The 72,089-nt window shown below is 37.5% G+C and overlaps 2 protein-coding genes and 1 long non-coding RNA gene across 3 annotated transcripts in view; 1 reads left to right on the top strand and 2 right to left on the bottom strand.

Annotated features, from left to right (window-relative positions):
* The window catches only part of VIT (vitrin), a 48,078-nt gene extending 7,448 nt beyond the window's left edge, over positions 1–40,630 (bottom strand). Inside the window, exons 1-12 of the mRNA XM_034428161.3 lie at positions 40,269–40,630; positions 23,415–23,487; positions 22,742–22,807; positions 20,067–20,223; positions 18,781–18,914; positions 14,302–14,376; positions 9,447–9,668; positions 6,828–6,884; positions 6,297–6,335; positions 5,361–5,408; positions 1,864–1,926; positions 236–383 (exon numbers count right to left, since the gene is read on the bottom strand). Coding sequence (XP_034284052.2) covers positions 236–383; positions 1,864–1,926; positions 5,361–5,408; positions 6,297–6,335; positions 6,828–6,884; positions 9,447–9,668; positions 14,302–14,376; positions 18,781–18,914; positions 20,067–20,223; positions 22,742–22,807; positions 23,415–23,448 — 1,043 coding nt within the window. The 5' untranslated portion in view covers positions 23,449–23,487; positions 40,269–40,630. The remainder of the gene's footprint in view (positions 1–235; positions 384–1,863; positions 1,927–5,360; positions 5,409–6,296; positions 6,336–6,827; positions 6,885–9,446; positions 9,669–14,301; positions 14,377–18,780; positions 18,915–20,066; positions 20,224–22,741; positions 22,808–23,414; positions 23,488–40,268) is intronic.
* LOC117671896 (uncharacterized) lies at positions 10,774–27,437 on the top strand. Its single transcript, XR_004593043.3, has 3 exons — positions 10,774–10,959; positions 17,022–17,086; positions 27,354–27,437. It is a non-coding gene; the product is annotated as an uncharacterized LOC117671896 (long non-coding RNA).
* A 15,619-nt stretch (positions 40,631–56,249) lies between the features above and the next one.
* On the bottom strand, positions 56,250–71,859 carry LOC117671897 (visual pigment-like receptor peropsin). Its single transcript, XM_034428164.2, has 6 exons — positions 71,531–71,859; positions 69,420–69,625; positions 62,451–62,550; positions 58,622–58,726; positions 57,984–58,207; positions 56,250–56,841 (listed from the first exon to the last, which is right to left on the bottom strand). Exons 1-6 carry the CDS (start codon positions 71,649–71,651, stop codon positions 56,398–56,400), a joined length of 1,200 nt encoding a protein of 399 aa, XP_034284055.1. The 5' UTR covers positions 71,652–71,859; the 3' UTR covers positions 56,250–56,397.
* Positions 71,860–72,089: the final 230 nt, after the last annotated feature.

Below are 72,089 nucleotides of genomic sequence, written 5' to 3'. Positions count from 1 at the left end.
ATACTCGCCTAAATCCATAAAAATTCATGAAATAGGAGTTAGAAAAGGAGTTAACATATCTTTCAATTTTATTGATATTTATTTTTGTAGGTGCTTGTGTGTATGTGTGTGTGTGTGTGTGTGTATGATTGTCTGTGTCTATGTATATGTATGTTTATATGTGTGTATGATACACATTCTAAAATCTATATTACCTTCTTAAATAATGGTTTTTATAAAAACAATGCACTATTACCCATACTGAACAATGCCCATGAACGGCCCTATTGGGCCAACATTCAAGGCTTGAGATACATCTTTGAGGAATTGTTTCTGGATCTGAAAACGGCGCCTGCCAATGCTCCAGCTCCCGTCTATCAAGAAGGCTAAATCAACTTTGCAATCTAGGAAAATAAATTAGATTAAATACATTACAAATATATTAGAAGAGTTGGGGACCGTTTCTATTGTATGTTCTACGTTAAGATCATGACACCTCATTTATTTCTCAAGTGCTCTGCCTATCACTATTTGTGGTTATAGTCATGTTTGCAAGTGTTCTCAGAAGACAGAAGTACAGGATTGTCCAAAGCAGTGCTTGCAGTCCCTAATTTCTCAAGTCATGTTACATATTTATGAACAGCCATCCAAATAACTTTTTCACGGCATTTGTTCTAATCTGGAGTACCCTGGTAATTTTTTTTCTTTAACCAACAGCCAAATTGCAGGGGCATACAAAAGCTTCTAGATCTTTTGAGCCCACTAGGGGTAGTCACAGACATTTAAGTAATTAATGCTTATTCAGAAACAAATGATTGAAGAACTATTGGTATGACTTTTTTCCAGAGGGGGAAAAAGGGAAAGCTAATTTCTTCATCCTTGTGGTCCTATAATGGACCCTGAAGGTATTTCTGAATTTTCACACAACATGGGAAGTAGAACAAAGATTGCAGGGGAAAGGAGAAACTGATCAATATTGCCTTTGTTGGATTGAGCTCCTTCTACAAAGTAAGTTTTTCTAATCATTGAACAATTAATCCGCATCCAGCCCCATAGAGTTGTGGGTGTGAGATTTTAAACTATGCTTTACACCTAATAATTTATCATAATAGGAAGAATGCTATGATTTTTTTTCTTACTTTCTTCTGACTTTCTAAAGATGGAGATTACTTGTTCATGCCATTCAGTTCACTCACAAACCGAATGAAGTTTAGTCCAGGAATAGCTTAGCTATGTAAAACAGTTTAATTGCTGTATACATCACTCAAACCCCTTCTCAGAGAGAGATGGGAAATTAAGGTATGAAATATGAGAAGAGAGGACTCATTGGAAAAGACCCTGATGTTGGGAAAAATTGAAGGGAAAAGGAGAAGGGGACGACAGAGGATAAAATGGTTAGATAGTGTCATTGATGCAATGAACATGAATTGGCAAACTCTGGGAGACAGTGGAGGACAAGGGTACCCTGATGTGCTATGGTCCATGGGGTCATGACTTAGCGACTGAACAACAAACAAACAAACAAATAACTTTAATACATGCATTTACACTCATCTTATTGTATTGGGTAATATAACTCTGGATTAAAAAGTCATCCCTTCTCTCTCTCTTCTTACAGTAACCAAATTGATTATTATAATTTGTTGTTATTGCTGCAAGCTAGTGAAAAAAATATGCATTTATTAACAAATGATCAACATTTGAGTAAACCTGAATGGAAATTAATTTGTTCCCACTAGTAGTTCTGCTAGATTTCTCTTTGATCCCATTCCCCCCATCCCAAGAAGCAGATTTCATTCATGAAATGCCAAGTCTGCAAAATGTTCTCTTTGTCCGCTAAAAACAGATTATGAAAGGATCTAAATACATTTCTGATTCACATACTTGGATTTCCCTGGGAAACTGGCTTCAGAGGCTTTGGGACTATGTCTTCTTTGGAGCTGAAACCTAGAATGATCAATGTTATATATTATTAAATTTGAAGGTCAGGAAAGAGGAGACATTCACATCAAATATCAGTCTGCTAATTGAATGATGAACAAGGAAATCATGGAGATGCTTTCAGATGTTTGAAAGCACAGAAAGGGAAAATGTTTTAGGCAAGAGGGAACTTCTGTCAGTGTCCAGATAAGATGGAAGAATCTGAAGAAAGCATAGGTCCAGTTGTGCCCTGGTACAACTTCCCTGGAGAGCTCAGAAAGCTTTACAGTCCAGTGTTTTCAACCTATTTTATATTCAATCCCACTTCAAAGAAACTGGGTCTCAACATGATAGAAATAAAAAGTTATGTGTGCAGGTAGTCCTTGCCTTACAATCACAATTGGGATCGATCTTTCAGTTGCTAAGCAATGTGGTTGTTAAGTGAATTATCACATGACTGGACCCAATTTTACAACCATTTTACCACAGTTGTTAAGTGAGTACCTGCAGTTCTTAAGTGATTCATGCGGTTGTTAAGGGAAACCAACTTCTCCTCTTGACTTTGCTTGTTGGAAGCCAGCTGGGCAGGTTGCAAATCAGGATCCCATGACCATAAGACACTGCAACCATTGTAAAATGCAATCACATGACCATGGAGATGATGCGATGGTTGTAACTTTGAGGACAGGTCATAAGTCACTTTTTCTGAGGGTGTTGTTACTTCAAATTGTTGTTACACAAATAAATCACAAGTCAAGAGCTAGCCGCAATACATTTTTCCCTATAAGTGAAATGTTAGAAACTTAAGCTAAAATTTCAGTGAGGTCAGATGTGTCCTAACTACACTGCTTCTGAATGCACCTCTGGCATGTTTACCACTAGTTGAGAACCAGTCCTATAGTACATGTATTGCAGTGGTGGGTTTCAATTTTTTTTACTACCGGTTCTGTGGGCGTGGCTTGGTGGGTGTGGTATGGCTTGGTGGGCAGGGGAAGGATACTGTAAAATCTTCATTCCCTCCCCACTCCAGGGAAAGGATACTGTAAAATCTCCATTTCCTCCCAATCAGCTGGGATTTGGGAGGCAGAGAATAGATGGGGGTGGGGCCAGTCAGAATTTTTACTACCAGTTCTCCGAACTACTCAAAATTTCTGCTACTGGTTCTCCAGACCTGGTCAGAACCTGCTGAAACCCACCTCTGATGTATTGCTGGATGTACAGGGCTACATTCTACATTCTTCACCTGCTGAATGAGGCTATCCCTGGAGATGCACTGGCAACACAAGTGGACAGAGAACCCCACCACCAATTAAGTGGGTCAGCCTGATGGTATCTCACAATAAGGTAAAGGTTCCCCTCGCACATACATGCTAGTCGTTCCCGACTCTAGGGGGTGGTGCTCATCTCTGCTTCAAAGCCGAAGAGGCCAGTGCTATCCGAAGATGTCTCCATGGTCATGTGGCCGGCATGACTAAATGCCAAAGGCGCATGGAATGCTGTTACCTTCCCACCAAAGGTGGTCCCTATTTTTCTACTTGCATTTTTTATGTGCTTTCGAACTGCTAGGTTGGCAGAAGCTGGGACAAGTAACGGGAGCTCAACCCATGACACGGCACTAGGGATTTGAACTGCTGACTGCTGACCTTTCGATCAACAAGCTCAGCATCTTAGTCACTGAGCCACCGCATCCCACTATCTCACAATACCAACCCTTAAATGCTGCACCGCTTGCCTGTCTGTTTGCAAACTCTTGGGTCCCCTTTAAAGTGCTGACTTTACCCCTAAAAGCCTGAAGACCCCCAGAGCTTAAAAGACCATCATGGGGGAGGGAGATACACATTTTGCTACTGCAAGTTGGGAAACACAATTCTTTTTTTGAACCCCAGATAACACAGAGCATCTAATGTTCACAGGTTATTTATGCAGTTCTTATGCAGAGTTGAGATTTAAAAAAAATATACTTTCACCAACTCTGCTTGCATTATCATAGACACAGCTCTCTTTTTAAAAATGTAATTTTATGGAAAATGTTAAAAGCAAGAGCAAAAATTCATTCAAACTAAAATAGAGTAAGAAGGGGAAAAAGAAGGAAATAAAAGAGAAAGCTAAAGTGCCAAAAAAAAAAAAAGGAAAGAAAAAAGGTAGAAGAAAAATAGAAAAGAAAAAACATATAAAGAAATGACTTCTTATCTTCTTTACAGCAGTTATGACTAAAATTACAGATCCACCCCTTTCTTTAAAGCTACAACATGACTTTCTTCTTTCTATTATCTATCCTGTCTAATTGTCAAAATAATCAGTTTATTTTTTTCTGTTTTATTTTTTAAAAAGTCCACAAGTCAGCACTAAATACAGACATTGTCTTTTCTCTAATCAAAAGGTCGATCTGGCCACCTAGCAAACTTCTATCATCTTCACCAAAATCACAGACAGGGCTTCCAATGTTGTCTTGAAAGCTGGCTATGTCACCTAAGAGCCAGCAACCTCAGAAGAGGAAGGCCACCCAACGTGCATTTCTCAGAGCTGATTGAAAAGGTTGCTGTTTCCAGGGAGGCCTGCAAGTTCCCAGGCTTGCTTTAAAATGGCATTGTCAAGTCCTGAGAATCTCAGCTCATTGACGTGGGACTTTGCGGCAAGCTAATTAAGCTTTTTTCACCACCAGATCGTCACAGCTGTCTGGGCTCATTAAATCTCTATTCAGGCAGCAGTTGTCTCATACCAACTAAAAATAATTCTCTTTGAAATGATAATTGGCATGCATCAAACAATCACAGGGCCAACTTTATATTGCATTCTGGTCTCTTGGAAATCCTCCATCCTGGTAGCTCCCTCTATCTAAGATGTGAAATTCTTTTGCAATGAATCACTTTCTACCCACCATGAACTATCTGTCGGCTTCTATAGTTTATTTCCTAATTCTGACAATCTTCTAAAATGATCTGAACATCAATGGATAAAGGAACAAAACCGACAACAACCAAACACAAACACCAATTCAAGATTTTTGTTTGCTTGCATACTCTCTTTGTGTATTTCCAGCATCAGGCAGTAATTTGTAACGTGAAACTATCTCTGAAAGAAAAAAGCCTAGAATGATCTCATTTTATCTTATACACTGGATGAATTCAGCCTGTGTACCAAATGAACCCTGAAAGTATTTTTCCAGTGGGGATCCATAAATGAAAATTGATCAGCTGATCAAGAGTGTGTAGTATAAATCTAATTCAAAGCACTTCAATTTATTATTTCAAATTATCTGACATATTTGCTTATATGCCTTAATTTGCATATATTTTTATGAACTGAGCGAGACACAAGACTCAAAAGAATCTTATCTCATCATCCTATGTAAGGAACTTCACCATAACAAAAAATAAATGCTTGTGTTTCCTGCACACGTGAAATATGCACGCTTGTTGTACATTCTTGCTGCTTAATAGACTTCGTGGAAAGATTTTTACCTGGGTCTAAAAGGCTTGATCCAGACTTCCACGCATCCGTTTCGGTAGCTGTTATGGACAAAAGACGAACATAATTATTATTCAAACAACCTATTTAATCTTAAAATAATGGAAAAAATATTACATCTTAAGAAGTATATGAGATCAACTTTGTTGAAATAATGAAAATAGCAGAGCATGCAGACAGTAAAACAAACCCTGCCTTAAGTTTATTTTGAGAGGCATTTCTGGCTGTCACAAAAATCCTTGGAATTGTAACATGAACTTGGAGAAACAGTTTGTGGTTTTCCTGTACTAGAGGATCTTCTTCTCTTTTGCAAGTATCAAATTTTAATACTAAGATATTTGCCAAAAAATCTTTGGAAAATTTGAAGCAATAGATTAAAATTGTAGAGAGAAACTGAGGGAAGGCCTTATTTATTTTCAATGCTTGTTTGCTAAATTTTGTGGTTTTGTTCTTTTGGCTGCTCTACTTTTGCTTTCCTATGGAGTTGATTTCCTGACTTATCAACCTACTAGGGTTGACATAATTTATTATAGGTAAACTAAGGTTTAATTACTGTAAGGTTTTCAATTATTACTTCAGAGGATACTTAGCGGACAACTATAAAATTGCCTCTATATTAATATAGAGCAACTAAGATAAAGCTATTTAAATTTGGCTCAATCATATTAAACAATTTTGAAAATTTACTAGGAAGTAATAACAAGGTACTTATTCAAAAGCAAGTACTGTATATTGAGATAGTTTTACTTTTAGGAATATGAGCTCTTTCTAAGAAAAAATGTAAAGTAATAAAAACTTTATCTATTTTAGGATGAAGAATAATAGTTCTGTTACTTGTGTAGCCACAAGCCTTAAAATATTTTACTGATCAGTTAATTAATAAACTTTAACATTCTCTTAATTAGAAAATCCATTGAATTAGGACATACCTTGATTCTGAGTTCTTCCTTGTGCAGCTTGAACTTGCCCTAAAATAGGAGATAGAATATTTTATTTGAAATTTCGCAAACTTTGTAAAAAGTGTTTTTTTTTTAAAAAAAAAGGATTGATTTTACCATTTTGAAAGTTGAAAATGCTTGTGTTAATCCTTTAAACTAGAGCTGTGATGGTGCAGCGGTTACAATGCAGTATTGCAGCTAATTCTGCCGACTGTCGGGAGTTTGATCCTGACCCGTTCAAGATTAACTCAGCTTTCTATCCTTCTGAGGTCATTAAACTGAAGATCCAGATTGTTGGGGGCATTAAGTTGACTCTGTAAGCCACTTAGAGAGGGTTGTAAAGCACTATAAAGCGGTATATAAGTTTAAGTGCTATTGCAAATTATAGATATAATTGAAATTTCAGTACTTTCTTCTCTAGTGAATGAAATCAATTTAAAATAGGTAGTTGGTTTTATTAATATTTGCTTTCAGGTACACCTGAGAGGACTGTGGTTTCAGTAAAGCTGTCCTGGTACTTACTTGATGCTGATGCTGCCGCCGCCATCGCTGAATAAACTGGATGGACATTGCTAGAGCCTAAGAACGAACAAGAAAATATCTTACTACTGAGAACAAAAGCACAAGAATGGTAGTGTGTGAAACAAGCTGATGGGAGCAGCAGGGGGAAAGAGTTAAAGCATAAATATAAGCCTAGATGTCTTAGTTTTGGATACATTTTTCACTTCTTGGTGACTTCATGAACACAATCATGCAATCTTCTTAGAAACAATACAGAAGGGATGGTTGATCCCTACAGGGGAAGAAATTGTGAAGTGAAATAAGACATTGTGTTGCTAAGGGAGGTCCCCACTCAACTCTTGCTCTTGGGGTAGTCTTCTGATGAGTCCATGGATAGCACATTGTTTGGGAGTGAGCTTGATGCCAATGGCATCCATGTGAAATTCCAAATGAAAACTAAGCAAGAGAGATGGAAAAAAGAAGGAAAGTAATCTGGAAAGATGAAATGGAAGGTTGAGACTGAAGAAGTCCTGATCTCAGGTGGTTGACAGAGCCTGCATGTTCTCCAGCACAGGGCAAGGTCACAGCTGGGAAAAGATTGATCTACTCTCACAGGAAGCTGTGCCAGAACTTTTTTCAGCTCTGTTTTCAGAAGGAGTCCTACCTCAGAATGTTCTGGCTCTGGCTCTGTTGTCCTACCTCAGAATGTTCTGGCTCTGAAAATTTTTTTTCCAAAGCAGAGCCAGAACATTCTGAGGTATGCGCATTCAGGTAAAAAATTGAGGTCTAAAGTACGTGCTGCATTTTATTTTGTGAAACCAACTCTCTCTCTATTGAATGCATATAAACAAACCATCAAGAACGTTAGCCTCTAGATGTTAGAGGATTGCAGTCACGATTATTAAAATCTCAATAACATCTGAAAGGCCACACATTGTCAATACTTAGGAAAAATTGTTAATTCGTGTTTATGAAAAATTAAAAGGACTATTTTATGAGGCTGATATTCTAAAGTGGGAAAAAAGGCTGGGCTGTGGAAAGCATTGATTTGCTAGTAGAGAAAGATTTGTGAAAAAGTCTAAAAGACCGCCTCTGGAAGACCTACCATCATATTCATGAAAGTCTCAGTTGCTGAATAGGTAGTCCTCGACTTACAATCACAATTGAGCCCAAAATTTATGTTGCTAAGCAAGACAATTGTAAAGTGAAGTTTACCACCATTCTAACCACAATTGTTAAGTGATTCACTGCAGTTATTAAGTTAGTAACATGGTTGCTAAGTGAATCTGGCTTCTCCATTGTCTTTGCTTGTCAGAAGGTCACAAAAGGTCCCATGACTCTGGGATACTGCAACCATCATAAATATAGTCAGTTACCAAGCATCTGAATTTTGATGTAACCAGGGAGATATTGCAACACTGTAAGTGCGGGAAATGGTCATAAGTCACTTTTTTCAGTGCTGTTGTAATTTCGATGGTCACTAAATGAACTTTTGTAAGTTGAGGACTATCTTGTGCCACAGTGTACTTCTCATTAATATTGTTTCACTAGAATAAATGGAATAAAAAAAATCAAAACAGAATTTAAAAAGAAAAAAGTGTTATGAATTCTATGAAAATTAACTTGATGGCTTTATACCTTATTTTGTTTGAACTTGGCTTATGACTACATGTAATAAACCAGGACTACATGCAAACTATTCACATCCCTGGCAGAGCTTTTTCAGATAGAACATGTAGAGCCTAGATCAGGGGTAGGCAACCTTAAACACTCAAAGAGCCACAAAGGCCCTAACCGGAAGCCCCCCATTTAATTCTGGAGTCAACCGGAAGTCTGGTTCCCCCCACAATAATGTCTCCTCCTAGCATGGCGTCCTTTTTCCTCTCCCTATCCTAACTGAAAGCCTTATCAATTGTGGAGCTGATAGGCAACAGGGAGCTGCAGTACAGGGATGAAAGAGTCACATGCGGCTCCAGAGCCGCAGGTTGCTGACCCCTCCCCTAGATCATGAAATTTTGAGCAGAGTGCAGAAAAGCACTGGATATGAATGAAGGAGCTGAGACTGAAATTAAAAAAGACAAAGACTATTAGGCATCCTAATCACGAGATGGAAGCACAGTTGTATCTAAAAAGTTTAAGCCCTCTGACCAAATAGTACATTTCGGTGTGTCCCAAAGTTTAGAAAATGAGCAAACAATGGGGCTGAGAAGAAATGGTTATATCAACCATGAAGTATCTGTATAAAAGAAGGATAGAAGTTTTGGAATGACCTTCACAGTCTCTGTTTGGAAGTCTGAAACATGTGATGTGTGCATGGAGAGCTATGAATATTTCTGAAGGAAAAGAATTGTGTAGAGTTGAAACATTTTTTAAATCCACAGTGAGGTAACATTTGGAAGAGACTCAGACATTTCTCTACTTCACTGAACTATAAGAAGTAGGAGGAGATAGAGCACCATCAGACTTGCATGGTTCTGAACAATCTTCTCTGGAGTCATCAGAAGACCACTGCTTTACATTTGAGATGAGATGATGAGATGAGAATGGTGATGAGGAGGCAGATCTAACAAATTTGTTCCATTGCCCTATCGAATTGGATTATTAAAAGCTAGATTGTGAAGCTCTTCTCGTTCCACTCACCCAGATCCCTGACCTTGTGGACTGCAATGAGAGGCTTTGCCACTGTAACAGTTGTCACTTTGGTGAAGGTCGTTGGTGCAATGGTGGTTGAAGTGACGGTTGTCTTTGGAGTTGGGCTGACAAATTCGGTTGTGGTGGTAAAGGGTTTGAATGTGTGAGCAGCACCATGTGTGGCTGGTAATGGAGCAGCAGTTGTCTGAGATCCTTTCCGTAATGAATTTCCTATATCAAGGTTGAAATATAGCATCTCACTGAAAAAAAGCACTTTCTTTAATAGCTTTGCCCTCCATATGTACCAGCTAAAATAATTAGGTTGGGTTTCAGCTGTAGTTTGGGGATGGCTGTAAATGAAGATACAATGTGATCTACATGAAAACAGCTAGAACTAAGAGGTCAGCAGTTCCCCATAAGCATGCCAAACCCATGAGAAAGATGCTGTGCTCAGCAGTCCAGCAGTGAACCAGCAGATGGTTTGTGCTTTCAAAGTGTTTTGTATCAAGATTTATTTATTATTTATTTATTTATTTATTTTATTTTATTTTATTTTATTTTATTTGTATACCTCCCTTCTCCAACAGGACTCAGGGCGGTGAACAGCCACGGTAAAACACAACATATAAAATTTAAAAGCAGTTTAAAAGACATTAAATAATTTTGGCCATCAATTTAAAACAACCCAGTTAAAACCAATTACAAATTAAAGCCGCAAGGATGGGATCAAGCCAGCCCGGCTAGATGAAATAGATGTGTTTTCAGGGCCCGACGAAAAGTCCGGAGCTCTGGTATCGTGCGTATCTCTGGGGGGGGGGGTAGGTCATTCCAGAGGGCAGGTGCCGCCACAGAGAAGGCTCTCCCTCTGGGGGTCGACAGCCGACATTGTCTGGCCGACGGCACCCTGAGGAGGCCCTCTCTGTGAGAGCCAACTGGCTGGTGGGAGGCTATTGGCGGCAGAAGACGGTCTCGTAGATTGCCCTTTTTAGTAAAAACAATATAATAAACAAATGTACTAGGTGTGCATATATGTAGTCAAACTGGGGCTTGAATATAAATAAGTAAAATTTAAAATAATTTAGAAAAAAAATTAATGTAATGAAAGTAATTTTGAGGGTAAAGGTTTATTCTCCGACCTTGTGGGTTGGTTTCTGAACATTTCGTTACCAGGCTAGGTAACATCTTCAGCGGAGTTAAGGGGATGTCAGAATCAGGGTTCTGTTTATAAGGGCTTAGGTGTGGATGTGTCAATTGTGACAGGTCTTGCGATGAGTCATCTGTGAATCATCTGTGAGTCATGACTCACAGCTGACTCATCACAAGATCTGCCTCAATTGACACACCCACACCTAAGGCCTTATAAACAGAACTCTGATTCTGACATCCCCTAAAGATGTTAAAGAGGCTGAAGATGTTACCTAGCCTGGTAATGAAACATTTGGAAACCAACCCACAAGCTCGGAGAACGAAGTTTTACCCTCATCCTACATCTGAGCTATAGATATTTGCCACTATAGCGAAGGTAATTTTACATATTTCTAGGTATTTGGGTTGGTAGGTCACTTGTCTTGTCATATCTTAGGTCCCCTGTCTTGTCTTATCATTGTTCATGATATGCATCAACAAAGCCAGAAAGACCCAAGAGAAGCCAAAATTTGCCTACTCGACATGACAAGTAGATCCTTTGTGGAATATGGGATATGAGTTCCAGCTGTTTGATTAAAGAAAAAATGCTACTATGGGGTGAGATATGTAGATCCCCACTTCAACCCCTGATGTTCTCCCCCAAATTCCTCTTCAGTGTCAGTGACATACTGGAAGGTGCTGCAGCTGGGGAGAACATTTGAGGAGTCTGATGTAGCAGCCTTACAGGGATTCACTTGTACTAGGAAAAGTCATATTGATCCAGGCAAATGTAAAATACCTGAGTTAGTTAAAATACTAGATACATCAGACTTTTTAAAATTCCTTTGAATCATATTCAATTCTCAGAGATTGCCTGGACAAGTGCCTCCAGTTTTCATGGCAAGGTTTTTCAGAAGTGATTTGCCATTGCCTCTTTCCTAGGGCTGAGATAATGTGACTGGCCCAAGGTCACCCAGTTGGCTTTGTGCCTAGAGTGGGAGTAAAACTCAGAGTCTCCTGGTTTCTAGCCTGATACCTTAGTCACTTTGTTAAACTGTTTATCTCCCTCTGACAAAAACATACTTATTTCTTTTAAAATACATTCTCAAGGCTGGAAATATATCTTTAATTTTATACCCAAACCCTTCATTTAAAAGTTAAGTTGTGATATTGAACGAATTATGTGTTAGCCTCTGGCAAAAAAGGAAATGGGATAACATTATTCTACAGTATAATGTACAGTATAATTTCTGAAATGAACTGAAATTCTCAGACCAGTCATAAAATCAATTTTTGATTAGCAGCATAGAATCTTGCAGTTTCACAAAGATGCAGTCATTTAATGCATGTTTTTGTGAAAGAAGCTTTAAGTTTATTATCTGGCAGACTGAAAGAAGAATTAGAACATAATAATAGTAGTAGTAGTAGTAGTAGTAGTAGTAGTAGTAGTAGAAAGTGACTGTGGCAAAAGAAAGCAAAGGTAGTATCAATATTTATTTATTTATTTATTTATTTATTTATTTATTTATTTATTTATTTATTTATTTATTTATTTATTTATTTATTTAGCTTATATGCTGCCCTCTCTCCGGAAAGGACTCAGGGTGGCTCACAGCAATAAAAACAGATAAAATAAATATTAAGTGTTAAAAACCATTAAAATTCCCCTTAAAAACCTTAAAAACCCTTTCAGTCCAATCCGGCCTGGCAAAATAACCATCTTGAGGTCACAACGGAAAGAGCACAGGTCAGGGGTCACCTGGAGCTCCAGGGGGAGTTGATTCCATAAGGTAGGTGCGCCCACAGAGAAAGCCCGTTCCCTAGGAATCGCCAGACGACACTGCCTGGCCAATGGCACTCCAAGGAGGCCCTCCCTATGGGAACGCACCTTTGTAGTAGTAAGCACCTTAGATCAGTGGTGAAATTCAATTTCTTTTACTACCGGTTCTGTGGACGTAGCTTGGTGGGCGTGGCAGGGGAAGGATACTGCAAAATCTCCCTTCCCACCCCACTCCAGGGGAAGGATACTACAAAATCCCCATTCCCTCCCCACTCCTAAGGAAAGGATGTTGCAAAATCTCCATTCCCACCCCACTCTGGGGCCAGTCAGAGGTGGCATTTGCCGGTTCTCCAAACTACTCAACATTTCTGCTACCAGTTCTCCAAACTACTCAAAATTTCCACTACCAGTTCTCCAGAACCTGTCAGAACTTGCTGGATTTCACCCCTGCCTTAGATGCAATTCCAAAACATCTGGAGCATCATTTGAATACCATTGGCATTGACAAAATCACTGCCAGTCAATTGCAAGAAGCAGTTTTACTTAGAACAGCTTAAATCATTGATACCCTTAACATACTCAAAGAAGTATGTCTGCCTATCTCAGGTCCTTGGGAAGACTTCATAGTGGATAAAAATGCCAAATCCAGTCTAAACATCTGGCTGATTGCAACTAATCATAATGTCAGAAGGGGCACATTTTCCCAGTGCAATTATTAGGAGCTTGACGTTGCTTTTAATAAAAGTGAATTCTGCAATTATTGGCCAAGCTTGGTGGGGTTTCAAAGAATTGCTGAAATGTATGTTTTTAATACAAAATTTAAAATGCTTCATTTTTTATTTATAGCAAGCCTTGATGTTTATCTAACTGATGTCATAGACATCAATTGGATAAATTGTCAAAACACTTCTTTTAAAAAAAATATTCATTAGGATGAAAAAAAGGCAGCCCAGAAAAGTTGTACAATAGTGTCAAAAATAGCTCAAACACTTGCATGGCAGATATAAATGAGAACAGAATCATCACGATGAAGATTGTTTGTGCCTGAAGATCATGCATTAAATTTTACTTCAAAACATGGTGGAAAACTCACCTCAAAAGCAGAAACCATTGGAAAGGAACCGAACAATAATTTTACAGTATTAGTTCCAAAGCTAGAAAGATATAACAAACCTCTGGTCTCTAGTATTCCAAGCAAAGATCAAGAACCACAAAATTACATGTATAACAGTGGTGGGTTGCCCCCGGTTCACACCGGTTCTATAGAACCGATAGTAAAACTGGTGGAAGGCTCCGCCCACCGACCCCGACGTCATCAGAATGCTTCTGCAGATGCGCAGAAGAGTGCGTGCGCGCATCCCCATTGCGAACTGGTAGTAAAGGTAAGTAGAACCCTCCCCTGATGTATAAAATATTGATCACAAACAGCTGGAACATACAGATATGCTAGCAGAAGATTCCAAATATGAAATGGATTGCTTTATATTCAATAAGGAAAAAAATAAACCAAAAAGGCTAACAGGGTATCCTTGAAGCCGCAAAGTTATTAAAAGCACATTCCTAGAAATGAGATCTTGTTTCTTTGCTACATGAATTGGTTCAAGGCTGTGACGATGAGAGTAAGAGGCTGGCCCTACATTTGCAGCTGTAAGGTATGAGGAGAGGCAGAGCAACATAAATCCTTGAATTTTATTTCTCAAGGCATAAACTCTAGTCAGTTAATCATTACCAGGCACTGATTTGCACAATAATTTTTTTTAAAAAAACTTCTTAAGCCTTGTTAAGTGATGAATACAGAAAAGGGCATTAAAGAAACATTTATAGTATTATACTTGTATAAATTATCATAAATATGGTTACAAATCGATCCTGCTCAAGTTCTTAATCTAAGTAACCACAACATGGATACATATGCGGGGAAACAATAATACACCCTCTAGCAGAAAATCCATCACTTGCCTTTAGTGACTGTGCTTTCAGAAGACGAATAAGTCAGAGTTGATGGGTACTGCACACCTCTTTTGGGCTTGCCTTCTAAAGAAAACAAAACAGAAATCTTCAGTCAGTGAATAGATGATCATAAAAGCGCCTATAATTATAAGCCAGCAGGTAAGGAGTTGAGGGTTGCATCAGCTGTGCCTGATATATCAAGAACTGGGCACTCGTATTCAATGATGATGATTATGTCATACACAAAAGATATGAGCCACGATGGTGCAGTGGTTAGAGTGCAGTACTTCTGTTGACTGCTGGCTGCCTGCAATTTGGCAGTTCAAATCTCACCAGGCTTAAGGTTGACTCAGCCTTCCATCCTTCCGAGGTGGGTAAAATGAGGACCCAAATTGTTGGGGGCAATATGCTGACTCTGCAAACAGCTTAGAGAGGGCTGTAAAGCGGTATATAAATAAATGCTATTGCTATTGCTATATCAATTATGGACTTACAATCTGGTTGGCACAAATTACATCACTGACACCATTTACACAAGAGGGCAGTTATTCCACCTTGCTTTCTTCATGATTCATGAGATCATAACCCTAAGGAATTGAAGCAAGCAGGATCAAGGAGAAGAGCCTTTTCCGCTGTGGCCCCATCCCTGTAGAACATTCTACCACTGGAGGTGAGAATTTCTCCCTCTCTTTTGGCCTTCCAGAAGGGTATAAAAACCTCGTTTTGCCAGCTGGCCTGGGGCCTCAAGAGGAGCGCTCATGACTGGAGGTGGCTGATGGAGTAAGAAGACTTTATCCCCCTTCCATCCAACTCTTAGCTCTCTTAGTTCAGTTTTAATGTAAATCTTAATAATATATATTTAACTTTGTGTTCTTTTAATATTTTAACTATTTTTAACATGTTTTATAACCTCTAAGTCGCCCAGAGTCATCTTGAAGGAGAAATGGGCAGCATAACATTTTAATAAATAAATAAATTTAATAACCTTTATATGGTTGGGTTCATCTACTATCCTAAACCAGAAACGTACATTCTAGAACTGTGTCAGAGGTGGTATTCAGTAGGTTCTGGCCAGTTCTGGAGAACCGGTAGCGGAAATTTTGAGTAGTTCGGAGAACCGGTATATACCACCTCTGATTGGCCCTGCCCCCATCTATTCTCTGCTTCCCGACTCTCAGCTGATTGGGAGGAAATGGGGATTTTGCAGTAACCTTCCCCTGGAATGGGGAGGGAATGGAGATTTTACAGTATCCTTCCCCTGCCATGCCCACTAAGCCATGCCCACCAAGCCATGCCATGCCACGCCCACCAAGCCACGTCCACAGAACTGATAGTAAAATTTTTTGAATCCCACCACTGAACTGTGTGATATCTCAATCCACCCAAGGCATCTCTAACTACAGAAGAATATTGTTGTATTTGTAGTTAGAGTATTGTGATATTTGTTATTGGACTATATATTTTTATTTATTTATTTTAAAAGACCTATAAAGCAGTCCATATTGTAACACAAACCTGGGATTCACACAAAACATTAACCCCTCCCCCAATAAGAATAAAAACTATAAAAACATATAATCCCCTGGGGCAATTCTCTCCCATATTTCCACAAATTATTAACTTGATATTAATAATTTAAATAACAAGGGGGAAACCGTTTTAGGAATGTTACTGTGACTTTTCTTGTGCATTTTTACTTAGTTTTCTGGTTCTCCCTCAATAAATGTAGCTTTATGGAGTTTAATGACTAAAAGCAAGGGCTTTAACATCCTACTTTTTCAGCTGTTTCAATTGGTTTCTTCGCATTATTTTCTTTAATCCTCTCTATATCTGGAACCAGAAATATTTCATTTTGATCATATATATTATGTATACCTATAGATCTTAATGGATATTAATTAAATGTGGTCTGTATATATACACACACACATCATCATCATATATCATCAACATCATCATCATATATAATATAGATTTATGGGCCTACTAAATATTCATCAGCCACACTGATTTGCTGCTCCCTACCTCTTGACCAGATCCTATCTGTACATTTGAATGGAAGCTGTTTTATTGACCCTCTTATTTTCCAAAGTGCTGGTTACGTAATGTTTTTATATTCTTTTAGCCATCTGTTATTATCACGAGAGAGCCAAAAATAAAAGTCAATTTGCTGGAGTCCGTTTACTGAAGAAGCTGCTAAGAAAAGTAAATGTGCCTATTGCACTAGGTTTTTCTTTTTTTAATGGAAACTAAAAATAGTCACATGCTTGTTTCAATTTTCTAAACTCATCTGGAAGGCACTCATCATCTCCAAAGTTAAGTTTAATATTTGGAAATGTTTTGTCTTGAATACTGAGCTCATACAGTCTTAATTTAACTCCCAATTTATGTGTTTAAGAAAGGTCAGCTCCAGATTTATATCGATGATATGCTATGCCAATGCTATGATTTCTCATAATAGCTTATTATAAGCTATCTTATTTTCACTGTGATCTGGCATATCATTCAAACCCAAATCCAGGGCCTAATGTAAGGTTAAATGGTTTAGTCCTCAATAAAAAATAATAATAAAAGGAGCTGGTGATACAAGAGCAGCCGGGAAGTGTACAGATCTTCACTGGCAGGTTTAAAGCTCGGGTAGATAATGGAACAACCATCTTGGTCAAACCATGGTTGCCACCTTTGAAGGGACATTAACTTCACATACTTCCTTTTCTAATCACTTTCAGGAATTGCTTGTTAACTGCTTTGCAGCTATTAGGAATCTTCAGATCAAAAAGTTTTACAACACTAGGTGAGTTTTCCTTCAATCCTTAGTGGAATACATTTCTACTACAAATTTATTTTTTTTTCCAAATAAAAGGAAAATCGTCCAAGTAAAAGTGTGAGTCAAACTCTGATTTTAGAAAGATACAAATGAACTAAGATAAATTAGAGATAAGATTTTGGAATTAATTACAAAGATTTTTTTTCTGTGGGAAAATGATTTTGTTTTGATTTTTAGAAAACAGATTTTAAAAATTGGACACTAGTGGTGTTAGAAGAAACTAAAGATTTCAATTAAAGGAGAAGTATATTTAAACTAGATTTACAATTATGAAACAAAATATAATAACATTGGACATATTGATGGATGTTTTGAATAATATACTCAGAAGTTAGTTATAATAGTGTCTGCCTATTATATTGCCAATATGTCTTCTGATTAAAATTCTGCACTGGTATTCCTGACTGGAGAGTAGTAAACAAAAAATTTACAGGATGTTTTTGTCATGAGATCGAATTGTAAAAAGAAATCAAGATAATTTAAGACAGACATATTTAGAAGTAGAATTTGTGTAAAGAGGTTAAATAATGTAGAATGCTGATGCAGAAAAGTTGTTATTAGTATTGAAATTTTGATATGTTTGTTTTTGGTTGTTTATATTTTTTGTTTTTTGTTTGTGTGTGTGTGGTTTTTTTTCTTGCTTTTTTGTGTATTATGTTTCTTTTTGTACTGTGTATTTTAATCTTTGGAAATTTAATAAATATTATTTTTTTTTAAAAAAATCTGCACTCTTTTTAAGTCATGTTTAGTAATTCAATAACAGATATTGCAGAAGGAATTAAATTGTTTGAGCTTTTTTATTGCCATTTTTTCTATTACCTTTTTTCTTCCTTTACATTTCTTTCTGTCTTATAGCTTTTCTATTTGGAAATGCAGTGATGTAATTTTGCAGTGGAAGTTTTACTGTATTAAAACTGGAGGTTTCCCCGCACCCTTCTGCTTCTTAATAATGAAGCAGACTTATTTGAAACCAATCTTATTGATCTTTAGAGAGATCCAGGATTTGTTGATTTAAATTTCATTTACTTTTTCACATCAAAATTTCTACACACAACAAAATGTTTACCTTGCTGTTCTTATATTAGATATAAATATATCTTACATCTGGAAAAAGACTACTTTTCTTTAGCCCTTAAGTATCATCCTTCTTTGCTAAATTCACTTAAAATAAATGTTATGTAGTAAAAACAGCTGTTAATGTCATATAAACCATATGCAATTTATTCATGGTGAAGTTTTGCTTGAAAGATCCAAAACAAAATGCTGAACTTTTGCTATTTATATGAATAAATGCTAATAGTGAATATAAATATCATCACATTTCTTATTGCTTTGATGAGCAGTAAAAATAGATCTCTATATTTGAAAACAACCCTAAAAGAAAATATTGGTAGTTGTCAAAATAATATCCTAATATTCCATATATAACATGCTTTATGCTTTGTTGTATCAACTTCTGGCTTTTACTAATTTTATAATTTCAACAAGAGCAAAACTGTCTCTGATTTCCAACTAAAAACAATTACATCCATTCTTGAGTGATTACTGTATAGCATTTAATTGCTACCTTTCACATCAGAGTTTCTCAGAGTTTCTTAGGTTTTTAAATAATGAGAAATGACATATAGGAAGGGGAAAGGGAAAGAAAGGAAGAAATTTACCTGAAAGTATGAAGGATTCCCTCCATCGTGGTAATGAAAGTGAGCGGATTCCATTGGAAAAACTACCCTTGTACCCAGACTGACCAGCAACTTTTTGAACTAAGACTTTTCCTCCAGAGTTGTCAATAATTCCACTGTAAAAGTAACACATTAATGTCATAAGCACATTGTTAACTTACCAGAGCTCTAAGTGATCGTTGAATTACAAGCTCAATACATATAAATTCAGTCCACTTGGAAGAACTGTTTCCAGCTTTTCCTTTATGTGGAACATTATTACATCATCTTCAAAAGCTTCTGGAGGTCTTCATTGAAACCAGGCAGTGACAGCATTGTGCTCTAGATGCTATGGCATATATGATTTTTTTCAGACGGCCTCCACATGATTCTAATATTAATTGTTTTTTTGAACTGGGTTTGTCCTTCTTTCAAGTGCACTGAATTGTATATTAACTCCCCTATGCAATCCTGAATCCATTTGACAAAGTACTTGATAGTACTTGCCAGGCTCAAGGTTGACTCAGCCTTCCATCCTTTCTAAGGTAGGTAAATTGAGGACCCAGTTTGTGGGGGCAATAAGCTGACTTTGTAAAAACATACAAAAGTATGAAGGCTATTGCTTAACGCATTGTAAGCTGCCCTGAGTCTCCGGAGAAGGGCGGCATATAAATCAAATTAAAAAATAATAATTCTAAGCCTAAGAATCATTCTATAGTCAGACTATATCAAAATGAAACTCTCTGTTCTAAGTATTAGTAGACATTTAAATAAGTTAAGCCTAATGTGTAAGAAGATGGTTCTGTGGTTCCCTGAAAGATATCTTCTACCCTGGCATTTCCAAAAAGTTATCGTTGATCATATCCCAGAAGGAAGGGTCTATTGCCATTTCCCAGTATAATTTTGTGGAAATATCATCGATCGATTTTTATCTGTGTAATTTTGTCAGATCTACAGTTATTTCCCTCATAAATCCATACCCAAATCATTTTGTAAAGTTGCCCTTTTGCTCACTAAGCGGAATTAAAGAAGACCTATTTTCCATCCCCTAAATATACATTAAGATACACTAACCTGAATTTTACTCACAATCATGGTTTTTACAGACTTGACTATAGGCTACCTTTTATTTCCTAATCTTATTTTTCCTATCTTTTGAGAGTTATACAAAATTTTTGGTGAGAAAAAAAGAAACACACCCCATTATGACTCTTACATTTATTGAGCATGCTGATACCTTTCTTTTTTATTTTGGATGCTATTTTGAATTAAACATCAGTTCTGCTGACCTGTGAATAGCAGCAGCACAAACACTGGAAAAAGAGGCATAGATATCAGTGCCATAAACTCGATATTTAACATCCTGACATCCCAAGGGACACTTAGCAATAAATTCTGGGTTGATGATCTTTGCAGCTTTGATGGCACACTCAATCTGTGGAACAGCTGTGAAGATAAAAGTTGAAAGTTATGCTTTAATATAATCTGACACAAAAGCTTTGCAGAAAACAAAGAAATGGTAGGAATTGGCTCTACACTTCATGTGCTTTTATGCCAGTTTTAAAATACTCAGATATTCAACACTGAACCCTTAATCCTTAAAAATTAAAAATAATAAAACTCCCAACTGCAGGGTATCTCCAATGAGTTTACTCTTTCACACCCCAGTTCCAAATGGCCTAATATGCAGTGGAATAAGGTAATAATCACATCCATATTACTGATTTCACATCAAAACAATAATATTTGAATTATGCATTTAATTTCATATATAATTGCTATAATCCAGCAATTTGGAATAAATTCTTCAGATCTGCTCTTTTAGTTTTTCAGATAACATTGGGATTTCAACTCCCAAAATTGCATGCCATTAGCTTAGGAATTCAAAGAGTTGTCATCCAACTCTTCCAGATAGATTCTAGGATCCAGGTTATTACAGAAATATGACCAAAGTCTTCATATAAACAATTTCATAAAGAGAGAAATAATCTGATTTGACTTTGCATTAGAGATCACTATGCAGTTTCTTATTCTGCAGTTATTATGTTGAAGAGTGGAAATATAGCTAATGCTATAATTATTAGCTTCCAAGAAAAACAATATTTTATAAGCATATTAGTTTAGCTAAGTCATTGTCTTAGCTATTCAGTTAGCTGAAGAGAAACTTGGGTTGGATCTATGTGGGCTTTATATCAGATTCCTGTGGAATGTACATAGTCATCTTAATCTTCCTGACTTTGATTTCCTTCCAAATGAAAATGTTGGGTTAATGTTTGTTTGTTTTTTGTCTTAATCCCCTGAAAAACATTTCACTGTCATTTGAGAGAGAGAATGTCAAGTTTTCAAGTGAAAATACGAATGGACAAAAGTTATTCAGGATCCAATCTGAATCGGTCACTGGGACCAGAGGTTTAGTTTTTAAAGCTTTTGGACTCATGTTGGAGCCCATCTGCATGGAACTTCTCTCAAGCAGTTCTCTGTAACTTCTCTAAGTTCTCTCTAGCAAAGATGCTCAAGATGCTATTGATGAAATTTTGAAAGATTTAGCAAACATGTGAGAGTTCAGGAATGTTGCTGTTGATAATGATTTTAAGCCTATACCACTGCACAATGCAGCACCTGAAAATATTAAGCCCTGTTTAATTCAGATTGCTAGCTTTCCATGGTTTCTGGCAATGGTTTTTCCAATCTAGCTAGGGATGCTGAGATTGAACATGAGATCTTTGACATACAAATCGTATGTTCTGCCATTGCATTATGACTGCATCACTACATGCAGAAGATGGTAAGTTCTGTCTTTATCTTTCCAAATATAATATTGAGTAACTGCCTGTAGACTAGTTAGAGACATTTGACATATAGATTAGGGCCTATCTGATTTATAGTCTTTCTAATGTTGATATTTATATAGATAAGAAAAGTTTAGGTGATTTTTATCCTTTCCTCTTTCAGATGTGTTGACAGTTTAGGAGTTGCCAGAAATAACATTCCATTTCCTACATTTGGCATTACTTCCAGCCTAACATTGCTTCATAATTAAACCATCAGTTCCATGCATATTTATCGACTCTACTATACAGGATCAGGCCACTTTGTATTACATCCTTCTCTACTATTTATCAACTCTACTATACAGGATCAGGCCACTTTGTATTACATCCTTCTTCCTTCTCTCAGCAGCCATTTTTCTTTCTTCTTTCATTTTATTCATTAATTCATGCTCTTTGCCATGTACAACTTTCACATGCAAACTGAAATTTTCTATATGTCGTAATTGTTAATAGATGGGGCCTTGAATATTCACTGCATCAGTAATGGCTTTATTCTACCAAGGATAAGTAAAGCCTTTGTGGTTCCAATAAATTTTCCAACAAGGAAACTCAATTTGGGAAGTTGGATATGTTTAAAAACCATGTGACCACAGCATTTGCTTAAATAAAAGTGGTTGTAAAATTGATGACTAGCTTAACAAATGAATTGCTTAGTGACCAAGATTCTGGTCCCAATTGTCATCATAGGCTGAGGATTACCTCTGGTGAATTTGCTGTTGTAAATTAAATTTGATTAGTTTTCTTCCCCCATCCCTTGCCCAGACTCATCTTGTCATGTGTCTTTATTTTGCTCACAATTATTACATCTTTCCTGAACATTAAATAATATTATTTGCTCTGAAGAAAGCAACAAGGAGCATCTGGCACACAAAAAGAATTTCAGAGTAAATTATGCATTAGAAACAAAAGCAGCATGCAGCAGTCTGGACAGGGGTGGGAAACAGTTTAAGTAGGAATAGTTTAGCTGAGAATTATGATTACTGTTAATGGAAGATATTGGAGGCTACATCATTTGTACAGAATGTACAAATATTCTCCAAGTATTCTTGGAGCCAGTTTTCCAATATCTTTCACAAAAGACATGAAAGAGAGTCTAAACTGAGATTACACTTTTACATCATTTGTTTACTTACATTGTTTGGATTTCCTGTTCCTCTTTGTAGCTTCTTTAGTAGCATATACACAAGTCAGCAGTAAAACTAAGGCAAAATAGATAAATGTAAAAAAAATGTACAATACGGTCTCCCATGAAATTAAAAATTCTTGGGCTGAATGATTTTCTGGGATTATTTATAGTTTTCTTTCAATTCTATAAGTGAAATGATAAGATTTTCTTTTCTTATTAATTTTTCAATAAACATGAAACCAAAAATGTACATACAAAAATACAGAAAAAAACAGAAAAAAAGAATACAAGGAATACAAAAAGAGAAAAAAGAAAGAAAGAGAGAAAGAGAGAAAGAGAAAGAGAAAGAGAAGAAAAGGAGAGAAAAGGAGAGGGAAAAAAGGGGGGGAAAGGGATTTTTTTTTTTTGCAGAACTGTGTCCATTTGCAAACCTTATCCTTATAGAATACTTATAGTCTATATATTTTACTTCATCAACTTTTGTTATATCTGAAATAATAAGATTTTCTATTAATGTTGTCATTGCCTCAGGTTTTTTTATGTTTGATTTTCACATTTCCTGATGTTACTACTTTAATTACAAATTTTCAGAGACTCTTTGATTTATCTGCCTGACTTAATTTTATCTAAAACTATGGGATAACAAATAAAGCAGAGATTAAAAAATAGGATGCACCTACCAAAGACCACTGCCACTGTTGTTATTCTCTTCATCCTGAGAGAAACTGGACCTTAGAATTCTAACAGAATTCACTGTAAAACAGAAATCCTGATTATTATAAATTATAAAATTATTTTTATAATTTTATTTATTTATTTATTCGCTTCAGTTTTGAAGTTACCCAACTGCATAGCAAATCAGAGGGGTTTATAGATTAAACAAACTATTGAGGAGAAAAAGAAGCCAGTTGATTAGAAAACAAAGCCAAGCAGCCAATGCCTATCCTAATTCAGAACTTAGAAGAACAATGAGATCTTAGGCAGTTTGCAAAAAGTCAAAAGATGGAAACACTTCAAATCATTCCACAGACATGAACCATCATTAAGAAGGCACACTTCCTAGGTCCTATAAAATGACACTGTTTAATAGATGGCACCCAGAACCACTAATCCCATACTGAATCCCAGTCTCAATCATGACTGAAACACGTTTAGATAATCTGCTACTGCAAGGGTCCTCAGGAATTTTGGCCAAGTTTTATCCCAGCTTTCCTGTACAACCAAAGCCAATATACTGTATATTATGTCCTCAAGCCAGTGTACACAATGTTCTGTCCTTCAATTTCCCTCAACAACTGATTGATCTGAAGATTACTCAGTGGCTTTCAGGGCTAAGAATGGGCTCTTTCAGGTCTTGATCCACTACTTTCATAATTATACTTTTTTTTTAAAAAAGCGGTTTGCCTTTTAATTCCTATAATTGCCTGACCCAGCTAATGTCATTTAAATAAATTGGACCTTGTTTCCACACCATTTTCAGCCAGGCTTGTTCATATGTACTTACTTATCACACAATGCAATGAGATTTTGGAAACACCATGTCACCCATTGGCCCCAATAATCCAATGAAGTAGACAAGTTTCAAGCAAATATTTAAATTTACTTTTTGCTAGTCTCTGTATTGCAAACAAGCCTTTGGATCAGAATACTTTTCAATGGAACCGACTGTACTTACCCAGTGCGCTGTAGGATACAGAAGTAAGAAGTGAGACAAAGACAAGGAAACAGCATACATTTAATGTCAAAAGTCAGATAATGATGTGGAAATGTTTTTCTGAAGTTTACATTTTCCAAAAAGGAGGTTAAGAGACCAGAAAATAAAGGAAGGATAAGCTGTTAAAAAGAAAGGCAGGAGAAAAAATAGAGGTAGAAGAGAAAAGGGGGAGGGAAATTTAATAAAAACCAGGGCAAGGAAGAAGAAACAGATATGAGTGTAGAATAAAGTCAGCTGAATATTTTATAGGCTGGGAAAAAACGCCTGGAATGTTAATCAGCTGACTGGTCTCTACCTAGATCCCATGCCTGCTTTGAACAGAATTTCTCCCCATCTCTTTGGCTTTGCTCTTTCCTTTACTTATTTTTCACTTTGTTTTTGAAAACATGACATTCCTTTAAGATATCAGGGACCAGATAAGCATGCCAGATGATGGGATTTGGAAAAGACAGCATCTGGGTTAGCAGAGCAATTTACAACTGATGGGATGTGTACAAACACTAAGCCAAAATCAAACAAATCAGATTATATTAAGACTACCGTATATGACCCAATGAAACCTTTCATTTCAAGATGTTGGCCAAGAGTGTTTTCAGCAACAAGTGCTTGTCTGACTTTTGCCATGTAGTGGTTGGTCTGACTTTTGCAGTCTAGATTATGACTGTGTGATATGCAAGCATAGCCAATAGTTATGCCATGATGGGGTGAAGAGAGATGCTGATATTTTTACAGTGTTGATGCTTTATTAATTAAGTCTGCTTGAATAACTCGAGGCTAAATTATACAATGAAGAACGAAGAGAAGTAGTTATGCTTAGCCTAATGAAGAAAAGGCTTGGGGGTGAACTAGAAGACCTCCAAAATTCCTTCCAGCCCTATGATTCTATAAATTTGCATATATTGATCTAGATTCTGGTGGATTTATTTGGTTGGTGGATGAATATAAGTTTTATTAGGGCCTCAATATTGCTTATTGTTTATTATTTTAAATAGCCTTTTTATTGTATTGTGTTTTTATTTTGTTTGCCATCAAGAGTTCATTCTGATAGATGGGCAGCAATGAAATTTGTTTAAGAAATAAGTAAATAAATAAATAAATAAATAAATAGATTTCAATTCTATCTTACATATGTTGGTCTAGATTTTATCTTCAAATTATAACTAAATGCATTTTATTCATTAATATTGTGTCTAAATAATTTTTATTTATTTATTTTATTTTTGCAATTTATATGCCGCCATTCTCCCGAAGGACTCAGGGCGGCTTACAACAACAATCAATAATACAAATCACAAAATAACAAAATAAGTTAAAAACTCCTTAAAAACCATATTTAAAATTATTACAGTTTGTGCAACCCCTAGCAGATCAAGTTATTTGACGGAAGAGCCACGTCTTCAGTTCGCGGCGAAAGGAGAGGAGGTCCGGGGCTATCCTGAGCTCAGTGGGCAAATCATTCCAGAGGGTCGGCGCTCCAACAGAGAATGCTCTCCCCCTGGGGGCCGCCAGTCGACATTGTTTGGCCGATGGCACCCTGAGGAGGCCTGCTCTGTGAGAGTGCACAGAGTGGTGGGAGGAAGGCAGAAAATGGTCCTGCAGGTACCATAGGCCTAAGCCATGTAGGGCTTTATAGGTAAGCACCAGCACCTTGAAACGGACCCAGAGAGCAACCGGCAGCCAGTGCAGCTCGCGCAGGAGAGGTGTTGCACGGGAGTAACGAGGAACTCCTGTAACTACCTGCGCAACCGCATTCTGGACCAGCTGGAGCCTCTGGATGCATCCCAAGGGCAGTCCCATGTAGAGGGCGTTGCAGTAATCCAACCGAGAAATAACAAGGGTGTGGGTGACCATGGCGAGGAAAGGGCACAACTGGCGCACAAGATGTACTTGTGCGAAGGCCCCCCTTGTTATGGCAGTCAGATGGGCATCCATGGACAGCCAAGAATCCAGGAGGACACCCAGATTGTGAACCTTAGCGGAGAGGGTAAGGGTCTCCCCTCCTATCACTAAAGATGGTACCTCTAGATCCTGAGATGCCGGCATCCACAGCCACTCAGTCTTGGATGGGTTGAGTCTGAGTCTATTCCTACCCATCCAAGCCTGCACCGCCTCCAGGCAACAATTTTAAAAGTTATAAGGATATAAATAATGTTAATTAGCATTCATCTTTCTGCTTTATGCATGATTATGTCTGCCAGTTCTTTGAGATTCAATATATTATAACTATAATATATGTTTAGAGCTAGTCATGAATGCTTTTTCAAAAAAGGGTGGTGGGAATTAAACATCTGTGGAAGAAAGAATGCCAGCTAGGACTCTATTTTGTTTTCTCTTATGCAATAAATATTGAAATCCAATAAAATGTTATGTTCTTAGTTGCTATTCATGTCTCACATTCCAAGTAAAATAGACACTTCTAGAATTTCAACGATCATAGCACCTCTGTGCAGATTACTTTAACTATTTCAGCAATCCCTAAATTTTGGAATGACCTTCCCCAAACAGGTACCCTTAAAATGGACTTAAATCCTCAATTTACCAAGCAGCTTGACCAATGAGATACTAGGAGTTGTAGTTCTAGTCCTAAAAATAACTGGAGGGCATAAATGAAGGCAGATGTAGATTGTGTGAGACCATAGAGATTCAAACAATGGGTGAGCCATAAATCCTCTCATGTGCAATTCCCTTAAAACCTAGAATGGTTGTCGTTTTAAATAGAAGCTATTTACCTTCCATTGTGGCATCACATATACAGACTCATTTTTTTTCTTTCCTAAAATAAGATGGGGAAATGTCTTTTGAAGAACATTTGAAGAAAATAACTCTTTCAAGCTACACCAAATAACCATCCATTTAAAGCATAGTATTATTTGCAGACTGACTTTTGTTATTCTCTTTGATGAAGGTGCAGAATTAAAGAGCTTCTATCAATAACTTGCTTAATCATAGTCCTCATGAACATTTGAGAAGTGCAGGTTCTCGATGCTTGATTCCGCTTGTGGATTACATGGGCAAACAGAAATTCTTCATGTGCCATTATCGGATTAACCTGGCCAATCTAAGTGGTTTCTTACCACTAATCTTCTGTAGAAATCAGCTCACACACAGTTTCTTTTTACCTCTTAACAGATTGTTGGCATATTTACTGCGGTAAAAGCATAGCAAACATTAAGGGGTTTATGATGTTTTAAAAATAAATTGAGGAGTGGTTAATGGCAAACACTGTTATATACAGCATTTCACTGATGAACTAGAGATAAAGTAGTCTACCTTTTGACCCAGTGATCTGCCCAGGAAACAAAGGCAACCACCCATATATCATGCCCGCCAGGGCTTGAAAATATTTTTAGAAGTTGTGCAACATATATAGATGATATGGAAATGATCCTGGGAATTCCAAGATGTCAGGCCTGTCTTAAATCCTGTCATGGACAAGTTTAAATAAACATTGGCACTTTATATACATAGAATAAAGGAGGAGTTTCCTCAAATCCTTGTGGACCTTGTATGTTGAGTTCAGCAAGACCGCCATGGTGCAGAAAAAACCCTATGTGGAAAATAGCATTTTAATTGTTCCACTTTATCCCTTCTGTTCCACTGAAATGTATACGCTAGGAGTGCCTGCTATTTGAAAGATCATAACTGCCTCATTTCCCCCCCAGTTAATTCAGTCTTAATTTGAATACCTATATTGCTGTTAGAGGCCTCTCTAAAAGCATTTTTCTCCAGGCAATGAAGATTTAGTGAAGTTCTCTCCCTCTCTCTCCCTCCTCCTCCTCCCCCCCCCCCGTCTTAATTTAATAAAACAGAACAAAGAAATGCATTGCTTTGATTTACCATACTCTTTGCCATTTTACTTTGGCAAGACCTCAAGGATATCTAACAAAGTTTAGAAACAAAGCAGATTATAACAATAAAACAGGGAGCAAATGATGGGGAATGAGATGTGTGTTTATAAAGATTATTCAAACACTGAACGGATAAGGGGGCAATCCAATTTCACCAAACTTCAGGGACTACCTTATTCAGAAAGATTCTTTTCTCTCCATCCTATGTGACTTTCTAGGATGGACTTTCCTCACTCAGTATCCCACCCACCCATGGGAAGTTAGATCAGGACCCAAAGATAGCCCTTTTCCCTGGTGGCCCCAGCCCTATGGAAAACCTTGCCCCAGTGATACACACAGTCCTACACTTCTTGCATTTCTGAAGAGAGTAAAAACCATACTTTTCAAAAAGCATTTATTTCCATGTATTTCTCATTGGATGTCTTCTAGCAATATTCCATGAGTTATGCATGCCATGGGGTTTTAAGTTGCAGGATTGATGATCTATTGATGATGTATTGTATACCACCCTGAAGTTTACAAGAAAGCAGTATAAAAACCTAATGAATAAATTCTAAGGGAGTGTGTTCCATAGCTTGGAGCAATGTAGCAGAAAGTTATTTTCCATAAGCCAGAAAACAGACCTCTGATTGAAGGGGCATAATCAAAAGGACTTCTCTGCAGATTTAGCCAGCCAGATGGTTTAGTAATAAAAAAGGTGATCCACATGATTCTCAGGCCTTAAGACTGTTAGGCCTGAATTCCAATGCATAATAATAATATAGGCAATATATTATTCTGGTACTTTGTACTGGCTAGCAGCTTAAGTTCCCTGTTTTTTGAATCCATAGTATAGTTCATATATCAAGATGAAACATGGTTTATTTGTACAGACATCTTGTTATCCTTTGCATGACCTGATTCACTCCTCCATTTCCTAGATCATGATAAATATAGCCCATCATTATGTCCAAATTAGGTAAGCTATGGTTATGTAAGTCATCAGTTTGTCTCTGAGCCACAACCTGAAACCTATTTTAACCTGTGGTTTCCAATTCTGGGTGCATAGCAAACAATACTTTATAGAAATTGCTCTTTGTGATTCAGATTGAGTGGCAAGCTACATTTATCACGAACCATGAAATGAGGGATGAGTGTAGAATACACAATGAATGAGCGGCCTGAGTGGCTTTAAAAACCAAGCTGTAGATTGGCCATGATAATAAACTTAATAATTAAGTTACAACTGCACCCAATTCATCACTAGCAAATTAAGTCAGCTCCTGTTCCCCTGGACCAATCACTTCTTACATTTACTACTGATTCTTACTTCAGTATAAATCCGTTTACTAAAAAGTAATTTTCACTTATTTCAGTGGGGTTTTTTTAAATTGTCTGAGTAGATAAATAAGCATAAAGAAAAAGCTCTTGTTAAGAGATCATTGTTGAAGCAATCTTTCCCCACCTGATCTCTCTGCACTCTCTTTTGGTGAACCTCCTTTAAATATCGCTTATAGTTCCTGCTACAGCATAATAGCAGTGGATTATTATGCATTCTCTGAGGAGCTTTTAGAGAGCTGCTGACCAGTTCCTAGAGGATTGTCACCATGAAGCTGTGACCTATGGAAAATTTGCATTACCATTTTGTTTGAGAGCTTAGTTAGGGACCCAAATATAGTGGCCTGTTTTTACAATTGTAGTAGAGATGATCCTGCAGTTCCTGCTCAGCTTTTCAAAGTCTACTAAATTTTCTACCCAAAATGTATCATAGCAATGCACAGTTTACTATCTTGCTCCCATCATTTCACATAAGGGTCAGTAGTAAAAGGTAAGGTGATGCAAGCATCACGCTTGATGGAATTAAATGTAAAATTCAAATAATCTCACATAGGGTGGCAAGTATCCCCAGACTTTATAATTTAAAGAATCAATGATGCGTTTTATAGAGCTCTTCTCTGATACCTTGATGGCTTTTTTTTCTTTTGTCTCATCAAATCTTTTACAAAAGGATGCATGGATAGCAAATTCTATCCCACTTTCCTGTTTCAGTAATGCATCTGGGATTGGATTTTTGGAACTGAATCCCAGGAACACCAGTTTAAGCAGGTGGTAATGTGCTCATGAACCAGAATGGGCCTCCCAAGGTGAGTTAGGGCTGTTTCTTCTAGCATACTGTCTTATCTTTAAGGATATTTAAAAGTAAGGGGGCAGCAGCTATCCAGATAAGGGCTTGATTAAAAAACCTCATTTGTAATGTTTTACATTTAAAAACTCTGCTTGCTATTTTTAAGAATTTAAGTGAGGTTACAATGAGAAAATGCACATATTCAGAGTGGATTTTTTTGCATTAAAATTAATGCTTGACAAGCATTTGCTGTTGTGTTTAAATTATCGTGAATGTAGAAGAGAATTATAGAGGAAAGGAGAAGAGCAGAATTTATTATGTGCTTTACAAGATGATTGCCATGTTATAAATAGATCCCCAGTTAGAGCATTAAATCCAACTTCTAAAATTAAAATTGGTCTGCCATTGGTGACCTGTATACAGCAGAGGATACTCATAAACTGGTTGATGGATAACAAGGGCTTTTACTGGTTTGTGAACTTGATCATTTTTAGATCAGCAAATCTCCATGTTGCCTGATCATTGCAATGAGGCTAACATAATAATATCTGCATCATGACAGCCATAAAAATATTTCTGTACTATCATTCATAACACAAGCTAATGCTTGTGTTATGAATGATAGTATCTACCCTGTTTCCCCTAAAATAAGACATCCTCCGATAATAAGCCCAATCGGGCTTTTGAGCGCATGCACTAAAATAAACCCCCTCCCCGAAAATATTTAAACACACTCTCAGCAGGTCCCCGCCATTTCCTCTGGTTTCCTCCATGTGCCCCAAAATAATAAGACCTTCCTGTAAATAAGGCCAAGCGCTTATTTCGGGGTTCAAAAAAATATAAGACAGGGTCTTATTTTCGGGGAAACACGGTAGTCAATTGTTTCTGTCAGGCTCTGTTTGATTTTCTTCAATTTTTTTATATATGGGCTTTGTTCTTTAATTACTCTTTAATATTTAAACTTTAACACCGTTATTAATCCTGCTAATAAGCTGTCTGATTTTACTTCATCAACTGTTGAATGATTTGATTTGAAGCCCAGGTTATGCTCAGTGATTTTATCCAGCTTCATAATTCAGAGGCACCATTTTGTTGTTGTTATTCAACTTTATTGATAGTCCACCTTTCCAAACAATAGATTCCAACTGGGGAAATGAAGCCATGGCAATACATACCCTTGTTCTCTATGGAAAGTTTCTGCATTTTATTATTTTGATAAAAGTTGTCATAGTCTTTCTCCTAAGTAGCCAAAGTTTCTTAGTTTTATAGCCATCTTATGAAATGTTGAACCAAGGAGGATAAAGTCTGTTATTGTTTCAGTTAGGCTGGCATTACCTGTGGACATAACCTTAAATGTTTTGTTTAAAAAAGATGTCAGGCAATAGATATTTCTTCTTTCTCCTACAACAGGATTCCTTAAATGTTCTCCTGTCATCTATCCAAGGTGTCACTAGCTTATCTGAGATTCATGATATTTCAACAACTTTAATTCCAATACCTATTTCTTCCAATCTAGAATTTCTCCTCATGTATTCTGCATAAAAGTAAATAAGGTGAAAATATTCAGCTTTTCCCCACTTGTGAACCATCCAGTTATTCATATTCCAGGAAGCAACAAATGATTTCTGGTCATCTTAGAAATTCTTCAATAGGCAGATGGGACACAATGTTCTTAAAAGCTACCAACACTTAGTAGTGGCTTATACAACTATAATTAATAAAACAAAGTAACATATTTTAACTGCCTTACCTAAAAGCATAAATATATCAAAGTAAGTGTGATTGAATTTTGCCTTGCATCAGTAAGTCCTGGATAATATTGTGAACTATTTATTTGGAAGTACAGCATATATTTATTTAAACATTTCCCTGTAATTTCTACATATGGATGAGACCAAACTAAATTTCTCAAGTCTAAGGGCAAATACTTCCAAGAGGCCACATATATATATACAACTTTCCCCTGAAGGCGTATATTTAGTCTGGGAGCAAGGAATGCATGTGAAAATTTCTGGTTCTCTTAAAAAATTCATCCTGAGGCTGATTTCATGAATTGTTCTTACATGTCCACGCAAAGCTTAACTTTCTTTTTTTGAGAGAAGAACCTTCCTCAGTATCACAAACTGACATTCTGTTTATCTTCAAATCTATATGGAAGAAGATTATCTGTTCAAATATTTGGTGCTAAATTCAAACGGATAGTTTATCACCTTCCCTGATGATTAACGAACAAGGACGATGTAGGCATTACTGAGTCTTGTTTTACACGGAGAGTTACACAAGAGTCCAGTTCTAGAGTAACTCGCATTCAGGACCTGCCTTGGGCTTTATGATCCTTCAGAACAGCAAATGGATAAGCTACAGGTTGCACCAATGGTCAGAAAAACATCTTGCTTGACAGGAAGGGTTCTGCCATTTCCAAATGAGAAGGGCTGGGGTAGCACCAGTTTTCATGCTTTCAGACATTATAGAAAAAGCAAAGCAAAGAAATCTCCAGCACCATTTTACTGAGAGTGTATTTATTTGTTTATTTATTTATATTTAAGCTTTTGCTTCTGTTTTCTGACCAAAGCATGACCCACAAAGAAAGGCCAAATGTGAAGGTGAAGGGACATAACACAGCCCTTGAAGGGTTGCAAGGTCCTTTAAAATTCTGAGTGGCCTAGTGATGGAAGTGTCATGAGACCTACCATTAGAACAATTCCCATCCCCTAAAATATAAACTATAATTTAATGGGCCCTAACTGATATGTCAAATATCTCTGGATAACCAGTATATAGGAAGTTAATCAACATTTTGGTCTGTGGTCAGCCACAGAGCTAGGGAACTTCATAACCCAACTGTTGGAACTTGGGCAGGGAAGCCACTATGCAGCAGGGAACAAAATGGTCTCACATCTAGCTATGTGTAGTACAATACTTCAAAAAGTAACTGGAGATTCCTGGATGACAACAGCTACACCTCCATTCCTGCCCTACAATCATGGCTGGTTCCACATCCAAAACCTAGAGGGTACATTTCTGAAAAAGGATCCTGCCCAACCAAATTTGGTAATATATACCAGGGTAGTCCTCATATCCAAGATTAAATCATGGATAAAATGAGATGTATTACAAGCTGACCTTGCATTAGTACGAAAAGATGGGGACCAGGGCCACCTAAACTCTGAAGACTAGGCCTCAGGCTGAGCACAAGGGACTGAATCATAGCACTGATATTAAATACAAACATAATATACACAACATGGGTGATGAGTGAGCTCATTGAATCAAAAACTTCATTCAGCATAGCATTTATATGTTTCTACCTTACAAGACGACACAAAAGAGGTATTTTTGAAAAGGGACAATCACTTTATCTTTGGTAGCCTTCAAGTTTGAAAAAGGATCCTTTAGGAACTGGGAGGAATCAAAGTTAGGGAATGTACCAAGGCAAAGCTGTTGGATTTAACCTTTGTTTGTTGACAGCATCTCTCTACTTTAAAGACACCATTTGCTGAGTGACACTCATCCAGATGTTTGTGACATACTGGCTGAAATATGACCTGCCAGCTAGCTAAGTTTAAAAAACCAGCTCAGCAGCTTCCACAAAAGTTCACCTCCTAAATGCCTTGGCTCTTTTCAAATGGAAATCATGGTCCCAGAAGACAAAAGGACATACTACAGTTAGAAGGATTGCAGGCCCTGTCAAGATAGTGTCAAAAATATTGTGTGTATATATACATAACCATAGTAACTCATTAAACAAACTGATGCTTGGATGCAAATCAGCCAGAGCAGTGGAATGCATGAGTTTGCTTTTGCCAATATGTGAACAACAACAAAAAAAGCACAATGCTCCAACAACAGTTCTCACAAATCCTGCATTCTTTTCCAATGGAATCTGTGTGGGATACAAGCCGCATTGTGGGTTGTATCCAATACACACAACACCTTGTAAACATGTTATGCATTTGATGTCTTACCAAAGAGGAAAGCAACAATGGCCAGTGAAAATAAAGATGTGAAAACAGCCTAAAAACACAGTTTAATACACTTTAAAGGTTTAAAATAAAACCCAGTGTCTCATCCTCCTCTATTCTTCTCCTCATTCTATTTTTTTAAGGGTTAGTGGTACTTTTGTGGGGGTGAGAACTGAACTTTCTCCTGGAAGATAAAGTCAACTGGTCTGAGAAACAAGTCTGTTCAAAGGTGCTTTTCAAAAGGCTTTCTTGGTTTGTTCCTTGAAAACATTTCGCTTCTCATCCAAGAAACTTCTTTAGTTAATACCATCATTTCTTCAGAATTATACTTATGAACTTCTTGTATCTTGTCAGCACCTGTGATTCACAAATCTTCCCTTAATTGAGATAAGATCTCCAACTAACTCCAGATAGTTGGAGATCTTTAGAGCTGAAATGGTTATTGCTGGTTCCTGCCACATTTTGTCACATAGGGACAGTCTTAGGAAATAAAGGTGATGAGATAGAGATGGCTAGCACAGAACTCTGGAGTTTCAAATTTCTGAGAAGGAAGGAAGGAATCATCAGAGGCTTTTTTTTTTTTACTTTTAAAAGCATTTTTTCATTGGAAGAGATTGTAGAAAAAATGCTTTTAAAAGTAAAAAAAAAAGCCTCTGATGATCATGCGGCTCAGCTGGGCATGGGGGCGGGCAGGGATTTTTGCTACCAGTTCTCCGAACCACCCGCCGCCATCGCTACTGGATTGGGCGATCCAGTCTGAATCGGGAGCATTTCACCCCTGGTGTGGAACCTTGCAATATCCTTCTATTTCTCACCATTCTGTCAGAACTGAAGAAGATTTTTGGATAAGAAGTGAAATGTTTTCAAGGAAAAAATCCACGAAAGACCAGTTGCCTTTTGAAAACATCTTTGGGATAACCAGTACCTGGATGATTGAGCATCTCCATAAAACAAGAACTTTTAGAGCATTTGGAAATATTTATCTCCTTTCCTTTTGGTTCCTCAACTTTATCCAATTTCTGGTCCCACCTGTGACAACATCCAAAGGAAGATCTCCTCACTTAACTGTCTGTGAATGAGGTTACAAAGCTGTATAGGGTTTAGCCAACTTATTGCTGTGATGAAATCCTATTTGTTTAAATAAGAAACAAAACCTTTTTATCTGGAATATGGAGTGATGACAGAAGGCTGGTTAAATTCTGGATGAGGGGATTGGATGAAACTTGCATTGTGTTACTTAGCAGGACATCAGGGTTATGGTACTGATTAAAATTGCAAGTAGGGAAAAGACCTATGGTTAACCATCAGTATCTTATTTTTATGTATAGTACTTATGACTTTCAAGAAATATGCCATAGACTAGCACATGGTAAAGCAGCAATGAAACCCTCAGGAAAAAAAAATCATTCAGATGCTGTGTTGTGTCTCTACTTTCAAAGATCAAAATCTTGTAGGCAATGACTTTCCCTATGGAAACAAAAGTTGGACTTTGAAGAAATAATACAGAAAGAATATTGATGCGTTTAAAGTTTAGTGATGAAGGAGATTGCTGGGAATACCATGGGAAGCCAGGAAAACAAACAAATCATAAAACAAATCAACCCAGGGGTCTCACTTGAAGTACTAATGACCAGGCTGAAATGTTTATAGTTTGGGTGAATTATGCCAGACTTCCCAGTTCACCTGGATCTCTGTTAGTCAATAACTCCTGCTTCTTCCTAATGTCTCTTTTGCTGAGACCAAACATAGGATTCCTTCCTTCCTTCTCAGAAACTTGAAAGTCCACTGAGTACTATGCTAATTATTATACTCTCATTACCTTTATTTCCTAAGACTGTCCCTATGCAGCAAAGCCAATCAGTGGCAGGGAACCAGCAACAAATATTTCAGCTCTAAATCTTTCCCGCTACCTGGGCATTAGTTGAATTAAATGAAGATTTGTCAATTACTGATAAGATACAAGGTAAAGCATTTGTAGGTATGATACCTCAGGCATCGTATTTTCTATTAGAATGTCTGCATAGAGAATGTGAAATAGAGAAAGTGACATAAACATTTTATTATGGAATATATTTCACCCTAAAACAAAGGCTAAATTTAAAAGTGGAATTAATTTAGGCTAAATTTAAAGTGGAATTAATTTAAAATAATTTATTCGAATACATTGATTTTATGTGATGTTTTAATAAGCAAACAGATGTGAATTTTGAACATGTATAAAATACGCTTCTGAATAACAAGTAACAATTCATACACAATTAGGGCCAAATAGGAATGTAACTTGACATGAGTTCATCTTTGGTGTAGATTGTAATCTGAGTTGTTTGAAATAGCTTTCAGAAAGGTCTGTGTTTTTCTTTTGGGGGGGGTGCCTTTGAGTCAGACTTTGACGGGGGGACAGAGGTCGATCTCGAGGCTCCTCACTTGTGGGGTGCCGCAAGGGTCAGTCCTCTCGCCCCTCCTGTTCAACATTTATGTGAAGCCGCTGGGCGAGATCATCCGCGGCTTTGGGGTGAAGTGTCAACTGTATGCCGATGATATGCATTTCAACCCCAGGCCACCCCAATGATGCCCTTGACGTGATGTCCCGTTGCCTGGAGGCCGTGCGGATCTGGATGGGGAGGAACAGGCTCAGACTCAACCCCTCCAAGACTGAGTGGCTGTGGTTTCCGACGTCCCGATATAGCCAGCTAAAACCATCACTGGCTATTGGGGATGAGATCTTACCCCCCTCAGAGAGGGCTCGCAACTTGGGCATCCTCCTGGACTCACGGCTGTCATTGGATGATTATATGACAGCTGTAGCCAGGGGGGCTTTTTATCAGGTTCGCCTGATCTCCCAGTTGCATCCCTTTCTGGATCAGGACGCCTTGCGCACAGTCACCCACGCCCTCGTCACTTCCCGTCTGGACTATTGCCATGCTCTCTACATGGGGCTCCCCTTAAGAAGCACCTGGAGGCTCCAACTGGTCCAGAATGTGGCTGCGTGAGTGATAATGGGGGCGACCTGCCGCTCCCATGTAACACCTCTCTTGCACGAGCTGCACTGGCTCCCAGTGGTCTTCCGGGTGCGTTTCAAGGTGTTGGTTACCACCTTTAAAGCGGTCCATGGCTTAGGGCCTGGATATTTACAGGGCTGCCTGCTGCCACTGACTGCCTCCACCGACTGATACGCTCCCACAGAGAGGGCCTCCTCAGGGTGCCGTCGGCCAAACAATGTTGACTGGCAACTCCCAGGGATGAATGAATTGCCCCCGGATATACAAAGGATCCCCGACTTTCGTGCCTTCTGTCATGCGCTAAAGACCCTGTTATTCCAGCATGCCGATCTGATGGGACAATAATTTTTATTGGGTTTTAAATATGGGTTTTAAATATGGTTTTATAAGGGTTTTAGAATGGAAATTTTAAATTCAGCCAAAATTGAATTATTTTAATATGGTTTTTAAATTTGTCTTATATAGTGTTTTATTATGGCTGTTCACCGCCCTGAGTCCTTCGGGAGAAGGGCGGTATAAAAATATAATAATAAATCTAAACTTTGAAACTTCCTGAATTAGTCCCTGCAGTTTTGTTGGCAAGTGTAGGAGATGAGCCCGAAGTAGGGTTCAAGCACGTCCTCGATCATGAGTCCCTTCGCACCCACAAGAGATCTAAATCCAGCCCACCTTGAATTCTTTATCTGCTGCCAAATTGCTTTGACTGTTAGTAGTTTAGATTCTTATAGAGAGCTTAAACTTGCAAAAAAAAATTATTTATTTATTTATTTATTTATTTATTGGTTCGATTTATATGCCGCCCTTTTCCGGAGACTCAGGGCGGCTTACAATCTGTTAAGCAATAACCTTCATACTTTTGTATATACCTGCTTAGTAGGGCTTTCGGGGGGCCCCTAAGCGGTGTTCTTTTTTTATACAAAGTCAGTTTATTGCCCCACAATCCAGGTCCTCATTTTACCTACCTCGAAAGGATGGAAGGCTGAGTCAACCGTGAGGCTGGTGAGATTTGAACTTGCAGTAATTGCAGGCAGCTGGTGTTACTTAACAGTGCTTTAGTCTGCTGCGGCACCAAGGCTCTCTATACCCATTTGAACTGCCTGGATCTCCTGATTTCTCTGGTGCTTGACCGCAAGGTTGTTCAGAAGTAGTTTGCCATTGCCTCCTTCCTAGGGCTGAGAGAGAGGAACTGGCCCAAGGTTACCCAGCTGACTTTTGCCTAAGGCAGGAATAGAACTCAGAGTTTCCCAGTTTCTAGCCTGATGCTTTCATCACTACAACAAACTGGTTCTCTTTCAGAAAGTTACTTAACCCTACTAAGATTGCTTTGAACTTTCTATAAAGGAAATATATTCCTTTTCATCATATAATAGTAACAAACTTTCAACTTGCAGCATGATAAAAATAAACTGCACACATAAATTAGAACAACAAAAAGAGGGTGAAAACAACTGAAGAATGTTAACACAATACCAGGATAAATATTGGCTAAATGTTTATTGAGACTATGTACTGAATTTAAGTCCAGGTGACATGGTTCTCTACTTCAGGTCAACCAAAATCCTGGTTATTCAGTGAGGGCTAGTTTTTTCTGTTATCACAACTGTGCAATCTCTCCTAATATTGTCATTTTCATAACAGTAAGAGAAAATGCAGTTCCTTTTTATTCCAGCATTCTTGGGTTTCCCAAACAATTTGTCCAATTAAAATGAGAAACAAGTCTGTTCAAAGTTTAGTAACAGGTTAGAGTAGATTCAGAAAAATGATAAAGGGAAAAGAAATGGAGTCATTCTTTGCAACTTGAGTAATCAGACTTCACTATCTTTTGTTTTATCTAATTGAGATGTAATTGTAAATGCTGAGCTACGCTCTGGGTTGCCTTAACAAGGATGGCAGCAACTCACTTTGCCTTCCATAGACAAACGTGTGTCATACACACTAATGATCTTTGATGAATCTTCAAGGGAAAGTATTGTGACTTAGCTTCACTTTGCCATGTTAACAAATGATGACATTTATCACTTTCTGATCTAGCATTTGTGGAAGGAAGGAAGGAAGGAAGGAAGGAAGGAAGGAAGGAAGGAAGGAAGGAAGGAAGGAAGGAAGGAAGATAGATAGATAGGACCATCCTAAAGGCATTTTCCCAATTTCTTTTTCAAATTTGAAATGGCTTCATTGCAGCTCCAGGGATGCAGGTAATAGCAGCTAACCATCTTCAGGCAGGTTATTTCTTTCTTTTTTCTTTTTTGAAATTTTGCTTGGAGCACTCTGTACATGTTGCTACTAGCCTGACACAAACCACATTTTAGAAATTTATTAGGAATCTAATCGCTCAGGGAGAAGGTGAGCTGCTGTGACAGGCTGGAAATGCTACTGCTCTTCAAAGTGTTAAAGACCCTGCAGCCTTCAGCACAAAAGCTTTTGGGGAGGGGAGCGGGGGGAAAGGGAAAGAAAGAGAGATAGTAGCAGTTCATATAGCATACTGGTTTCTCAGGAGGGTTTTCCTACATAAAATTCTTTCTGGATTCCCAAATAAAGATCGTGCATCAGCTGTCACAATAGTTGTGCAATTTTGAGTTACACATCTAGTTATTGGAGAAAATGCAAGTAGGACTGAAAAATCCATATCTAGGAAAAACCACAGATGCTTATAGAACTACTCTTGAGGCCATCAGGTAATATTTATCAAAACTTGGGGAGGCACCATTGATCTGTGTTTGCAAACTCTGAATACATCAATTAGGCAAGGAATTGGTGGAGCATTTTCTTCCCTTGGAGCATCTCCCCATTGGCATAACCTCCACCACCAAATTATCCAAACTATACATTTCTCTTTCCCTCCATCTCCTTCCCACTACCCTTTCCCAAAAGTGATCTCAAATGGCATTAGAGAGAAACAATCAGCATTACCTTGATGGAAGTGTAGAATTGTTTCAATTCTTTTTCTTCAACCAGAAGGACTGGTTACTTTTCCTGAGTTTTTCTGCACCACAATCTTCAGGCAGACTTAGTCTAAAGAGTCAGGTACAAGCAAGAAACAAAGTCCAATTTTGCACCTTTTACATCAAATGTTCCCAGCAAAGTCCCAGCAGCAAGAAAGCCACATTATATTCTCTCTCTGATGACGAACACAGACTCCTTACAGTGATGTTGTTGCTGACTTCGGCACTGCTCTTTGGAGTTTCTTCTCCCTCCCACTTTTTTCCCCCTAGTGGGAATTTTTTAAAAAAAAATATATACGTGTGTTTGTGTGTGTATTATGAGATCATACTGTTTTGTCAGGGGGATTGCATTGTGAGTAATGTCACAACAGACTTGATATCGGTTTGGGATCGGTTTGGATTTTTATTTTTTTTAAAAAAAGGAAAAGGACAGTTATTTTAATACTACCGAAACTTTCATTTAGGAATGTCATTGAGAGAAATGAACTAAATTGCCTCTGACACTTGTGCTTTCATCCTTCACAGACTGCTACTTTGGTGTTTTTACTCTGAGAAGCTACAGGAACTTTGTCTTTTCTTTGTTATTCAATGTGCCAAATTGGTCTGAAGACTTTTATATTAATTTTATTCTATCAGACAAGAAAACTTTTGTTACTCACATTATTGCAACATGTTGCACACCAGCGGTCAACAACTGGAAATAACTGCCCTTATATTTATTTATTTATTTATTTATTTATTTATTTATTTATTTATTTATTTAATTTGTATACCGCCCTTCTCCCAAAAGGGACTCAGGGTGGTGGACAGCCAAAATTAAAATACATACAATACAAAAGTTAAGATAGCTAAAATAAATTAAATCAATCGGCCTCCCAATTTAAAACCCCAAATCTATAAAATTTTAAAACTCCCATTAAAAAACCATTTAGGCTAGGCTGGCTTGCTGGAATAAATAAGTCTTCAGGGCCTTATGGAAAGTACGGAGGTCTGGGATCAGTCGTGTTCCAGGAGGTGGCTCATTCCACAGGGCGGGTGCCCCCACAGAGAAGGCTCTCCCCCTGGGGACCGCCAGCCAACATTGCTTTTATTTATTTATTTATTTATATTGAGTGAAATGCTCACAAAAGCCTCTTTAGACAATGATTAATTTTTTGGTATATACATTTATTTATTTTTATGCACTTATTTTAAAACACAAAGTGTGTAGCTGCTTATATTGTATACTGGGCAACACACAAAACAGTTAAAACACCACCACAACAAAAATGCATGGTCATATCATTTTATTGGGAGGAACTGTTTAATTGTTTCTGACCTTCAGTCAAAAGAAACTGAGTTTATTGACTTGTGTATTGCTTGGAATTTAATAATTATAAAATAAAAGACAAAGCAAAGAGAGAAGATGCAAAGAACATTTGCTTCTCAAAGACTTCTCAAATGTATGTGTGTACCGTATGTATACTGCCACTTCTTCTGACTCTTGGAAGTTAAAATATTATATATTTCATTCTACATTATAAAACAAAACAATGTTCACTGTAAAATAAAGTTAAAATTAAGTTAATTTTAAATCATGTAACAGAACTCTGTTGAGATAATAATACATCCCAAAACTCTCAGAGTAACCTGGTATGTCCATATTGTTAAAGATGGAGACAGTATTGCATTTGAGTGAAGATGTTTCCAGAGGTTGAGAGCTATCATGAGAAACATTGCCTCCAAGCCTTAATTCCTCCCCTTATTTCCAAGAAGTGGGACCTTACTAAAAGTTCTCCCCAGGAGAGACGCTCTGGATGGGTCAAATTTGAGGAGATGGTCCCTGATGCCAAGCCATATAGGGTTTTATCAATGAAACCAGCACTTTGGACTGCCTCCAGAAACCTACTGACAATCAGGTTTCTGAGCAATCTTCCAAGGCAGTCACACAGAACACATTCCAGTAATCCAGATGTGTGGTGATCAAGACATGAGTCACCATAGCAAGGTCATAAACTGGCTTTTTTAGTTCTTGGAATATACAAGAATCAGCCAACTCAATTCAATATTCTGAGGTTGGAAATATTATTAGAATTACCTTGCTATAACTTTTTAATAGTCTTTGTCATATATTTGATGCTTCCATGGACCTTTTTTTAAATAACAGTGCAAACCAATCAAACCAATATATAAAAATAGAGCAGGAGGTATATTAAATCTGTGGATTTCTAGATGTTTCTCAATTTCAGTTTTCAGCATCCCTGACTACTGGCATTATTGCTTAAAGCTATATTCAACAACATCTAGATGGCTGTATAAAGTCTCACATCTTTGGGAATCCATATCAAGGGTCAAACACAAAATGTATTCATTATTGTCAAGTTTTTATTTGTTAGAAGATTACGTTTCCAAAAAATTCCCCCAGATAGAATCAAGTTAATTATGATCATTATTTATGCAAGCACCTGTACCAAAAGAGATCATAGATTCATTGTTACCTTGGAGCAATTATTAACAAGTTTTCCGGTACCCTTATATCATGTTCCTTTCAAGTTACCTGTATCTAAGGAAATGGCAATGAATCCATTCAGGGTGTGGGGGAGGGAAAAGCAATTGTTTTTCATCTGAGCTAGGAAACAAAATAAGAACTGCCTAGAGCTACTATCTGAAGCCAAATAATATCCATTTCAGATATTATTGCACACAAGGAAGGAGACAAAATATGTTGAAATGGATATAAATCAGGGAAAGTTTCTATAAGGGAATATTTATGTGACTTGTATGGTTTTTGTTGTGTGTAAATACTGACTGGATATCAAATGTGGTTTCTGAGTCACGGAGAGCTATGCCATCAATCAAAATGGGTTAACTTGATGCTCTTTATTATATTGTTATGGGGTAATTTTAAGGAAGGCAGGGGGCATTTCTTTGTTCTCTCTTTTCAGAGTTCTTCGTTACTCTGGTTTTTAAATTGTAACCATAGCAAATGTGTTTAAAATTTAATCTTTAATATTAGTTTACTGCTGCCATTTCAGATTTTGAGAATGAAAGGAAATCTCTGTGGGGACAGGATTCCTAGTAATGTTTCCATTCCTTTCTTTGTCCAACTTGAAATACATGGCATTTGTAATTGAATGTGAGTATACATTCTGCCGTAGTGCAGACAGTTGGGATACCACACTTTAAACTTCCCCAGTTTTACCATTAACAGCAGTCTAACAGCAGCATAAACCAAGATTATATTATAATGATATGTGTGCTTTGATGGCATCATGCAAAAAACATGTTTAGATATTTGCATCAGACATTGGGATGCAAGTTTGTCACGGAGTTTGCATTTTGACTGCATGATGTATGTTTTATGATTCCCTTCCTCCCCTTCCCCCTTCTCTAGGGAATATTGCCGTTTCTTTTCTAGTGGAAAATCTTTCTTGGCACACCGAGAAATGCCAAATTTCTTAGTCTGAATGCCAAATGATAGAAACAATCATTTTATTAGTCCAAAGCTAGGAGTTATACCAAGTCACTGGTCTCTTGCTCAAGTTCCATGAACAAAAAAAGGAATGGAAAAGAATAAAACTTTGATTTTGGGTTTTACCAATTAGATTGATAGATCATTATAGAAATGGCTTGTTCATTTATTATGGAAAAACAAAAAGTTGTGATTTGATGTTAATGCCTTATTTTACTGCAACAGAGACAGTTGGCAGTCAATGTTTCTTTTTCTTTTTTTTCTTATCCTTCCTCACTTCTCTTCCTCCCCACCATTGTCCTATTTACTTTTGTATTTTGTATCTTATTTTATCTTATAATTCAATAAAATGTTTTTTTTAAAAAAAAGGATCCATGAAGAAGAGCTGCATTATCTTATATAGAAGATTAACCAAGGGCACTCAATACAAGTAGTCCTCACTTAATGATCACTTGTTAGTGACTGAACAGTGCTGAATGAGGAGGAATTATGACAGGTCCTTATAGTTGCGACGATTACAGGGTCCCCATGGTCATATGATCATGGTTCAGGCAGTTGGTAACCAGCTTGCGATTGCAGCATGGCAATGTCCTACAGTCACCACCAGTTGTGACCTGCCCTGCTGCTTCCAATGGGCAAAATCTATAGGGAAGTCAGCAGGAGGTCACAAATGTTGACCACATGCTGTCTTAATGCATGGGCCTGATGGGCACTTGCCCGTGGGCCCCACAAGCATAGGGGCCCCATATGAATCTGTGTATGTTAACCTTTCAATGCACCTTGCATCATATAAATACAGCAACATATTTATTACATTTTACTGCATTTTTTTATTAATGGTAACATGCAAATATATGTTTAATTTTATCGACCATTTACATTTTTATTCCTGTGAGTAGTTGTCATAGGAGCCCCAGTACACTGCTTTGCCCGGGGCTCATTATGCTGTTAAGATGGCTCTGCATGCCATTGTGCTTACGTGACCATTCTGGAGTCACTTAATAACAGCAATCAGAACTGGAACTGCTATAAGACAGCGCAATCACATACATCATGCTTTATGACTCTGGCCCTTAGTGATGGAGTCACAAATCCTAATTAACATAATTAACCAAGAACTACCTGTACAGCTGATAAGAAGACATGGTAATTAAAGGATACACAAGTATCCTTCATAGTGCAGGACCAGACACATTCCTTAGTTGCTTTGATACACAAGTTGTAATCAAATTGTTCTAACAAGCTGTACTGTACTTAATTGCTACTTAATTGCTACTGTACTTAACTAACAGAGAGAAAAGGAATCTATAACAAATTTTCATCAAATCTTATGTTTCTGAGGCATGACCTTTATAACCAATTAGTTGCTACCATGTAGTCATGGACCTATGTACTTATTCCAGATCCTTCCATCTTGCAACTTTAGAGTGATCCTCCCATCTTGCAACTTTAGCCCCGTTGCAAACCGGTAGTAAACGTAAGTAGAATCCACCCCTGCACGTATGTAACACACACACACGTGTGTGTGTGCATGTGTGTGTGTATGTATGTATGTATGTATGTATGTATGTATGTATGTAAGGTAAGGAAACAATTTTCTTATCAAAATCACCACAAATCATTTATCAAAATGACCAATATTCCAGTCAAAGATCAACATGTTAAGGTAATATAATCATAAAATCATTGAATTGGAAAGAATCTGATAAATCATCTATTCCAGCCCATTGCTCAGTGCAGGGTTCATTAGGGCAATGAAGAATATGTCTGCACCCTCTTCTGTATGAACTACTTTAAATCCAATAATTTCATTTTACATTTCTCAAACTTAAACCAGTGAGACTTCAAAGTTTTTCTGGCCCACCTGTCCAATCAGAGTATTTTCATTATCATACAAAGTGGCCACTTCTTGAGCAGCTGGTTCTTTCCACCAATTCTTGGTTTTCTTTTTGGAGGGTTTTTTGGGAGGCTAAAATCATGCATAGAAGCCATTTCCTCTAGATTTTCGACCAACAACAAGAAGTTAAATTTGCCTGTTTTGGTCGATTTCACTGGAAATGCTGTAAGGCAAATATCCTGAGCAGGGTACTGGAACCTTGTAAATGTTGAAGAAGACATGAAAACATTTTGCAGTGTTCTGGGAAAGATTTTGCCTAGGCTGTGTACTCTATTTAGAACATCAAATACCCACAAAATTCCAGGTTACAGCTTAACTACCATGAATAGCCAAAACCCAAATTTGAATGGTATCCATTAAATTTGGAATCAGGAAATGCCACTGGGTTAGGTTTGGGAGCTAGTGCTTTTCATGTAAGGAGGCTTATGTTCATTATATACCACAAGTATCTTGTTAAAAGACTTTGGAGCTTAAATTGAGGGTGCCAACTTCAGAGACCATGGGGGTGGGCAATCTGGCTGGGCGTTGGCTACATCTTTAATTAAAGCCTTGCTAATTTGCTATCTTGACAGTAAGTGTCCTACTTGACCGAATCTTTGCAAATTGTTGTTCTGATGAGGGACATTCTTCACTGCTGCAAAATGCTACCAGGTTGCATTTGATTGCAATACATAGCCATTGAATCTATCAGGAAAGCTGGGATGCTAGACCCGTGATGGCGAACCTATGGCACGCGTGCCACAGGTGACACACGGAGCCATATCGGTGGGCACGCGAGCTCAGCTATGACGCGCTGATTTTCAGGCCTTCTGAGCCCACCAGTCGGCAAATGGGCCATATCCAGCCTCTGGAGGGCCTCGGGGGAGTGAGGAAGGCTGTTTTCGCCCTCCCCAGGCTCCTGGAAAGGCTCTGGAGCCTGGGGAAGAGTGAAAAACGGGTCTACCAGGCCCACTGTACCATCACATGCCAAAAGTGGTGGGAGCATGGGGGGGTCACACACACATACGTGGGGGGGCGGCGCACATAGAATTATGGGTGTGGGCATGCATGCATGTGACCTCCCCCCCCTGTGCTCCACCTGCTTTTGGCACGCGATGGCAAAAAGGTTAGCCATCACTGTGCTAGACAATGATCTGGCAGATCCATTTCCTATGTAGCTTACTGGATGGATAAAAGCCTCTGGGGTAAATTTTTAAGCTGATCTGAGACCATGTAAAATAGCCTTGTCTGGAAACTAACATTTTTCCAAACTGCCCAAATTAAATACAATTCAGCTTATTCTAAAAATGCGACAATAAGAGGCAGGAGGAAATACAAACTGAATTCAGGCTGCAATACTTTAATTCCATCCAAGAGATCATCATATGATCTATGGGACCTGAGCAATTTGGGATTTGTGTGGGAAAGAGTAATCTTCAAACCCAGTCCTTCTGAACACTGATTTTTAAAAGTGGTTTGATAAATGCAAATCCAAGGGCTGCAGACAGGTTACAAGAAGCAAGTAGTTTTCTGACCAGCAGAGGGAGCAGTTCTATTAGAGAAATGGATGTTCAAGTCGAAACTTAGAAAGATTTCATGCTATTGTATATATAATTTCCCATTGGGTGTTACAAGGAGTCCAGAAATATAATTTATACCACCCTGTACTTTCAGTTTCTTTTAGGTTTTGAGAGCTCCCATTTATGGTCTTTGGCCTTGGTCCCACTACATGTTAAAATGGATTAATGAGAGGGTAATAAATTCATTCCCCAGGGATCACTTAGTATAATGGTGTGTAGGCCCAGCCATGTACAAGGTTAAGCTAACTCCATTTGATCAATTCTGTCATTGTCATACCTAAAACTGAGTTGTTTTACATACTTACTGCTCAGTAGTGGGTTTCAAAAATTTTCACTACCGGTTCAGTGGGCGTGGCTAGGTGGGGGAGGCATGTGACTGAGTGGGCATGGCGAACTTGACATCACTCATGCCCACGCCCACTCAGTCACATGATCCCCCCACCTACCCACGCCCACAGGAAAAGGTAAGAAAATATTTTGAATTTCCACCTATCTATCCCCACCCTCCCTTTGCCAGTCGCCCCCGTTTCCCCTCCTTTAGCAGTCCCAGCCCTCACCCCGCTTCCTCCCCCACCACCGCCTCTTTGTTCGGGCTGCTTACCTTCAGCAGCGGCTGGTCCAGAGTCTGGAAGGCAAGCTGACTGGAGTTTTTGGCGGCCCCTAGCCAGCTGCCGTTGCTGGAAAGTGGCTGGCAAAGAAGCTTCCCAGCAGCCGCCTCTCTGAGAGCCACTTTGTGGCTGCGGCGGCTGGCTACAGGCCACCAAAAAGTACTGGAGGTCACGGAAAAAGCAGCTGCTGTCAACACCATATTCTTCGCGCATGCACATCCCATTGGACTTGCAAGGCAATGGGATGCGCGTGCATGAAGAATATGGCGACAACGAACATGGCAGCCGGGATGAGCAAGCTGTGACTGGGGGACTGGTTTGGGGGTGTGGACAGCTGGCCATCGCTATGGGTTCGGCGACCTTGGCCAAATTTCCACCAACGGTTCGCGTGAACCGGTGCAAACCGGCTGAATACCACCTCTGTTACTGCTCTATTAAAAGATGCTGGAAGAACAGAAGAGTTGAAAAAGCAAGCCTTTCCATCACAAAACTCACTGCTGAGATGGGCTGATAGAATACCAGGCTGTTTAATGGAGAATGTGGGAGGCAGCTCTGTATGCCGCGAAGTTAGTTTTTCACTCAATGTGGTTATGTGTTGCCAGAATCAACAGTAAGGAGATTTGATTGGTGAATGATGGACTGGATTAAGTGTGCTGTAAGAACACAGCCCATGTGTTTGTGGACATATTTGGCATCTAAATACAGCTCGCCAATAGTTAAATAAATGTTGCCAATCCAATTGTTGTGCAAAGAGTTTTTCGTTCAGATCCTATAAAATACCCGGCTTGTTTGCCTTGGCAATTAATGAAAGGTTGACTCTTCCATAGGCTTAAACTGAATTTGAATACACAGTAAACCAAGGGTTTGTTGGTTTACAGTTGAATCTGAATGACTTCCCAGTGGTTTTATCCACTGCTGTAAATCAGGCCTACAAACAGATTCCAATAATAGCCTCTTTGTGTTGGACCCTCAAACTTTTCCTATGGGGCTTCTGCCGAGAAGCTGCATGGCAGTGGGCGGTCAAAATGCATAGGCAATGCCAGCAACAGCTCTGTAGTATTTGCTTCCATGAAGCTGAACAAATCCTCTCTGTAGCGCACACTTTGGAAACTGAACAAATGCAGATTTTTCTGGATGGAACCTGCTGGAACTGTAGCAGAGAGTTGGCACGATTACCCTTCCAAATAGTCTGTGCAGCCAGAATCTCTAGTATGATCTATTGGGAGATTAGTAGAAGGCTGCTTCCTCCTGATTTCAAGATAGCTACAGCAGCTTATAAGAAGCCCCTTGTACCTATCCTGTCTTGTTCCCTTATACTTCCCAGGAGCTGGCACATCTAATTATCTGACTTTTTTTCTGACCAAGATGGAAAAAGGATTGATTTTTCTTAAAATATTATAAATATTGAAAGTATTTACCATAGTTTTATGAGTACAGATCTATAATTTGGCTCTCCTAGGGAAAATACTGCTTAAGACAATCATATACAACTGCTACAAATTTGGGTTGTTTCCAGCAGAGACTGTACATTAATATCTGATGGACTGGCTGAGAATGTTCAGAACAATTCTAACTTGATGGGTGATTCCTTATCCAATTTCGGGCAAGCAGACACCTTGAATTTAGGAGATCTTCCTGGGTTTTTGGAAAGCTTCAATATTTAGGAAGTGAACAGTCCATGGATAAGCGAAATCCAAGTTTGGGGGTGTACTTTGGCACTTAAAACTCGTGGCTTACTTGTAAGTAAATATGAATATCTAACATTCCCTGCAAATAATTTCAGCAATGAGGAATCTTCTGCATAAGAAATTATATGGATATTTATGTCTTCAATCAATGTATCTCTAATATCACCACAAGTATTATCTATAAATACACTAAACAAATAAGGGCCATTGCACAATTCTTACTTGTTCCAATGTCAAACCATTCACTAAGCATTATGCATATTCATATGTATGCTTTATTTCTATTAAATTCCAAGGGGGCACATTTTTAGGTAATCTGTCAATGGTAAAAGAGTGCAATACTTTTCCAGTGAAGATCTAAAGAACTGGGAAGATCTTGGAGGAGTGAGCTGAAGAGAGGGAGGGAAGAGAGTTTTGGGAATTCGTGCTCAAAATCAGTAAATGTAACTTTCTTTCTCATTCTCAAACATTTCCCAAGAATTTGCTGCAGAGCAAAAGTCTGGTCTTCACATTCTTTTTGGCAAAGCCTCACTGGATTTCCCAGATGTTGGTGTAATGATGCTGTTTTAAAATGTATTTTATATTTTTATTTTGATAAACTATCTTGGGGATATTATGCACTAAAAATCCAGCCTATAAATAATCGTGAAACTATGCATTCAAAAATGATCCAGAAATACTAGACATGTTTTAACAGGTTATCCATTTGCAAATCTAACAAAAAATATTGACACAGGTTACTAGTTTAAAATATTTGCAGTAATTCCATAATTGCCATCCAAGGTCTGCAATAATAATAATAATAAAAAACTAATGATGTGGAAAAGATACACCAATAGAAGAAAGTAGCTATCGCTCAGGGTTGAGGATATTTATAGACACACATACATAAAATATTCTCCAGGTTCAAATTGACTTTAAGATACTTAAAGAAATTGTGATGAGCAAAAGTCTTCTTTGAAAACTTACTTTAAAAATATGTATGTTGTTCTAAAGTTAACAAGCTGAATATAGTTCTCCAAATTTTGTTACGCAGATAAAGTAAAATGTCCGTCAAGTAGAGCTTGCATATTGATAATTATGTTGATATAGTCCTGCTGTTTTCTTGGTAACATTATGGGAATAATTTCCATTCTCTTCCACTGATCTTTTACATCTCTGTCTGGTCTACAATCCTGATGTTTCCTGATTATCTGTCATCAAGAGATTAACCAGATCCGACCCTGTTCTACTTATTCAAGATCAGAAGGTCAGTTTGCTGTGATGTTAAGACCCAAAGCCTTCTTAATATGTCCTATTTATGCTGTCTTGGCACCAGAGTCTGGGCAGTGCTTCACCAGATTCCTGATAGGTCATTCTGATAAAAACATAGTTTAAGTATGAGGGAAGCCTTGGAAGAGCAGGGCAGGACCAGTCTTATCATTAAGAAAAGTGAAGCGGTGCCTCAGGAAGGGGATTTGGGTTATCAATAGCTCTACAAATTTTAGTCATTTCTTTTTATTATTATGTTTTTACTTCTATGTGGTGGAAGAACATTAGCAGGATTTTGTCAATCTACATAATATTGTTTATATCCTAATATTGTCTTAATAATAAACTGTTCCTTTTTGTACTAGCTTTTCTGATAATGAATTATGGAGTGCTGAAAAAAATGACGCATTATTTGTGTCTTTAAAAGAAGGAACCATGAATGGCCATTTTATTATTGACTATAAAGCATTTATTATTGGCATGCGGTGGCTCAGTGGCTAAAACGCTGAGCTTGTCGATTGAAAGGTCGGCAGTTCAGCAGTTCAAATCCCTAGTGCCGCATAACGGGGTGAGCTCCCGTTACTTGTCCCAGCTTCTGCCAACCTAGCAGTTCGAAGGCATGTAAAAAATGCAAGTAGAAAAATAGGGACCACCTTTGGTGGGAAGGTAACAGTGTTCCGTGCACCTTTGGCATTTAGTCATGCCGGCCACATGACCACGGAGACGTCTTCAGACAGTGCTGGCTCTTCGGCTTTGAAACAGAGATGAGCACCGCCCCCTAAAGTCAGGAACGACTAGCACATATGTGCGAGGGGAACCTTTACCTTTACCTTATAAAGCAATATGGTAAAAAAATGGAATTGTAAAGATACTTGAATGAAACATAGATAAAATCTCCTTTTAGTTATGCTTGACACTTGATTACTTCAAGGATACATCTCTGTTTTGGGCAGCAGTATGTAAGTAGTTTGCAATCACCATTTTTCAGAACTTTAGTAGGTGACTTTTGTCTAAGCCTGGAAACTAAGCAGGGTTGCAGAAAGACCTCTGGAGAAACCTCCAGAAAGTATTAAGGCTATTGACTAAACTGAAAAGTTGGGGGAAAAAATCCCAAAGGATAGCTACTATATATAGGAATATCCACAAAGTTTGCAACTTTGCAAACTTTGCAAAGCAAATCTGTGAGCAGAAAACATTCTTGAATCTGTCAAGGATTTAATAGAAAGAGTTGCAGAAATATTAATCAAAATAAGTAATGAACTAATACTCAGACTGTTAGAAAACATTTTAAAGGAAGCTGATGCAAACTTAAGACATTTTCCTGGTTAATATGTGCCAAAGGCATATCTAGGTCCAATTGAACTGAAAATAACACTTCTAAATAAGCAATCAAAAACCAAAAAAAAAAAAAAACCAAAAAAAACCCCAACACAAAACACAAATCCTCTAAAGCTCTGAGTCAGCATTCCCTTTTCCTTATTTTCTACTTCAAACAAAAGTTACATTTTTAAAAACCTGACCTTTCTTCATTATTTTCTAATAGCAGTTGGCTTGAGCTGCCAGGATAATTTTATATAACCAATTTCTGTGATTACATTGTTGAAGTTGAAGGAATGTCACCATAGGATTTAGTTTAATTAAAGCCCCGCACATCGACTCTCTGACTGTCTTTGTCTTCCTTGTTTGTTGACTACTGTGAAATGCCATGGCTTAATATGCAGAGGTCAAACAGCAGCCATGCTGTTAAGTTCAAGGAGATCTTTTCAAGAAGTAATTGTTCCAACGATTATTTCCACCAGGAAATTGATGCTGACTACTTCTGTACTTCATTCCCAAATATTTGTACACTCTGTTTGTTTTATTAATTGGTTCTTTTTCATTATTTTTCTGGGAAAGCCAAACCATCCCACACCTGATTAGTAAAAGCCTCATATAATTGTGATAGGTTCAAGGTGATTTTGAGGATAGGAAAAAGTATGAGTGTAGAAATCTGTTCTTCATTCTGAAGCCATCTGGAGTTTTCCCAGATCCTAAGACATCTAGTCCAACAATCCAATGGTTCATAGATTGTCTATGATGAATACTGACTCACTTTGAAAGAAAGAATGTGTTCAGTCAAACATCTTCCAGGAGTTCCAGAATCAACCACATTAGTTCTGTGGACCTGAGAAAAACCAGTGTCATCCTTCTCTTTCATCAGTAAAAAGAACAAAATTATCAGCTTAGTCTTGAAGCTAGAGTAGCTATAATACAGTATTAAGCAGAAGATTGGCTCTCACAAGTACGAATTATGTTGATCCACATAACTGCACTGATAAAAGAAACCCCCAGCAAATGTACAGCTTGTAGTAACTAATCCATCCTGCTTTGGTTTCCAAGCAAAGGAAAAGCTATAAAGTTAGTGCCCTTGACTCATATAAAACTCCACATAAGAAGAAACATGCTATTAACTTTTTAAGAGTGATGGTAATTAAATGCAGGGGGAAAAAAGAGAGCATTATCCCATTCTCTTCTAAAAATGAATATACCTTCAGTTTGTCTGTGGTTCTTTCTTATTGCTTATATTGTTTATTTGTTCTGAAATAGAAATTACAGATGACAATCTTAAAACAAATATACTACGGAAGGAAAGGAAGGTGGGCTTTTTTTGTAATCATCCCAAAGCTCACAAGTAGAAAAATGTAGTCAAAACACATGAAGCACCTATCCTCTCCCTACTGAACTGTGTACAGTTCCACCGGCTTGCAAACTGCTAGTAGTTTCTCTCTCCTGCCCACTCATTTAATAGTTAAAGGAACAATATTATGTCTTGGACGCATACAAATGCACAAAAAGAAAAAAGAGTTAAGAATATATAGACCAATGTCAGATGTTTTCCATTTGCTGATTGACTGGGTTTACACACCATTTTTATGTTATGTGAATCTAGCTGTGGATTTTATAAAACATTATAATGGTTGACAGAGATCCATTAGCCCAGGGGTGTCAAACTGGCAGCCTGCTGGCCGGATGCATCACATGCAGGCCACGCCCACCCCAGCTCCACAAATGAGAAAAACGTCATGAAACATCACGTGACAACAATGTGACACAGCGAGTTTGACACCCGTGCATTAGCCCAATAATTAATGCTACATTAATGGTGTCACAATATTATTTTGTATGAAATTCCTACTAACTGAAGTAAATTTTATATCTATGCTGGGAGTGCAATACCCCAAATTTTAGTTCTTCCACCAAAAAGTGACACATGTACAATTCTGCTTTAATATTATTCATATTATTAGAACATGCTGCATTCAACTTAAGGTTTTCTTGTGATTTTTCTTTTTCTTTTTCTTTTTGTAGCATAAACAACATCACCATCTATGGAGATGGGTGCTTGAATTAAATGAACCCAAACATTTCATTATATAGAAGTATCATGTTCTTGGATTGTTTATTGGAGGAAGGTTAAATTAAAATTTTTAAACTGTCAGTCAGGATTTTTATGTAAGATGGGATTCTCACATTGTCTTGAACTGCTGTGTTAGCAAAAGTAGGACAGAATGTACAATATCATCATCTTTACTTCTCAATTCAGGTTCCAAAATAGTCTCAAAGGTGCTTTTTTCAAGAGGCAACTGGAGTTTCTGGTTTTTCTTTGAAGACGTTTCACTTCTCATTCGCTTCTCATTCAAAGAAAAAACCAGAAAGTCCAGTTGCCTCTTGAAAAAAGTACCTTTGGGACAACCATGACCTGGATGACTGAGAATCTCCATAGACGTCCCAAAATAGTGTTAGCATCAATAGTCCAAGATACATGTCATTATTAAAACTACATAGCTAGAATTTTTCACTCTTTTTATTTCCTGCTCTCCTCCCTCCCCCCACTTTTTAGGTATTTCCTAGTATAATGAAACATTTTGGCAAAGTTTTCATCCCTACCTTGTTGGCATTTTGATTGGTCCTATTAAAACACAGGTGTCAAAGTCACTGCGTCAAGTTGCCGTCATGTGACGTTTCGTGATGTTTTTCCCATTCACGAAGCTGGGGCGGGCGTGGCCTGTGTGCAACGCATCCAGCCTGCGGGCCGCTAGTTTGGCACCCCTGTATTAAAGGCAGGGGTATATACCCAGATCCCTTAAACTCCTTGCAACATATTTTATTACAAAATATTCCTGAATATGATCTCTGCTTCTGGACTAGTCACTCTCTCTCTCTCTCTCTCTCTCTGTCAAATCCATCTCAGAGTTGCTGTTATTGTGGGGAAATAGGTGGCAAGAATATTAGGTATATAGATAAAATAGATAATCCAGTGACCTATTAGGTCATCCTTTGAGAGAAAGGTAGCACAGTCTGATGTGACCAAATAAATAGAATAACCATGAGCAAAAAAGCAGTTGGAGCAGGAGTGACTTCCAATTTCTTGCCAACTTTGCTTTCCCATTGATTTGCTTGTGGAAGCTCGCAGGAAGTGCCAGAAATGGGACTGTTGCAACAGCCATAGTTTTGCAAATAAAACTGGTCGGAACATCTTCAGAAACTTCGATTCCACTGGAGTAATGGGTCCTAGATTTGTATGCCTTCTTTAATGGATTTTAGGTGCCTTGGTTCAAAAATTGTTGCCTCATTTGGGCTAACATGGTACAGACAGACAAACACAATGAAAATTTTAATAGTATATAGATATATATTAAAAAGGCAGTATAATAATAACAACAATAATATGGAATAATAGTTGTATTTCTAGAATATTTAGAAAAAGAAGTTTTATCCTTTCCTTAAATTGGCTAATTTAGCTGTTTTCTTAAGCATTACCTAAAATGTAAAAACTAGCTTTTGCTTGTAATCTATATTTAGCTATGATTAAGGAATCAAGACTGCAACCCCCAGAGCTGGCTAATAATGGTTTGATTTTCACAACAGTCTCTGTAGCAGTTAGTATATTTAGTAAGAATATTAATTATTGTCCACCCTCTGGTGGCTGAATGTGGAGCCACATTCAAATGCTGTTGTTGGCAAAGGTTTCCCTAATTATCAAAGCAATATTGCGCTTTGGTAAAGCAAAAAACAACAACACAGAATTCCAAGCAAGGAATAAAAAGGCAGAAAAATATAACTTCTAATTTCTAAGGCTTGGGTGGGGGGGAGGTTGTCATTTTTGTTAAACCTGCCAGAGAATAAGAATTGTGCAAGAATATCTTTTGCCTGCAATCTTCGAGCACTAGAAGGAAAATAAATACCATTCATGTTAACTCTGTGCTGTTTTACTTTATATGTAGTCACTTACCAAGAAATGTTCTCAGTCTTGTCCCAAAGGTGCTTTTTCAAGAGGCAACTGGACTATCTTGTTTTCTTTGAAGACGTTTTGCTTATCCAAGAAGCTTCTTCAGCTTCATGGATGAGAAGCAAAATGTCTTCAAAGAAAACCAGAAATTCCAGTTGCCTCTTGAAAAAGCACCTTTGGGACAATCATGACCTGTATGACTGAGAATCTCCATAGACATTATCAGTCTTATGATTTCATTCTTACTTTCATATCTCTTAACTTTGTTTAAAATCAAATGGACTTTCATATGACATGGTGGAGACAGAGAAAGGGCACTCAAAGTAATCCATATTCTGTTCTTGTGTTAATTAGATGTCCATCACTGCTCATGTTCACAGTCGATCACATTCAATGTCAGGATTTGAGGGCAAGTCATCAAAAACAACCAAACCCTCTTTTCTATTTACTGGGGGAGGCGTATTAGAATGACTCCCCTTCTCTGAATCAGAATGCAGGGCAGGCTGTGCATTTATTGTCTTCTTCTCTTCTCCACGAGATAGAGAATTGTCCACTTTCTGCTTGAGGATCTTGAACTGTTTGAGCTTTACGGGGTCCTTGATTTCCTTGGCAAAGTGGAAGAAGATGGAGATATCTTTTCGGAATTTGGAGCTCATCCCAAAATAGATGATAGGGTTATAAAAGCTGGCGGATTTTGCAAAAAGGCTGGCAAAGATGCTGGTTAAGTTGGGGACGGTGTAACCACAGGCAGACCACATGGAAATGACAGCATATGGGGACCAGGCAGCAATGAAACATGTGCAGACAACAAGGGAGATCTAGATGAGAGAAGACGGAAGAATGAGACTGGTTGGTTTCCATTTCCATGCCCAACAGCTTAGTCAATTTAGATTTACTGAATGTTATGTTAGAAATCAACAATTTGGAAGAAGGGGCAGCATTGCTGCCTGCTAAGTTTTGGGGTCCTAAGCCAGAGCTTACTTGGCTTTAACCTAAAGTTGGCTCTCCCAGAAGCCATGGTCTGCATAGTTTGCCTTGTCATTTTTCTTGTGCACTTGCACACCAGAAGAGACAAAGAAAAGTCAAGTTGGTTCTTGCTCCTTTTTCAAAAGCATTGCACACACAACACATTAAAAAAGGAACAAGGCTTGATTCATGCAGTTGTAGCTGCCATCTTGACTTTCTTGACCTACATGATTGACCCTGTTATTCACAATAAATATCAGAACATGTAATTTAGGAAGTCTTTTATAACCTACTCTTGAGCTACATTTAAGCATAATGAATTTTATTTGGGGGGATTTGGCTTTCAAATTGATTGGGATAAGAGAAAGAGATCTTTTTGTAATGGTTCCATGCATTTATCCTAAAAGCCTCTTCAGCTTGGTTTCTTATCCTAAGTATCAGTCTAAATATAACTGTAAATCAATTGATAAATCGATGTCATGATTCTCTATTTATAGGTGTCTTATTGCCTTATGCTGCATTGCTGTGGATTACCAAGAGAGAAAGAAAATAACATATGGGAAAAGTACCAGGGGTGAAATTCAACAGGTTCTGACAGGTTCTGGAGAACCAGTAGCGGAAATTTTGAACAGTTCGGAGAACCGGTAGTAGAAATTTTGAGTAGTTTGGAGAACTGGCAAATACCACCTTTGGCTGGCCCCAGAGTGGGGAGGGAATGGAGATTTTGCAGTATTCTTCCCCTGCCACGGTCACCAAGCCACGCCATGCCACGCCACACCACACCACACCCACCAAGCCACGCCCACAGAACCGGTAGTAAAAAAAATTGGATTTCACCACTGAACAGTACCATATCTGGGCTGCAAAGATCCCGACTGACCATTGAATGGCAGCAGAGATTTGTCCACTATATCTTTGCTGACCAGATATGATAGCTATGACGATGGAGTTTTTGCAATTTTGTTTCAGCAAGAGAAAAATGGCCAGACCTTACCCTGGTAACGCTTTGTTCCATCCTCCGCTGCCTATCCGTTGGGTCACCCATTCCACTTAATGCATGGCTTGACTTAACTGTATTGATGATGGACGTGTATGAGAAAACCATGACTATCACAGGCACAAAGAAACAGCAGATGAACACTGACACAATGTAGGACTTATATGTGGTTGAGAAATTGGCCTTTGTCCAGTCGATTTCACATGTTCCGTACATCCGGTCTAGGAAGCAGGAGAACTTGGTTCATTGTACAGTTTTTAAACCAGGTCATTTTTAACTTTTGCATTTTAAAAAACTACTCTGCTGGGGGGATTTTTACTAGAGGGAAAGGTTAGAATGTCTTACTTAAGGTATGTCAAAGATTACAGTGAAATGTATATTGGAAAGTCAAAGAACTTTCTATTGGGAAGACTATGACATTTTTACCATAGTGACTTCCTTCCTTCCTTCCTTCCTTCCTTCCTTCCTTCCTTCCTTCCTTCCTTCCTTCCTTCCTTCCTTCCTTCCTCCTTCCTCCCTCCCTCCCTCCCTCCTTTCAATACAGAAGTGATAACTGATTTGGTGGCAGCATTAACAAAGATATACTCCAAGAGATACTTGGACATGCAAAATAATTTGAAAAAAAAATGAATTACCTGTATAGCTCCCCCATCCCAAGAGTGGAGCAAGTGACCAGAAGAAAGCTGTTGTCCAGATAAGAAAAATAGCAAAGGAGACAGTGCTCAGGCTGATACAATATACTGAAATAAACACCAGAAATGGGGTTTTAATACTTTCACAATGATATAATAATAATAAAGAATGTTCCATCAAGAAATTAGGAGAGCCAGTTTGATATAGTGGTTAAGGGTACTGGCCTAGAAACCAGGAGACTGTGAGTTCTAGTACCATTTTAGGCATAAAAGCTGGCTGGGAAACTTTGGGCCAGTTATTCTCTCAACCCATCTCTCTCTCTCTCTTTTTTTTTAAAGACAAGCTTTATTAAATTTTTCTTTTACATACATATTTTATGAACAGAGTATTGACCGGGTCACATTTTTTACAATTTATAACATAATTATATATTGATTTTTATAATCTCTTCCAATCTTCTTTTTTCTTTTTTCCAGATACAATTTACATATTTCATTTTCTGTCATAATATTCTTTTTTCTCTATTTTTTATCTTATCTTAATTTCTTCTTAATACTTAATATATAAACAGTATCACTATCCGCCCTTCAAATCCTAATTTCTTAGCATTGCTTCAATTATTTATCTTATTTCTCCATTTATAAAATATATTTCTTATAATCCCCATCACATTTTTTGGTTATAAACAATAAACTTCATCTTATTCAATTCTTACATTGAAACCCTTTAACTTAATTGATCTTCCACATCTTATCTGATCTCTTCTTAATACATAATAAGCAATATCACTCTCCGCCCTTAATTCCTGACTTCTATTATAGCATCCATTAATTATTTTATTTCCTAATTTGCAACATGTTATGTCAAAATCCCATCACACTTTTTTTACATTTCAATTTTGTATCTTAATTTCAATTATTTTCATAATTAAACCTAATTACCACTTCATATTTCATCTGCTGTTCCATTTTACAATACACAATATTATTATATTTACTTTTTACATTCACAATTACTATTATTAATACAGTTCCCTTAGATCTACTAATATATATCTTAATTCCTTTCCACTATTCTTCCCCTTTTAGCCATTTTCTCCTGGTCTCACCAGAATTCCATTTCTTAATGATTTTCTCCTTTCATCCTATTTTCTTTTCTTCTTCTTCTTTTTTTATTTTTATATTTATTATATCTTTTATCCTGAATCCTTTCTCTAACTTTTGAGTCAATCACTCTTATAATTCGCCCCCCTGCTGTTACCTAATCTTTTCCCATTTCCTTCTCTTCCCTTACATTGCTTTTTTGGGGGGAAATATTCCTCCCTGTCCATTCTTTTTTTGCCACTGTAAATCCCAGTGCAATCATTTAACATTTTGCCTTCAATTCTTTTTCCGTCAATATCATTTTCTTGTTTCTCATTTATATTCTCTTTTTCCTGTTTTGTGTGCTCTAACAAAGTTTCTGACTTTTTATTGCCCTTTATTGATTCACGCACATTTTTAAGTATCTCAATTAATTCCTCACACATCCAAGACTCCATATTATTAGTTTAAAAGATTATTAGTATTTCCACTTATATTTAAAATTTTAGTCCATATAGTCTCTTTTTTATTTCTAGATAATATCCAGTACAAATGTTTGTCCAATCCACTCCAACTTAAAGCTTTATTATTGTCCACCTCCTTTAGAAGTCGAGACCAAGCAGCTTAAAACAACAACAACAAAAAAAAACTTCTTAAAATTTCTCACAGCTCTTATAGTGATCAAGGTCAATGTTGTAATTTCCTTGAATTTTCAAGTCAGTCAGCAGATGTCTCTCTCCAATCCACAGTTCTCAGAATAACAAAGTATCCAGTTTACAAAAGTATTTTAAATCCACATAGAAAATACTTTCTCTCAAATTGCTTTTCTTTTTATTGTTTTTAATTTCTCCAAATTCAGTTTTAAATCCAGTTGTAAGATTTCCTTTCTTGGGCTTTAATATGTTAACCTCCTCTTTGTTCTTCCTTCATATTTCAAAACTGTTAAAATTCTTTCAAATCTTCATTAAAAAAATACTTTCCCTCAGGTTTCCTTTTCTTATATTGGTTTTAATTTCCCCAAGTCCAATTTTAAATCCAAATATAAAGTTTTCTTTTCTGGGCTTTAATACTTTGACTTCTTCTTTGTTCTTTTCCCTCCATTAAAATTCCCAAGTGCCAATTAGACTCTTGTTTCCTTGCTGGGATCTTTTAAAGTTTTTTTTAAGCCCAAGAAAGGAAATCTTACAACTGGATTTAAAACTGAATTTGGAGAAATTCAAACATTCCTCCTGCACGAAATCTTATTCCGATTGCCCCAGCTTCAAAGCGGTCATTTTTAACGGCCGCTGCCCTTCCATCAGCTCGAAGAGCTGCCTCTGACCTTCTGAGGAACTTGCCTGTTCCTCTTGGTCGTCCAAGGCACCTTTCCTTCTTCACTGTCCCTACAAGATGGTTCCAGTCTGAAGACCTCCCAAACAGCAGTTTGTCTGGCTGGATTTTCGCTGGGCTCTTTGGAGCCCGCTAATTTCCAGCCAGTCTCACTGTGACGCTTCCGGTTTTCTCTCTCATCCCATCTCATAGGGTTGTTGTAGGGAAAATAGAAGGAAGAAGGTGTATTATGTATGTTTGCTGCCTTGAGCTACCTATAAAGTAATAAATGCGGGATTTTTAAAAAAAAGCCAAATTATCATTTAGAATTCCAAGACAATTTGACTTCTCAATTGTGAATATTTTGAAGGACAAAATAATGTTCATACAAAAATATTTGAATTGTAACTCTGCTTATTTCTCCATATCATGTCTTCCAATTTAACTTTGAAGAAAAGTTATGTCACCGAAACCTCTATTGAACTAAAGAATATGACTTAGAATAGCCACTCATCCAGTAATAAAAGTAATGTGGGTTGAAGGACACAGAATATTCTTTTTATGCCTTTTATATTCTCTAAGTCCAATATCGACAAAGAAATCGTAATGTAATAAATAAAATTAAATAACAACCATGGCCCATAAAACAAAGAGATTTGGATACTGATAGAAGAGAATATTTGTAGCACAGGGCTGAATTGTGGGGTCCTTGGTGCTCTCTGAGCTTGGTGGATTTTTTTGTATATGTCATGATGATGTTACCTAGTTTGTAATGAAACATCTGCTAGAAAACCACTAAGCTCTGAGAATATCAGGACCCCACAGATTTGGGTACACCTATCATTGGAATGAACAAGCTGTGCATTAGGATTACTGAATTCTTACACCCACTTTCCTGAGAGTAATCCCCACTGATTTTTATAATAAGGCCATCCACATAAGCAATGTACACAATTACTGATGTGCACTGATAGATTTATGACCACAATTGAGTCCAAAATTTCTGTTGCTAAGTGAAACATTTGTTAGTTTTGCCCCATTTTACGGCCTTTCTTGCCACAGTTGTTAAGTGAATCTCTCCAGTTATTAAGTTAGTGACATGGTGGTTAAGTGAATCTGGCTTCCTCATTGGCTTGAAGGTTGCAAAAAGTGATCACATGACCCCAAGATACTGCAACCATCATAAAGATGAGTTAGTTGTCAAGCATCTGAATTTCGATCATGTGACCATGGGGAAGCTGGAATAGTTGTAGGTGTGAAAAATGGTCACAAGTGACTTTTTTCAGTGCCATTGTAACTTCAAATGGTGACTAAAAAAGCCCTTGGACCAAAGTATTTGAACAATAGTCTATTAAAAAATTCTGATTTTTTAAAAGTCTTAAAAACTTTTTTAATAGTGCAAATATAGTTGAGTGAACTTTATATTTCCTAAATCTCTTACCTCTGTCGGGATGACACCCTTTAATATAGCGAGTTACACTAATCACCGTGAGTGTATTAATACTGGCGAGGCCAAACAGCAATGTCAGAAATCCATCAATCTAAATAAATACATAAATGTATAGATTAGAGCAATGCTTTCATTTCAGCAACTTTAAGACATATAGATTTGAACTCCCAAGATTCTCCAGCCAGAGAATTCTGGAAGTTGAAGTACATACTGTATGTCTTAAAAAGTTGATGAGGCTGAGAAATGCCGGATTAGAGAGAAGTGACACCTCTTGGTTTTAGAATACCAAGCGAAATAGCAAATATTCCAGGCTGTATCAATGTAAGGATGTATCATCAAGGAAAGTCTTCACGTTTAAATCATTGAATATGCAGATATTCTAAGCAACAATAATAAAACAAAATCAGGCATACAGTGTGGATGAAATATATGTTAAATGAACACGTAAACCCACTCTCTGAGTTATACAAAAGGGGAAAAACAGGTTGTTTTTTTACACAGATATAGAAAAAGACCATGAAACTGCCAAAGTTAAGCATTTATAATTGCTGTTATGTAGAAGAACAACAACCAGAGCCAAGGGACGGAGATAAGTGAGTCATCAACTAGAGTTGTTACATTCCTACAAACTAAGTTCAACTGCTCTTAAATTCCATTGACCCTTATCTAGCACTGAACGTTAGTTTACTAGATTATTTGCACACTCTTGAACAATAAATCTTCTTGCCTGAAATTTAACATATGATCCTGATTCTTTGCTCCTGACATGTTCCTTGCTATAGACCAGTGGTTCACAAACATTTTTTGGCCATGCCCCACCTAAGCATCTCTAAAATCCTGATTCCCCCCCCCCCCATGACATATAATACTTATTATTCAAAAAGTGACTCCTACTCACTGTGGAGGAAGCCTAAAAGGCCATTGACTTGGTTTAAACAAGATCCCAATTGCCCCCATTAAAAATCAAATTGCCCGCCTGTGGGGTGTGAGCCCCACATTGGGAACCACTGCTATAGACAAAAGTTACTAACAGGAACTTTGAAATGCAAATTCTGGATGGAGCACAGTCAGAAGACTTAGAAACTAAGAAAAAAATAGTCATACTGCATATTTTCATGGCAAATCACATGCTATGAAAAATATATGATACGCCAGGCAGAGGCAACTAGGGAGGTGAGGATGTAGGGGAAAAAAGTCAAGAAAAGCTTTGATTTTGTGTTTGTGGCCACCATCTTGGCTTCTCTGACATCTCTCATGGATGCCACTGGGCACTGTCAACCCAGAATGCAAAATATAACCATTCTTCAAAATGTGTTGTTTTCTATACCTGAAAGAAGCAGCTACTTATTCTTCTATAAAATGTTCTAAGAGTGTTCATTAAAGAGAGTTCTTTAAAATGTGCAGAGCTTCTTGAACTTGAATGGAAGTGGCATATGAACTATAGTTAATTTGAACTGTAATATGGAATTATATATAGAGGAAGTACTAATAAGATTATTGATTCAGTGAGGGATAATTAATTATGAGATAGTTTATTAAACAAATTGGATGGTTGAAGAACACATTAATTGACTAAGAATTGATCTAACCTTTGTGGCTTGGTGGCCTGGCTGCGGAGGGAGGGGATTTGGGTCGTGCGAGTGGTGAGCCCTTGCACGAGTGATGGGCCAGCGTGCATATGCATAGTTTAATTTACACGAGCTGCGGGTCAATTCCGAATAGCCCAGAGGTTGTGGGCCCCTGATCTAAGCAATCTGGAGTAGTGTCCAACTTCATTATGAATGTTTGCCTTGCCTTCTTGGAAATGTTCATTCCAGAAATTAATTTAAAATGATTATATAAATAAATATTAAGAAATGCAGATTTCTATTCGAATTATTGTCCTTTTTATATTTATTTTCCCCATAGTTCACATCTGTTTTGGGGCAATGCATAAATATTTCCCTTTTAGAACTTATGTTATCTGATTCAAAATCTTAATTCATGTTTCTACCTTAGAATACAGTAAATGAATTAACTTCAGGTAAAAAAAAACACAAGAGGTTGACTTTGAGCCAACTTCTAACTTTTTGCATGGTTATTGTCACCTGGCAACATGGTTGTCTTAATCAATGTTTACTGGGATCATACTGCATTCACTGAGCCTTAAAGCATGCCTTACAAACCACAGGGTTGGCCCAATGCTTGAGATCATACAACTTGTAGACTCAAAACCAAAGAATCCAAACAAACATAGGTTAGTTAATACAATTACTGATTGGGAGGAAAAAATGCAGTCAGCGGGCAGAAGGAATTTGATGTTCTTGAATTTGTTCCAAGAACAAATCTTACTCTTCAAATATCAAGCAGCATTGTTGGATTTGACATCTCCAAGTTTGTGGTTGGAATAGTTTTTCTATTTAATGAAGTTTTCTATTCAATGAAGAAAGGATGAAAGTAATGATTGACTTTTTTGTACAAGAATGTACATCAAGAATGTTTAGCTAATTTCATTATTGACTCCCTTGGCTTTTCATTTTTGTGATTAGAAAATATGAACAGATTGCCAGTTTTACACTAAGACTGCTCTTTCTATAATATAGGGATTCATTAATTTTTACCTATGAATTGCCTACGTGTTAAGCAAAACAATCCATATAATCATCATACTGTATTTATGTAATTTTCTTCTTGTGCTATATGCAGTGATGGGATTCAGCCAGTTCGCACCCCTTCGGGAGAACCAGTTGTTAACTTTCTGAGCAGTTTGGTGAACTGGTTGTTGGAAGAAATCATTAGGGCAGAGAACCGGTTGTTAAATTACTTGAATCCTACCACTGGCTATATGTATTAGTACCAGAATTCTCAGAACTCAAGTCCAGTATGTTTCCTCTCAGGATAAAGTGAACAAGATTACATCCAAAACCAGAATTGTGTTTTCTTGGAAGATTGTCAAATAATTAACAAGAAAAGTTCATAAGAATTCTTTATGAAAGTTGATCTTTTAGTCTGTCTCTCCATCATAGTTCTGCTCCTGTGCTTTTAACAGTGCCCTAAAACATAAGACTTGTGTGTACTTTTGCAGGATGCAATCTAATCTGTTTCAGATAAGAAGAGATAATAATGTTATATAAACTGGGCCTTTAAAGTCCTGGGTTTAACCTGAACCTTTAACCTTTGGCGTGGTGGGTGAAGGCATGAAGTCAGAAATTTCCTTAGGCACAAAGGCTGCCTTGGGATGAATTTGGGCCAGTCCCAAAGTTTTTCGTCAAAAAACTTTGACAAAAAAATAAATAAATGCAGGGACCTATCCAAAGAATCAAAGATGACTTGATTGAAATTAAAAAAAAAATATGGAAGATGGTCAGACTGAGTTTCAGCCAGTTACTTTGCATTTGACTTTATATTCCATATTGGCAAAACACAGTTTTGTTGAAAATATCACACCAATAAATGAACTGTTGTTTGAGTTGATCAAAGCCAGTTTTGCTGCACTGGCAACAGTACCTTAGAGCTATTCCTGGCCATGAAAAAAGATTTGAAGTTATTGATAAGAAGGAACATACTTTATGATCAAATTCAATGAATTAGATATCAACATAATATGATAATGTGTAGTACTCAGAATCTGGCCCTCCCAACTTGTCTTTTTAGGAGATCACGAACCACTAGGTCATATATTCCTAGTGATTCAACTACAGAATTTACCCTCCAGGTCTTCGACATTTTCCCTGTCAATTTGATAAATGTTATTGCTTCATTTAGATATATGTCTATATAATCTCCCATAACTGTTCCTTTTAAGAGAAATACATTACAGGTATTCACTTTATTCTGAGACAAGATTTTAATCCTTTCAGTTGCTCTTTTGAACTATTGTCATGGAATATAGAAAGTACATTTGCCATGTTACAGCTAAAAGATTTATTCTTTAGCATAGGAAGGACAACTTTTGGTCTCAATTTACTTTATGGACTATAGACTTAATGTTATTAGCATATGGCCATATTAATGGATTATTTAATTAGATGGTAGATGTGGATTATTATAATGATATGTGGTAATAAAATGTGTCTAGAAGATGAAATTATGGTGTCATTCAATGTTACAGGTCTCTTTATGTCCAGAACTCATGAAAGAATCCATGGTAGCAGTACTACACAACACACCTGATCCAGCCAAATATAGTAAGATTGAAATACCTGGAGTCATGGGCCTCATCAACCTATGTTTCACCACCTAATTTCAGTTTGATGGACAAATATTCCAACAAATCAGAGAAATAATCACCTAACACAAGCTATGAAAATGATAACACTGTTATACATCAAAAACATCTCAGAAACAACCAATAGGCCATTACAACCACACGCCATCATTGCAGCAGAAAAACCAACTAAAGCCCTCCAAAACATCTTAAGTAAACCAAATGACCCAGTAGTCCAAGATTTAAAAAATGGTATCATCTGCAACAGACAGTAGAAGGACTGTAGCAACCAGTCTGTAGGCCAGACACACAAGAGACTAGCAGAGCACATCCATGAGTGATCACTAGCAGATGGCGAAAAAACCTCCTTAATCTCACAAGAGACTTCTGAGACAGACTTAATCATAGTTTCAACTGAGAAACTACGAGCATACTAAACCAAGTTAAATCCAAAACAGCTAGAAAATTCCTAGAAGCTTATATTTCAGACAAATCTACCATCAATCTATACATAGACATAAACCCGTGTTTTCCTGCCATTCAAAAGAGACAACACAAAACCTAAGAAGGAAACAAAAGAACACATCCTCTCCATCAACCAAATAACCAGGAATTAACACCACAAAAACAATCAAGCAGAAAAGGCTATCCTAATCAAGGAACTACCAAGGAGAAAACCACATACCCACTAAAACTGGAAAGGCATACTACTGTATATAATCAGGGAACAAAACCAGCTCTCACTAGCACTGATGATGTTACCTGATCTCTCTCCCTCTCTCTTTCTTTCCCTACATGTTTGTTTCTTTTTTCTTTTGTACATGAAACATTTTCAGGAAGACAGTAAACAAGCACAATGTTAATTGAAATGGTACGTGATCTATCTCCCATGTAACCTGCATCTGCATAACTAACTTCCTCTCCCTTCCTCCCCTCCACCTCACCTCCATTTAAATCCTATATCAGTTTAGCCATTATAAAACTCCACCAAGATTCCAGATTTTTTGTTACTTTAGATTAACATGGCTCCCTTCCTACAATGTTCAACATTGACCACAGGCAAAATATTTAAGGTCATCCTATGCATGCTATGCTGTGCTGTGCGGTGCATATGCACGTATGTATGTTTTTCTGCAAGATATTTTTCTTGCTTTCTATATTGGACTTCTCAAGAAAATCTGATAGCATACTATAACTACAGTTTATAAAGGGTGCTAACTCATGCTTTCAATTTCCTTGCTTCAGGTTTAAAACATTTAAAAATAGAATGTTATGTGCTGGCAAAGGTTTGATTTATAAAGTTCCAGACAAAATAATAACGAAGGAAACATTGACAGGAGAAGGATTTGACAATTCCATGCCCCAGATTAAGTGATAGGCAACATACCCTTCTGCATTAAGAAATGTCCGCAAAATGGCTTTTCAACTACAAAATGGGGAAAAGTCTCCATATGTTCTACTTAACTTTAATAATTATAATAATTATAATAATTATTATAATCATAATTATTATAATTATATTATAATATATATTATTATTATATTATAATTAATTATAATAATCAGTGTGATCATTTTACACAGCCTTAAATCCATTTTAATTCAATATTTATGTAATCTGAGTAACAGTTTTTTAAAAAATGAAATATTTGTTTTAGCATCTTAAGATAAATAGGATGTAAGAATGATATTTATTACTTAATGATGTGTATGATATATGTGTGTGTGTGTGTTTGTGTGCAGATGTGGGCAGCGGTGGGATTCAGCCAGTTCGCACCACTTCGGGAGAACCGGTTGTTAACTTTCTGAGCAGCTTGGTGAACTGGTTGTTGGAAGAACCTGTCATTAGGGCAAAGAACCTGTTGTTAAATTATTTGAATCCCACCACTGGATGTGGGCTTCCCTTGCTTTATTCTAGAGTTACATTTCTTGAAAACTTCACATAAAGCAAAATTTAAAGTTGTGATCGTGTGAGGTCCTTGCTGAATGATCTGCACAGTCCTCATTTAATAATGGCTACGGATAGTGCTGGAATTGCCGTTGCTAAATAGCACTCATGTGGTTTTTGTCCTATGGCCATGTCACTCAACAACAGTTTCTGGTCCCAGTTAGCATAATTAAATAAGAACCACCTGCATTTTAGAAGTAGATAGTAGATATATAGACAATATAACTGGAAAAATATGAAAATAAAGTTATAGTTGCTTAGGCAATGGATCTGTGACTTGTCTAACTTGTGTCTAAACCAGGGGTCAGCAACCCACGGCTCTGGAGCCACATGTGGCTCTTTCATCCCTCTGCTGCGGCTCCCTGTTGCTGGTCAGCTCCACAATTAATAGGGCTTTCGGTTAGGACAGGTAGAGGAAAAAGGATGCCGCGCTAGGAGGAGACTCTATTGTGGGGGAACTGGACTTCCAGTCAGCAGAGGTAAAAGGACGCCACACTAGGAGGAGACTACAATAGGGGAATCAGATTTCCGGTTGGCTCCAGAATTGAACGGGGGCTTCCAGTTAGGACCTTTGTGGCTTTCTGAGTGTTTAAGGTTGCCAACCCCTGGTCTAAACACTTAATAGTTGAAATAATGTTATTATTATGCCTATATATGTTGCAAATAAGGGACAAGAGACTATAAAAAAGAGGCAGGGATTTGATTTCATAAGCTCTGCCACCCTTTTAAATTCTGACAATCCCTGGTTGATGCTCTTGACAGTAGGTTTCACATTGTGTGATGTTTATCTTCCACAATTGCACATTAGATCAAATGGACGGCTTACCTGACAAGTCCATATTGATGTAACAAGGAAGCCATCATCTCGAAACACATTGAAAATGTCAATGATTCCACGGGAATAACCAAAGATAGCAATGCTGCCATCAGACACAGCCAGATTAAATGTCAAGTAATCAGTGGGTTGAAGAACAGCTCGTTGTTTATATAATACAAAAATTACAATGCTATTCCCAATCCAAGACATCCAACCTGGAATATAAAGTTAAATAAAATATGTGAAACTGCATTCATCTAAACCAAGGCAAATTCTGCTGAGGGATTCTTCAGGGATTACATAAAGAATTTCCTATTTGGGGGCTACTTGTGAAATTACTTCTCCGCAAAATGTATATTGCACTTGCTCTAAAGGAAAGTTTAAGTTCATATCAAAAGAATATGAAGGTAGGAACAGAATAACAGAGTTGGAAAGGAATCCAGTCCAACCCCCTGATCAAGCAGGAGACCTTATGCCATTTCAGACAATTAGCTGTTCAGTCTCTTCTTAAAAGTTTCTAGTGTAAAAGATTGTAAAAGACTATAAAAGACAATCTGTTATATGCCTCCTCTTCTTGAACATCTTGTAATATTTTAAAAGGAACATCAATCAAAATACCTCTTTTAGATTATTAGGCCTTCTCACATCTGGGAGCAGAAGACATTTCAGAAATATTGGGCTCACCAAAGTTAACTGGGGGATACCATTTTGTACTATTATGATTTTCGTTATGGAAGTGCTAACTAGAATTTCAAACTGCTGAATAGCAAAAGCTACATAACCCAAGAAAAGAATAAAAGGAAATAAATACCCAACTTATGCAACAATTTGAATAAAATGATCAAAATACAAGGCAAACTTATCTACTAAAATAATAAAAAATAAATGTAAAATATAAAATATGTTTTTTAAGTAGAAATGGCTGAAATAGAAAATTATAGACATGTTAAAACTCTAAATGATTAAAATGCTGAAATACTCAAGTATTGAAATGCAAAATTATTCTACTAGATACAAGAATGTAAGGCAGCATTTCAGATTGTAATTCAAAAGGCAATTTGGGGTAATTTGTGCAGAAATATAGCATCTGTGTTCAACCCATTGAAATAGCCACATCTAGCAGAGCCCTACCTGAATATATAAATTCTCAAATGCTACAATAGTTATCCTTAAAATATCCTTTACTGTTTCTTCCAATCAGGCCTTCGCTTCTTTGTAGTATTGCTTTATCACACAAAATTAATTTTCACAAAGTCAGAAAGAAACACCACAATGGCAGAGGTGGAACCAACGAAAACCAAGAAAAGCCAAGGAACAGACAGAAAGTGGACCTCTTGCCCATTATGAAGGCCGAGGAAGAGGATCAAAATAATGTAATGACTGATTCTGTAAATATCCAGAATGGGACAATTGAGCCTGGCTGCTTCATCTGACCACCACTTCTGCCCCAGCCGACCCACTGTGGCCATCCCTCTCCCACTAATTCTCCCCTGCCACTCCAAAACAGCAGTCATTAAAACTCTTAAAACACACCAGTCATTAGAACTCTTTGGTAACAGTAGCCTAGATTTTCTTCAATGGATACTTCCTTATAGGAGTTTTCTGAGCTTGCCTGATTAGTTCCAGTTCTGTCTGGTAGTTGAAGCCAGGCAAAATTAATTCCTCTAGGAAACTTACCAGCTGCTTCTGTCTCTGCAACACAGCAAAAACAGCTGGAATTTTGAATACATAGCCCAGCAGTCAACTTGACTCTTTTGATATCACCCTCAGATAACCTTGAGAAGGTTACAAGTAAGAATGCTTGAATAACAATGGACTAGAACTAGTAAATGGCTTGCATCAAGCAACTTAGTTTTGGAAAGAAAACTATTTGCAACTCAAGCTTCATCAATTTCAAGTCCAATTTACCTGAAGAGCATACTGGATTGATAATCCTGTCTTCCTCTCCCACCTTTTCAAATTCTTGTTTACTTTAAGATAAACATATATTATTGTTCTGCTCTCCTAACAAATGCATAAGAAAAGAGAATGGACTCTCATTCTTTAATGTAGTGGTCTATTTTAAACTTTTCCTATATATTTCATTTCTTTAAGTGGAGGGACACCATAACCATACATACCCAAAGCGAGCAGATAAAAGCCAATAATAGTTTCTCCTTGTTCTGAGATTGGGTGGTCTTTGTTTAAAAAAGTAAGATTGTTGTTTCTCCAGGGTGCCTGACCAGAAATCTGAAAAGACATCTTCAGGTTTCCCAGAACCCAGAACTTGCTGTTTCCCTTCACTCCAGGATAAGCCACACAGAAGGAAGCTGAGCTTTATCTATTTCAAACCTCTGCTCTATATTGTTCAGAGATGAGACTGGAGACTGGTAGCAAAGGGGAAGCTAAGGCAAAGAGTAGGAGCTTTGCTGTCTGCTGCATTTGCTAATCCTGTCTATTAATACCCAGCAATCGCCAAGCTGTGCTAGACAAAGACATAAGAGTTTTTATTCATTACCTGAGGCTATTACATGTCAACACCCTTTTAGTGTGCAAACAGTGTGCCTATACTTTACAAAATGACCATATCAGAGAAAACCTCAATACCCCCAAATTTGGCCTGATAGCACAACATTCTTCTTCCTTCACTGAAAAAGAAAACTTTAATTTAATGGCTAATAAATCATATATGCAAGGTTA

Source organism: Pantherophis guttatus, chromosome 1 (genome assembly GCF_059756535.1).
Source record: "Pantherophis guttatus breed Tessera chromosome 1, ASM5975653v1, whole genome shotgun sequence".
In the NCBI taxonomy this organism is placed as follows: Eukaryota; Metazoa; Chordata; class Lepidosauria; order Squamata; family Colubridae; genus Pantherophis; species Pantherophis guttatus.
The sequence above is the reverse complement of the archived record's forward strand: the minus strand, read 5'-3'. Positions and strand labels throughout refer to the sequence as shown.

Excerpts from the sequence above, each read along its gene's own strand:
- LOC117671897 (XM_034428164.2), bottom strand. The coding sequence starts at position 71,651 with ATGTCTTTTCAGATTTCTGGTCAGGCACCCTGGAGAAACAACAATCTT. Across the intron at positions 69,626-71,530 it reads CTTTTATCTGCTCGCTTTGG|GTTGGATGTCTTGGATTGGG; the intron begins GTATGTATGGTT and ends TTTATATTCCAG. Across the intron at positions 62,551-69,419 it reads CATCAATATGGACTTGTCAG|ATTGATGGATTTCTGACATT; the intron begins GTAAGCCGTCCA and ends GTATTTATTTAG.